The sequence below is a fragment of the Bombus affinis genome, chromosome 15, assembly GCF_024516045.1.
Source record: "Bombus affinis isolate iyBomAffi1 chromosome 15, iyBomAffi1.2, whole genome shotgun sequence".
Classification (NCBI taxonomy): Eukaryota; Metazoa; Arthropoda; class Insecta; order Hymenoptera; family Apidae; genus Bombus; species Bombus affinis.
In genome coordinates this window covers 13,777-85,865 of record NC_066358.1, presented here as the reverse complement: position 1 = coordinate 85,865, position 72,089 = coordinate 13,777, and the positions used below count along the sequence as shown (strand labels likewise).

At 38.0% G+C, this 72,089-nt stretch overlaps 1 protein-coding gene and 1 long non-coding RNA gene across 11 annotated transcripts; one reads left to right on the top strand and one right to left on the bottom strand.

Annotated features, from left to right (window-relative positions):
• Positions 1-12,525: 12,525 nt before the first annotated feature.
• Positions 12,526-29,425, bottom strand: LOC126924777 (uncharacterized). 3 transcript variants are annotated; one of them, XM_050739613.1, is made up of 5 exons: positions 29,261-29,425; positions 24,548-24,681; positions 14,094-14,356; positions 13,265-13,522; positions 12,526-12,842 (listed from the first exon to the last, which is right to left on the bottom strand). In XM_050739613.1, exons 1-5 carry the CDS (start codon positions 29,390-29,392, stop codon positions 12,688-12,690), a joined length of 942 nt encoding a protein of 313 aa, XP_050595570.1. In that variant the 5' UTR covers positions 29,393-29,425; the 3' UTR covers positions 12,526-12,687. The 3 variants fall into 3 exon arrangements, with proteins under 3 accessions (XP_050595570.1, XP_050595571.1, XP_050595572.1); XM_050739614.1 differs by having other exon boundaries at positions 13,286-13,522; XM_050739615.1 differs by having other exon boundaries at positions 12,657-12,842; positions 13,239-13,522.
• A 4,171-nt stretch (positions 29,426-33,596) lies between these two features.
• On the top strand, positions 33,597-53,355 carry LOC126925098 (uncharacterized). Of its 8 annotated transcripts, XR_007713815.1 has the most exons (5): positions 33,597-33,777; positions 33,988-34,022; positions 34,217-34,438; positions 34,621-38,525; positions 38,605-40,639. It is a non-coding gene; the product is annotated as an uncharacterized LOC126925098 (long non-coding RNA). The 8 variants fall into 8 exon arrangements; XR_007713814.1 differs by lacking the exon at positions 33,988-34,022; XR_007713809.1 differs by having other exon boundaries at positions 33,988-34,438.
• The last annotated feature ends 18,734 nt before the right edge of the window (positions 53,356-72,089 follow it).

Here is a 72,089-nt window from a genome sequence, read left to right as displayed (position 1 = left end):
AATTAAATATGTAATTAAAAGACATATATATGTCGGGTTCACATTAAGAATAGGGTTAGGGACGTATAACGAACTTTTACTAGGATTAGCCATTGTTATTACACAATAGAGGTAATGTTTATTAACACAATCGTGAGTATTACAAAGTTATCAAGTGACCGCGGTGATTAGATACTAATGACGGTGGCCTCAGGTTCGATAACGAAATCGCGGTCAACGGGATAGCGAACTTTACTTTTCGTCAACGTCTAAGTTGTGCTCAATGTTAAAACGTGGAGTAATCACAGCGTGTAAGAACGATACTTCAATCGTTGATGATATCGTACGAGAGAGTGTCTCTCCGTCACAGTGACGCTGTAGAAGAAAACTATGATGGGTGTATCTAAGGGCCTTCGTTCGGAAAGTGAGGAAAATTGAAGTTAATGTTAATTGGCCAATTTCCATATTGTTGGTTAGAGAAGGATGCTAGCCGCCCTTGAGAGAAAGTTGCTAGCGGGAAGCGTCATTCCCCTATCTTCCCGTAGTTGGGACAGAGACTGTTTGTCTGTTTGAAGGATTTTAGTTAACCAAATCTTAAGATTTATAACGGGTCCTCAGGCTAGCTGAACATGTACTGTGGACATGCGTCGACATCTAGTAACCATCTTACCCGAAGAAAAGGGTCTGTGTGTGGCGAGCCACGGGACAGAAACCGTTGGAATGTTTACTGTCGAGTGCCGCTATAACTATTTCCTTTTCAGTTTGCTGGTGAGTGCCGAAGCGTGCAGACGTGTGTCCAGTGCCCTGTGAAGTTCACTAAACAACAAGTGACGGCCATCTGTCGAAAGCGAATCTAACAAACCTAGCCAAGTGTTCACAAACGTGCTAGTGAAAAATCCAACGCTACTAAGCTCTAACCCGAATCACAGCCTCTCGACTAATTATTTCAAATTGAATTAACTAGAGCGATGATGGCCCTAACATCTCAAACGGGCTCTCCGGAGCTAAGTTACAATAGCGCCGCTCTTCCTCCCCCGTGGCAAAGGGGCAAAACATCCCTCTTTGCAAACGACCCGCACACAAAGAAACGCAAGCTGGAAGCTACCAAGATTAATGTGAACAAGAGTCAAATCAATCCACCAGCTAGCCAAGTGACCACCCACAACAGGATTTGATTACTGGAGACAATAGAAAACTCTATGGACATAACCAAGGCGGTAAATAGACAACATACCCAAAGAACTCCCCCTCCCCCGCCAATCATTATTGACGATGTCATTGACATTCACACAATGACAAAGACTATCGAAAAAGATATCAGCAAGGAGGACTATAAGTTGAAAAGTAGTAACAACCGTGTAAAAATTCTGCCGACCAACCCAGACGCCTATAGAAAGTTAACTAAGCTGCTAAAAACGTTAAACGCTAAATTCCACACTTATCAGCTCAAACAAGAAAGACCTTTTCGTGTGGTGCTACGCAACATCCACCACTCAGTTGACCTAGATGAACTAAAGTGCGAACTTCAAAATCTTGGCCATGAGGTAACAAACATAAGCAACATTAATCATAGAATCTCAAAAAACCCACTATCACTATTCTTCATAGATTTAAAACAAAAAGGGAACAACAAAGAAATCTACAACGACAACCGGCTGATGAACTCCATAGTTAAGATCTAACCACCTTTTGTAAAGAAAGGGATAGTACAATGCAAAAGGTGCCAAAGGTACGGCCACACGCAGAAATACTGCAACCATAATTTCCGGTGCGTAAAATGTGCAGGTAGTCACCCCACTGACCAATGCACTAAATCCCCAGAAACCCTCGCGAAGTGCATCCACTGTCAAGGAGAGCATCCTGCCAACTACAAAGGATGATCAGCCTATAAAACACTACATAATATTAAGTATCCAAAACTGAGACTCAAGGAGATTACCATACAAGAACCAAGACCCCAAAAACTCACCACACCATCAATATCCGATGCTCAGGCAACACAAGGAAACATAAACAACTCGAAAACCCACAGTGAACACTCAGAAAATAGTGTTCCCACCCCACAAAACACAGACAACTTCACCAGACTCGAAAAACTTATCGAGAAGCAAACTGAGCAAATTAACAACTTGCTGTCACTAATCACACTCTTCATGGACAAATTCACAGAGGCAAAATAAAACCAATGCGAATAGCTCTGTGGAACGCCAACGGTCTAGCTCAGCACAAATTTGAACTAGAACTATTCTAAAAACAACAGCAAATCGATGTATTGCTCATATCCGAAACCCACTTCACCGACAAAAACCACCTCAAAATACACGGCTACAACTTCTACCATACCCAACATCCCATTGGAAAGGCACACGGCGGCACCAGAATCATCATCAAATCCGGCATTAAGCATTACGAGCTTCCATCATTCCAGAAAGATTACCTTCAAGCCACAAGCGAAACAATAGAAGACTGCCATGGTACAATCACCACCTCAGCAGTACACTGCCCTCCCAGACACTCGATTGCTAAAGAGAACTTTGACAGCTTCTTTGACGCCCTAGGCAATAGATTCATAGCTGGAGGAGACTATAACGCCAAACATATCCAATGGGGCAGCAGACTTGTCACAGCAAGAGGCAAAAACCTCTTGAAAAGCATAACCACCAACAATCTCAACTACCTCACCACATATGAACCCACACACTGGCCCACTGACACTAACAAAATCCCCGATTTACTCGACTTCTTCATAACCAAAAATATCTCGCCCAGATACGTCCAAATCAACTCGTCGACTGAACTCTCTTCCGACCACTCCTCCGTAATAGCAACAGTCGGTTCAGCAATAATCGAGAACCCACCTAATGGCCTTATTCACAACCAACTCATCAACTGGCAGCTCTTTAGAGAAATCTTTAACCGCTCAACCTCTGCCTCAATCTCACTAAAAACAAAGACAGATATCGAAACTGCCACAGAATACCTAAACGCGAGCATAATAAACGCCATCCGCTCCTCAACACCTACTAAGACTTCTGCCAGCAAACACGAATATCCCCATTACATATTAAACAAAATTACAGAAAAACGAAGACTAAGAAGAGTATGGCAAACCCATAGAACACCGGACGACAAACGCAAGCTAAACAACGCAACCAGGAAGTTAACCAAAATCATTAAAAAATTAAAAAACGACTGTTTCCAAAAGTACCTCGTCAATTTGTCCCCCACTGCCGACTCCAACTTCTCACTATGGAAGGCTTCCAGGAAACTCACGCGTCCCCCCAAATAATCCGACCAATTCGCTGTTCGCAAGGCGGATGGGCACGAAGCCCTATAGAAAAAGCCAACCTCTTCGCCAACTACCTATCCAACATTTTCAAACCACATTCCTCTAATACCGCTCCGGAAATAACAGAATACCTGCATTCTCCTTTCCAAATGTCTCTCCCCATTAAACCTTTCACTTCTCTAGAGGTTACTGAATTAATCCATCGTCTGAACTCCTGGAAAGCACCGGGACATGATCAAATAAGTAACAAAGCAATTAAGGAACTACCTGTAAAAGGGATTGCACTCATTTCTTCAATCTTCATCGCAATTCTTCGCCTTGAATACTATCCCAAAACCTGGAAAACGTTATAAATTACGCTCATCCCTAAACCCGGAAAACCAATACACGAAACTAGCTCCTATCGCCCAATTAGTCTTCTACTCACTTTGTCAAAACTATTCGAAAAGTTGCTAACGAATCTACTCCTTCCACTAATGGAGGATCTGAAAACTCTGCCAGATCATCAATTCGGCTTTCGGAAGCAGCATTCCACAATAGAGGAAATCCACCGAATAACACACAGTATCAGACAAACCCTCGAAAAGAAGAAATACTGCTCGGTATTCCTTGATATTCAACAGGCATTCGACAAAGTATGGCATGAAGGGCTTCTTTACAAACTTAAAAAAGTCCTACCACACACTTACTACTCCATCCTAAAGTCCTACCTAACCAATAGGCAATTCATGGTTAAATACGCAGACGCCATTACCACAACTTTCCCAATAGAAGCGGGCATACACCAAGGCAGTGTCCTCGGGCCCCTTCTATTCTCCATCTACACTGCCGACCTACCAATATCAACAGGAATAACTATAGCAACATTTGCCGACGACACAACGCTATTGTCGTCCCACGCCAACCCGACAACAGCCTCATCCACTCTCCAGCTAGGTCTCGACTCAATGGAAAAGTGGTTCCACAAATGGGGCTTCAAAATTCATGAAAAAAAATCCACACATGTCACCTTCACGCTGCGAAAACAAACCTGCCCACAGGTCTCCATTAACAATATAACATTTCCCAACAAGGACACAGTCAGATACCTGGGCATGACTCTGGACAGGAGATTAACCTGGAAGCAACATATCCTAGACAAATCTAAACAACTCAGGGACAAACTCAAAAAATTTTATTGGCTCATTGGCCGTCGCTCCAACCTAAGCACGTAGAACAAAACTAAGCTCTATAAGGCCATAATAAAACCTGTCTGGACCTACGGAATCCAACTATGGGGAACAGCAAGTAATTCCAACATTGGAATACTCCAACGCTTCCAATCGAAAACGCTAAGATCCCTATTAAATGCACCCTGGTATATTACCAACGAAACAATGTGACCTCAAGATACCTACAGTCAAAGATGAAATACACAAGTCCAGAAGCAGATATAACACAAGAGTCAACAACCACCACAACCCACTAGTCATCCAACTACTGGACACGACGGACCAGATCCGCAGACTAAAAAGAAAATACCCTCTAGATTAAATCCTTAGTTTCTACTAGAACCAACAATATAAAGCTATTATAATCAATGTCATTGTATCACGCCAAATTAAGTTACTGAAAATTCTCAACGAGAATTGATTGTAAATATTCTAATAAATAAAAAAAAAAAAAAAAAACGAAAAAAATCCTCAATAACATCTGCAACTAGGGATGTAGATTGATAATAATCCTGAAATTGTATATCACAAAATCGTTCACACAGAATGAAATATTGTCTTTATGCTGGTGATACGGCAGCATGTTGTGGCGGCACTCGACAAGCCAAATACCACCACTCGACACTAACTAGCGTCGGACGACGGCAGGGCAGTGGTTAGTGCACTTCGCGCAAGCCGCGAAGATCAAAGAAAATAGCTTAATCTTCGGCTGCTTATTCCCAAACGACGCATACTTCAAAAACACTCTGTTAACAGGCTACACCCCCCCCCCCCCCCGAAGTCTTTTTATACCTAGACGAAAGAAACTATCTCCAAGACCAAAATAACATCCTTATAATTTATCATATACAAAGGAAAATAGGAATGAAATCTATACAATACGAGGAAAACCTAGATGGTCGTACTGCAGACACTAGGTGGAGATACAACATGGCCCTCCCCCAAAAGGATACAGAAGACAAACACAGAAAAAACACAAAAAAATATTGGTGGATACGGAACCCTTAACAAAAACAACAAGATAAAGAGCAACAGAACGGCGACGCTCACCGAATAAAAGTGTAAATATGTAAATATGTAAATAAATATTATACCAATCCCACAGAACACCCCTCCCCTCCCCTCCCAGTCCATCCTCTCCCATCCCCTCCCTAATAGGCTAGCGAACTGTCCTGTTTTTGCGTCCAGGCTTTCAGGACATAAATTAAAATATCGTACATAAGCACAGCGCAACAGCGGCTTAAATTTAAGGTACAATAATAATCTTAAAAAAAAAAAATGTACTAATGCATGGCTACGTCGTACCGTCGCGTATCGGTACTTTTGCCTGTACCACCCTACAATTAGAATTCAGCGTTTATTCTGGGAAAAAAACATGTAAAAAAAATATGTAAAAAACCTGGAATTAATAAACAAAGATTTAAAAAAAAGCAGTGGTTAGTGCCTTAGGTTCGGAATCCGGGTTCGAATCCTGGCGATCTGATTTTTCTTCTACGCAACTAAATTAGGAGGAAAATCAGCAGTACCCCAGCGCAGTGACATCTACAGCCCCTAGCAACAATTACTCCGGACGAGGACCAGCGACAATCATCACGGACAGTACACCTCAAACTGGTAAGCCCGATGTGATCAACAGCAAAACAGAGGTGTGACCATAATAGCACTACCTAGACTTCCATCATCGCGAATCTAAGACTGTGGCAAGCTGGACCTACCGCTACGATGAACACGGAACGGCCCTTCAGCAAACCTCGACTCCTCACCTCCGATTGACGCGCAAATGCAGGTGACTGCATACGAGACGATAACCGACCAAGCCAGGAATGATGTAGCCATCGCAAAGTTCATGGGCATTACCACCAGCACGTCATACTAAAAAATGGAAAGAGGCCTACGACCGTACGCGGAACGCCCCGCACCGTACCGACTGGTATCCACCGCCACATCGAAGACATGGCGCAGCATCTGCACGGGTTTGACAACAAGCGGTCGACGCTTTATCTCGCATCGAAAGACTGACGCCTCGCCCTGCATCGAAAACGACAAATCCGCAGACAGTCACCGAAAAAACGTCAGTCACCGATAATTGCCTGGACTTTCCGACTATATGACTGTATAAAAACATGTAAATACAACGCGTAATACGTATCATATTTTATGCAATGTAATAGTATAGAGTTAATTATATATGTCGGAGATGAAAGAACACCAGAACCCTCCCTTCGGAACTTTGGGAAGACCCCTAGTACTGTAATTTAGATTTCACCATAGCCGTATTAAGAAACTGTTGTCATTCGATCTGACTGTACCTATGTGAGATTTATGATAGTGAGCTCGGGCTCTAGGCGACAACCAGTCGCCGAACGTAGTCGCGGTCAAGGGATGAACGTTTTATCTAACAAAGGCATGAAGTAACTCTATAGCACTCCTTAAAAGAAATACTTGGGACGGGGCACGACGATAAACATTTCAACGATTTCTGTCCCGTGGCTCGCCACACGACTTTATTCTTCGCCAGACTCTATTCCTCGAGTAAGATGATTACCAGATGTCGATGCGTTTCCACAGTACATGTTCAGCTAGCCCGAGGACCCGCTATAAATCTTAAGATTTGTTTAACTAAAGTCCTTCAAACCGACAAACAGTCCTCGTTCTAACTACGAGAAAATAGGAGAAATCTATTTTTCTCGCGAACGACGCTTCCTCTTCTCGAACTCTCTTTTAAGGGCGGCTAGCACCCTTCCCTAACCACCAACATGGAAATTGACCAATTAACAGTAACGCCAATTTCCCTCACTATCCGAATGAAGACTTTTCTCCACGAATCCGATGATTTCGTGCCCTTAGGCACACCCATCATAGTTTTCCTCGTCAGCGTTACCGTAATGGAGAACCAGTTCCGCCTGGGCAGGCGACCTAAACGGACGTGCGAAACAGTGCTCCAGTGAAAGTGCGGCAAGAGGGAAGAGAAAGGAACAAAGTAAACGCCCATCGACAAAACGTGGAATCATGCAGATTCCACCAATAAAAATAATTAATTCAGGAGGAACATATTTCATAAATAGAGCTACAGAGCTACATATGTAGAGAAAAAAGACGATATCATGGAAATAACATAATCCGACGGGGAGGAAAACATACCAATACAACCATGAAGAAAGCTGGACGGTGGCAACCTTCAGCAAAAAACGGAAGGTAACCCCGCTCGCAAGCGCGAGAAAAACTGATACATTTGAAAAAAAAACGATGGCTTCAAGATATCAAGCTGCATAATCCATTCAGCGCACTGCCAGAAGAGGCAGCAACGGACCCAACGGAAAGTCCTACAAACCGCATTCCCAAACCACCACCGATATACATAGATGAGAAAATAATTGACCCCCTCATCGAACTACTAAACAACACTGCAGGGAAAGACAACTATGTTATCAAACAGATAAAAATATACCAGGTGAAAGTGCAAACCAACACTCCAGACGCATTCAGAAAAGTGACAAGATCACTAAAGGATAAAAATGCAGGGTATCACACCTACCAGTTCAAATCAGACAAAAGCTACAAAGCAGTAATCAGGGGATTACACCCAAAAACAAACACCGATAACATAAGCGAAGAACTAGCAAAAATCGGACACCAGGTAAGGTCAAAAAACAACATAAACAAGTATGATACCAAACAAACATTACCGCTATTCCTAGTCGAACTAGAACCTAGAAACAATAACAAAGACATATACGATATAGAAAAATTACTAAACACAATAGTAAAAGTGGAGCCACCTAGACATAAAAAAGATATCCCACAATGCATAAGGTGTCAGCAATACGGCCACACAAAAAACCATTGCAATAGAACCCCGGCATGTGTTAAATGCGCAAAAAATTATCTAACAATACACTGCCCATCCACGGGAAGAATAGAGGAAGTTAGACGCTATAACTGCAACGGAAAACACCCAGCCAGCTATAAAGGTTGTGAAGCTAGGAAACAATTACAACGCAAACTGTTCGCGCCGCTACGAAACAGGACATACACTAACACACAAGTCCAACGGGACAGCACAAAACCCGAAACAATACCAAATACAGAGCACGCAATAAACACTAAAAATATCAGCACCAACACCTTTGGTAGTCGAAGTAGTAGGCGCAAGTAACCAGCCAATCGACACACTCAGACAACCAATACGACAACAACAGTAACAACGTCACTACAGAAATCAAAGAACTTCTTAAACAATCCATCAAAAACACCGAGATGCTAACCAGAATGATAAGCGAACAAAACGCAGTACTTAGACAGCAAACGCAACAAATCACAGTCATGCTACAACTGCTTACAAACGTGCTAAGCAAAAAATAAAAACGAACACGTTACAAATAGCAGCCTGGAACTCAAACGGCCTACAACAACGGGCCCTTGAAATTAAAACATTCATATACAATAACAATATAGACATATTACTTGTCTCAGAAACACACTTCACTACAAAAAGCTACATGAAAATACCATACCACACCATATATGATACCAAACACCCCTCAGGAAAAGCGCACGGAGGGACAGCAGTGATAGTCAGAAACGATATCAAACATTATCTACACAGCCAAGTTAATAAAGAATATTTACAAGCAACCACCGTTACAGTTCAAACTAGCAGCAACTACTTCCAGTTGTCAGCAGTATATGTGCCTCCGCGAAACAAAATAACATCACAAATGTGGGAAGAATACTTCCAGCACCTAGGGGTCAAGTACATCGCAGCGGGAGACTACAACTCAAAGCACACGCTATAGGGATCAAGAAACACTAGACCTCGAGGCAGAACACTGGAAAAATACATTAGAAATAATAACCTCAATATATTATCCACAGGAGCACCGACATATTGGCCGACAGACTTGCACAAAAAACCAGATCTTCTGAACTTTGCAGTTACAAGGGGACTAAACACAAATAAACTAAAAATAACACCCAACCTCGAGCTCAGCTCCGATCATACACCCATAATAATTGAATACAGAAACAAAGCAATACACTATAGCAAACCAGAAACACTATGCAATAGAACCACCAAATGGCAAACTTTCAAAGAAATAATACAAAGCAAAATAAACTTCAACATCCCGTTGAAAACTCCTGAACACATAGAGCAGGCAGTAGCAACATTGACAGCAACTATCCAGGAAGCAGCAAGGACAACCACTACACCCGAATCAACCAGCAGACAAACAATAACAATCCCGCAAGAAATACTCGACAAAATTAGAGAAAAAAGGAAAGCAAAAGCAAAATGGCAAAGATACAGAACTCGAGAAAACAAAAAACACTTAAACAAACTTGCAAAGGAAATAAAAAACAAAATAAAGGAGCACAACAATAACGAATTCGCAAAGTTCAGAGGGACACTCTCCACACACGAGAACACCAACTATTCACTTTGGAAAGTCACGAAAAAAATAAGGAAACCAATAATACCCGTCCCATCAATCAGAAAAGCAGATAACACATGGGCAAGAAGCAACGAAGAACAAGCTGAAGAATTCTCCAACCACCTCTGCAACACATTCACACCACACATTATCAACAACAGCAACCTCAAAAGTCATACGGAGGAGGATCCACAAACCACTATTACCACAACCGACAAGGAATACACCATACCTAAAACATCAGCACAAGAAATTAAAAACATAACTGATAAAACAAAAAACAACAAAGCACCAGGAATCGACCTAATCAATGGCAAAATCTTGAAAAACCTTCCGCCAAAAACAATAAGACTAATGACAATAATATTCAATGCAATTCTAAGAATTCAACACTTCCCCAAACCATGCAAATTAGCACAGATCAAAATGTTACACAAACCAGGCAAAGACCCACACCAAACTGCATCTTACAGACCAATATCAGTATTTTCTTGCTTCCAGTATTTTCCAAAATACTGGAAAAAATAATATATTGCCGGATAGAAACAATAATAGAGACAAAAAAACTAATACCGGATCACCAATTTGGTTTCAGAAACACACTCCACGATAGAGCAAATGCACAGGCTTATAAACGAAATAATAGTAGCACTAGAAAACAAGGAATACTGCACAGCCCTCTTTATAGACATAGAGAAAGCATTCGATAAAGTTAACCATGAAAGTCTACTACAAACAATTAGGAAACAATTCCCGGAGCAAATACACCAATTAATAAAATCCTACCTAAGCAGCAGAACCTTCGTAATAAAAATCAAGGACACACATTCTCAAGTTAAAGACATCAAGGCCGGGATACCACAAGGAAGCGTCCTAGGCCCAATACTATACACATTATACACGGCGAACATACCAACAACTACCAACAGCACAGTATTGACATTCGCGGACGACACAGCTATACTAATCAGGCATACTAACCCAGAAACGGCAGTCAAAATACTACAAGAACATATTCCAGTTCCGCCTGGGCAGGCGACCTAAACGGACGTGCGAAACAGTGCTCCAGTGAAAGTGCGGCAAGAGAGAAGAGAAAGGGACAAAGTTAACGCCAAAAATAGACAAAACGTGGAATCATGCAGATTCCACCAATAAAAATAATTAACTCCGGTGAAACATTTTTCATAAATAAAGCTACAGACTCTACATATGTAGAGAAAAATGATGATATTATGGAAACAACACAATCCGACGGGGAACAAAACATACCAATACACCAGGAAGAAAGCTGGACGGTGGCAACCTCCAGCAAAAAACGGAAGGTAACCCCGCTCGCAAGCGCGAGGAAAATCGATACATACGAAAAAAAACAATGGCTACAAGATATCAAGCTGCACAATCCATTCAGCGCACTGCCAGAAGAGGCAGCAACGGACCCAACGGAAAGTCCGACAAACCGTACTCCCAAACCACCACCGATATACGTAGACGCAAAAATAATTGACCCCCTCATCGAACTATTAAACAACATCACAGGGAAAGACAACTATATCACCAAACAGATAAAAATAGACCAGGTGAAAGTGCAAACCAACACCCCAGAAATATTCAGAACAATTACAAGATCACTAAAGGAAAAAAACGCAGCATATCACACTTTTCAGCTCAAAACCGACAAAAGCTACAAAGCAGTAATCAGGGGACTACACCCAAAAACAAATACCGGAAAAATAAGTGAAGAACTGGCAAAAATCGGATACCAGGTAAGGTCAATTAATAACATCAACAAATACGATACCAAACAACCATTACCGCTATTCCTAGTTGAACTAGAACCTAAAAACAACAACAAGGAAATATACGATATAGAAAAATTACTAAACACAATAGTAAAAGTGGAGCCACCCAGACATAAAAAAGAAATCCCACAATGCATAAGGTGCCAACAATACGGACACACTAAAAACTATTGCAATAGAACCCCGGCATGCGTTAAATGCGCAAAAAAATTCCCATCCACGGGAAAAATTGAGGAGGTTAAATGCTATAACTGTAACGGAAACCACCCAGCCAGTTATAAAGGATGTGAATTAAGAAAACAATTACAACATAAACTGTTCCCGCCCCTACGAAGCAGAACAATCACTAACACACAAGCCCAACAGGACAGCACAAATCCTGAAATAATACCAAATACAGAGCAAGCAATAAACACCAAACCTATCAGCACCAACACCATTGGTGGTCTAAGCTATGCTCAAGTAACCAGCCAACCAACACATACACACAACCAATACCACAGCAATAGTAACAATGACACTGCAGAAATCAAAGAACTGCTCAAACAATCCATAAAGAACACCGAAATGCTAACCAGAATGATAAGCGAACAAAACGCAGTACTCAAACAGCAAACCCAACAAATCACAGTCATGCTACAACTAATTACAAACGTGCTAAGCAAAAAATAAAAACGGACACTCTAAAAATAGCAGCCTGGAACTTAACTCATATCAAATAGATTTACGAAATTGTTTAAAAATATAATTTTGGGCTACAATTGATATATCATAGGATCGTACGCATACAACTAATTTGAATGAAATTACTTAGGTATATTATATTATCCTATTATTAATTTATATTTTGTATTTTAGTTGACAAAATTACTAATATATTCTAAAACTTAATACATGTTCGCTTCTAAATCTCAGTTATTCTTAGTCAACATTTTAATCGAGAGAATTACTAAGTAAAATGAAATTTATTAGAATTTTTAACAAGTATTTATATTTATATTTTTTATTTCGTTTTTAAACTTCTTCTCCAATGTTTTTGTATCAGCTTCTTTTATTAATTTTACCAATTCATTGACCAACTTATGATTACCGGCTGCCAATACTTTTGGTGACATGATATTGAATTCTCCTCCTGGAACAAATCAATTCTTTTATTTAAAAAATCATTAATAATCGTTATTGGTGTTGTTATCAGTATTGTTAAGTTATTAATTTTTCGTAGAGCGATAGCTATTATCTTGATTTTCTATAGCAGGAAATATAGTTTAGTTATCTAAATAATTATAAACAGAAACGGGACACACATACAAAAAGCTGTGTTAAATGTTAATTTAAAAATATGTCAAATACTATAAAATATACTTTTTACGTTGTATTAATGTAATGTATTAACCAGAAAATATAATATTAATATGATCTAAAAGATAAAAATGTGATATAATTATTTAAGAGAGAAAAGGGAAAAGATGAAAGGATGTGCTAAGTCTTAATTTAGTAATATTTAGTATGTCGAATTATTTGAGATTACCGCAAATTGCGTTAGGAGTTATCTACCATTTGTATCTATTACTACACCTCCCGATTCTCGAATAATAAGTACACCAGCAGCTACATCCCATGGCATCAAATTGTCGGTATGGTACCCTTCTGCTGCACCCATTGCTACATAACACAGACTCAATGCCGCTGATCCTATTGTTCGTATCCCATGTGCTATCGAAACGAAAGCTTCCACTCTGCCAAGAGTAATGTCCCTAATGTTCTCGATAGTTGCATAAGAAGCCTCTAAACAAAGTAAGGAATGCTCCAGCCCTGAAAACACGTTATACGTGTACATTTTAGTGACTATTCAGTTACTAAATTATGCTATAGGAAGTAGAGATATTCGATTCTCTTCGTCAGTTGAAAATTGCATTGAGCTCGATGTCAAAGCATTATCATAGTTTTACCATTTTTCGTTTATTTTTCATCTCAACGTTTGCTGTGTTTTAATTTATCGAAGATAATAAATTAATGGAATTAATCCTAACAGATTAGAATAGAAAATTCGAAGCCAAATATAAAAAAGTAATTAATAAATAATAGTAACAAAAATATTAATATTACTATATAATACGAAATAATTCATAGCGAATGAATTTGCAATATCGTTGAGATTTGTAGTCGTTTTTCTCAATATAAATGATATAAAATATGAGAATCAGTTAAACTTATTCTACATACTTTACAATACATTATATTATGTCAAAACATACTACTAGAAATCGGAAAGAAAACAATACTTTATTTCGGTTTGTCAATTTCAATAATTAATTATATATAAAATATGCATTGTATTAGATTGTATTAGAGAAATATATAAAACATACATTTGTAAACTCACTTTCTATACTAGAGCTTTTAATAAGCTTCCCATTTAAGTAGGCTCCTCGTCCTCTCTTAGCTGTGAATAATTGTTCTAATACAGGATTATAAACAATACCAATTTCTAGTTCTTTTTTTACTGCCAGTCCAATTGATATACAAGTGAAAGGAAAAGAGTGTACAAAATTTGTGGTTCCATCAATCGGGTCAATGATCCACGTGGGATCGTCTGTTAATTCTGGTAAATGATTTGTGGACGAAACTGTTTCTTCAGCAATAAATCTATAAATGATATAAATATGACATCAATTCATTGTTACATGTTTCATAGTACAAAACTGTATATATAATATACACAGGGTTCGGCCAAATAACATGTAAGAGTGTGCAGGACATAATTCCTTGTAGAGTGTTCTGCCGCGTAACACATCTGCACGCCATGCCGCGCGGCTTAACAGCCAACGGTCTACGTGCCGTACTTCGAATCCTCCATAGGCCTAAGGACCCACCATAAAGTTGAAATCCTAACTGCATTGTTCGCACACATGGTCTGAGTCAATCTGCTGCCCGAAAAGACTTTCTAATTCTAGAAGTGTTTTCGGCCGGTTTTTAGAAAGGTCCTTGGGTTTATTACGTGCTCTTAAGAATTACGGAGAAAGCGGGTAGTAGCCTAACGAAAAAAGCGGAGATCTACCTAACGGAAAATCTGAGTTTCCCTATAAACAATGTCGCACTCCTGCTCGGACAGCCGAGGAGGACGGACGTGTCTAGACGGTCGTCCTCTCCAGGTATAAGTGAATAGTGAAAAAGTGCTTCAAAGTGATAGTGAGGAGGAAATAAAATAGCAATGCAGATACCAACTATGAACATAGCAACAAAAGGAGAAACATATTATATAAAAACCAAACAAATTAACATGGAGACAGAAGAAACAAAAGAGCATCGGGGACAGGAAGATAGCAATTCAGAATATGAAAGATACTACCAGGACCAAAGCTGGAAGCTAGCGAAGGCTAGCAAAAAACGCAAAACAACTACAGACATAAGAGCCATAGGAAACCCAGCTACAGAAAAGCAGCGATGCAAGAATTACCATTAAGTAACTCCTTCAGCTCACTAACGGAAGAAATAGACGCTGACCCCGTAAATAAAACCACTATCCAAACAAATCATATTACAAAACCACCAACAATCTTTGTTGAGGCCCAAATAATAGACCCGCTCATCGATCTACTAAATAATCTAGATGAGAAAAACAACTACACAATAAAGCAAACAAAATTGGAACAAGTAAAAATACAAACAAACACTCCAGAAACATTTAGGAAAGTTATAAAAGCATTAAAAGAAAAAAATGCTATTTACCACACGTATCAGCTTAAAACTGAAAGGAGCTATAAAATTGTTATAAGAGGATTGCATCCTAAAACGAACATACATAAACTAAGCGATGAGTTAGCTAAAATTGGTCATCAAACAAGAACAATAAACAATATAACAAGATTCGACACAAAGCAACCATTACCACTATTCTTAATAGAACTGGAACCCAGAAACAATAACAAGGAAATATATGATATCAAACAAATACTAAACACAATAGTAACAGTCGAACCACCACGACACAAAAAAGATATACCTCAATGCATGCGGTGTCAACAATACGGACACATTAAAAATTATTGCAACAGAAGCCCAGCTTGCGTCAAGTGCGCAAAAAATCACTTAACTATACACTGCCCATATTCTGCAAAAATAGAAAAAGTTAAATGCTACAACTGTAACGGAAACCACCCAGCCAGCTATAAAGGATGTGAAGTAAGAAAACAATTACAACGTAAACTTTTCCCGCCCCTACGAAGCAGGACAAGCACTAACACACAAGCCCATCAGGACAGCACAAAACCTGAAATAATACCAAATACAGAGCAAGCAATAAACACCAAACCTATCAGCACCAACACCATTGGTGGTCTAAGCTATGCTCAAGTAACCAGCCAACCAACACATACACACAACCAATACCACAGCAATAGTAACAATGACACTGCAGATATCAAAGAACTGCTCAAACAATCCATAAAGAACACCGAAATGCTAACCAGAATGATAAGCGAACAAAACGCAGTACTCAAACAGCAAACCCAACAAATCACAGTCATGCTACAACTAATTACAAACGTGCTACGCAAAAAATAAAAACGGACACTCTAAAAATAGCAGCCTGGAACTCAAACGGCCTACGACAACGGGCCCTCGAAATGAAAACATTCATATACAATAATAATATAGAAATACTACTTGTCTCAGAAACACACTTCACTACAAAAAGCTACTTGAAAATACCATACTACACCATATATGATACCAAACACCCCTCAGGAAAAGCTCACGGAGGGACAGCAGTGATAGTCAGAAACGATATCAAACATTATCTACACAGCCAAGTTAACAAAGAATATTTACAAGCAACCACTGTTACAGTTCAAACTAGCAGCAACTACTTCCAGTTGTCAGCAGTATATGTGCCTCCGCGACACAAAATAACAACACAAATGTGGGAAGAATACTTCCAGGACCTAGGGGACAAGTACATCGCAGCGGGAGACTACAACTCAAAGCACACGCTTTGGGGGTCAAGAAACATTACACCTCGAGGCAGAACACTGGAAAAATACATTAGAAATAATAACCTCAATATATTATCCACAGGAACACCGACACATAGGCCGACTGACCTGAACAAAAAACCAGATCTTCTGGACTTTGCAGTTACAAGGGGACTAAACACAAATAAACTAAAAATAACACCCAACTTCGAGCTCAGCTCCGATCATACACCCATAATAATTGAATACAGAAACAAACCAATACACTATAGCAAACCAGAAACACTATGCAATAAAACCCCCAAATGGCAAACTTTCAAAGAAATAATAGAAAGCAAAATAAACTGCAACATCCCGTTGAAAACTCCTGAACACATAGAACAGGCAGTAGCAACATTGACAGCAACTATTCGAGAAGCAGCAAGGACAACCACTACACCCGAATCAACCAGCAGACAAACAATAACAATTCCGCAAGAAATACTCGACAAAATCAGAGAAAAAAGAAAGCAAAAGCAAAATGGCAAAAATACAGAACTCGAGAAAACAAAAAACACTTAAACAAACTTGCAAAGGAAATAAAAAACAAAATAAAGGAGCACAACGATAACGAATTCGCAAAGTTCATAGGACACTCTCCACACACGAGAACACCAACTATTCTCTATGGAAAGCCACGAAAAAAATAAGGAAGCCAATAATACCCGTCCCATCAATCAGAAAAGCAGATAACACATGGGCAAGAAGCAACGAAGAACAAGCTGAAGAATTCTCCAACCACCTCTGCAACACATTCACACCACACATTATCAACAACAGCAACCTCAAAAGTCATACGGAGGAGGATCCACAAACCACTATTACCACAACCGACAAGGAATACACCATACCTAAAACATCAGCACAAGAAATTAAAAACATAACTGATAAAACAAAAAACAACAAAGCACCAGGAATCGACCTAATCAATGGCAAAATCTTGAAAAACCTTCCGCCAAAAGCAATAAGACTAATGACAATAATATTCAATGCAATTCTAAGAATTCAATACTTCCCCAAACCATGGAAATTAGCACAGATCAAAATGGTACATAAACCAGGCAAAGACCCGCACCAAACTGCATCTTACAGACCAATATCACTGCTTCCAGTATTTTCCAAAATACTGGAAAAGATAATATACGACCGCATAAAACCAATAATAGAGACAAAAAAACTAATACCGGATCACTAATTTGGTTTCAGAAACAAACACTCCACGATAGAGCAAATGCACAGGCTTATGAACGAAATAATAGTAGCACTAGAAAAAAAGGAATACTGCACAGCCCTCTTTATAGACATAGAGAAAGCATTCGATAAAATTAACCATGAAAGTCTACTACAAACAATTAGGAAACAATTCCCGGAGCAAATACACCAATTAATAAAATCCTACCTAAACAGCAGAACCTTCGCAATAAAAATCAAGGACACACATTCTCAAGTTAAAGACATCAAGGCCGGGGTACCACAAGGAAGCGTCCTAGGCCCAATACTATACACATTATACACGGCGAACATACCAACAACTACCAACAGCACAGTATTGACATTCGCGGACGACACAGCTATACTAATCAGGCATACTAACCCAGAAACGGCAGTCAAAATACTACAAGAACATATCATAAAAATAGAAAATTGGCTACAAGAAAAACAAATAAAAGCAAACCCCAATAAATGCAACCATATTACATTCACGCTACGAAAAAAGATACCTCCAAACATCCTATTGAACGGCACGCATATAACGCAAACAAAGCATGTCAAATACCTAGGACTCCATTTAGATCAAAAACTCACCTGGAAACTACACATCAAATCAATAGTAGAAAAAATACAGAAAACAAGGAGACAAATGCATTGGCTAACAAGCCAAAAATCCAAACTAAGCACAGAAAATAAATTAAAAATATATAAAACGATCATAAAACCAATCTGGACGTACGGAATACCACTATGGGGGACGGCAGCAATGAGCCATATAAACAAAATAGAGGTAATACAGGCTAAAATCCTCAGAACAATAGTAAACGGACCTTGGTACGTCAGAAACGAAGATATACGAAGGGACCTGGGAATGCTAACGGTCAAGGAAGAAATTAGCAGATACTCCGAGAAATACAAATCAAGAATAGCAACACACACAAACCGGCTAGCCGCGGAAACATACAAAACCATAAACATGGACAGAAGACTAAAAAGGAAGCACCCAGCAGACCTTATAAAGGACATAACCTAACAGACACGAGGATGGTACCCCGCTGGGGGTAGCCACCAACATGCTAATTTAACCGTTAAAAAATTCCACCAAATGTCCAAATTGGACAAATTGTGAATTTTAATAAATAAATAATTAAATAAATAAAAAAACAATGTCGCCTAGGACCCAAGTTGGTAGGAGGCTTCTTCCTCCTCTCTTCCTTCCTAACATTGGTCCTAACCAATCGACATCGCGGATTATTGCCCTCACTTTCCTAACTAAAAATGTAAGCAACGAATCCGCGTTCTTCGTTCAAAGGGCACACCCATACCGAGCTGTCCTCCGTATTCACATCAGAATAAACTTCAGAGTTTTCCATCGTCTCTCACGGTGACTAGATTTCCTGCATTCCCGATAACTCTCACCGTTCCTATATCTCTCAGAGTTTCCTACCCAGTTCGCTGTTGAGTGCCGAAGCGTGCGGACGTGTCTCTAGTGCCCAGTGAAGTTCGAAAGTATCACGTGTCACCCAGCCGTCGAAAGTGAACACAACGTGCTCTTATCCTCCCAAGTGTTTCCTATCCGTCAGAGAGAAGAAAAGCCTACGCACCTAACTCCAACCCGAACCTTGCCTCATAGCCTCACGACTAGTTACTTATATTGAAATAGCTAGCTCGATGATGGCCCAGCAATCACGACAGGCTCTCCTGTGCAAACTCACAACTACCCCGCACTACTCCCCCCGTGGCAGAAGTGCAGCAGATCCCCACGTGCCAACGACGCCAATAAGGCGAAAAAACGCAAAATTGAACCACCAAACACAAACTCGAACCAACAGCCAACAACACAAATTAACACTCACAACAGGTTCGCAATATTGGAATCCTCAAACGACGCCATAGAAATCGCAGGCCCGCCACCAAACCACCACGCACTGAGAAGCCCCCCTCCCCCACCAATATTTGTTAATGATGTCATCGACATCCAGACAATGATCAAGTCCTTAGAGAGAGATATCTCCAAGGAGGACTACAACCTGAAGATCACCAACAACCAAGTCAAAATCCTGCCGTCGAATCCAGAAGCCTACAGGAAGCTTACCAAGACACTTAGGGCCCTGAACGCCAATTTCCACACCTATCAACTCAAAGAAGAGAGACCTTTTCGGGTGATGCTACGAAACATCCACCACTCTGCAGACATCGACGAGCTAAAAACCGAACTATCTAAACTCGGCCACGAAGTCATCAATGTCAGCAACATAAGGCATAGAGTCACGAAAGACCCGTTATCCCTATTCTTTATCGACTTAAAACAGAAACCCAACAACAAGGAAATCTACAACACCAGTCGCCTAATGAACGCCATCGTAAAATTCGAACCACCGCAAACCAAAAAGGAGATAGTGCAATGCAAAAGGTGCCAAAGATCTGCACACGCAGAAATACTGCAACCATACCTTCCGCTGTGTCAAATGTGCAGGAACACACCCCACCGACCAATGCAGGAAATCACCGGAAACCCCAGCGAAGTGCATCCACTGTCAAGGTGACCATCCTGCCAACTACAAAGGCTGCGCAGCCTACAAAACTCTGTACTGAAACAAGTACCCCAAACTTAGAACAAAAGAGGTAAATTACCAAACACCCAGCTCGCCGAAATTCACCTTTACCCCAATCCCCCCAACCAATCAAACACCCAGCCCTATCAAACTCACCACTCCCTCAAACTCCTATGCCCAAGCGGTACAAGGCACTCGAAATACACCAAATAGCCACAGGGATCCTCCCCAAAATAGTGCCCCCACCTCACTAATACAGACAACGTCTCTAGACTCGAAAAGCTAATTGAGAAACACTCAGAGCAAATAAACAATTTGCTATCGCTATTAACACTCATCATGGATAAATTAATACGCCCCGACACAAAATAAAACCAAGACGCATAGCTCTGTGGAATGCCAACGGTCTAGCGCAACGCAAACTTGAACTAGAACTATTCTTAAAACAACAGCAAATCGATGTGATGCTCATATCCGAAACCCACTTCACCGACAAAAACTACCTCAAAATACACGGCTACAACTTCTACCACACCCAACACCCCAGCGGAAAGGCCCACGGCGGCACCGGAATCATAATCGAATCAAACATTAAGCACTACGAACTTCCACCATTCTAGAAAGACTACCTCCAAGCAACAAACGTAGCAATAGAAGACTGTCATGGTACAATCACCACTTCAGCTGTATACTGCCCTCCCAGACACTCCATCGCCAAAGAAGACTTCGACAACTTCCTGGACACCCTGGGCAATAGATTCATATCCGGAGGAGACTACAACGCTAAACACACCCAATGGAGCAGCAGACTGGTTATAGTAAGAGGCAAAAACCTCCTCAACAGCATAATAACCAACAACCTCAACTAGCTTACCACATACGAACCCACACACTGGCCCACCGACACAAACAAAATACCCGATCTCCTTGATTTCCTCATAACTAAAAATATCTCGTCAAGACACGTCCAAATCAATTCCTCGGCTGATCTCTCCTCTGATCATTCCCCCGTGATAGTAACAGTCAGTTCAACTATCATCGAGAATACACCTAATGGCTCCATTCATAACCAACACACCAACTGGCAGCTCTTTAGAGAAGTCTTTACCCACACAACTTCAGCCTCAACCTCACTAAAAACCAATGAAGAAATCGAAGCAGCCACGGAATACCTAAACGCGAGCATAATAAACGCTATCCGCGTCTCCACACCGGCAAAAACATCCATCAGCAATCACGAATACCCCCAGTACATACTAAAAAAAATAGCTGAAAAACGTAGACTAAGAAGGATATGGCAGACCCACAGAACACCGGAGGACAAACGCAAACTAAACAACGCAACTAGAAAACTATCCAGAACCATAAAAAACTACAATAATGACCGTTTTCACAAATATCTTGCCAGCTTGTCCCCCACAGCCGACTCTAACTACTCACTATGGAAAGCCTCCAGGAAACTCACGCGCCCCCCACAAATAATACCTCCAATCTGCCGTCCGCAGGGTGGATGGGCGCGTAGCCCTATAGAAAAAGCCAACCTATTTGCCAAACACTTGACTGAAGTATTCCAACCCCATTCCTCCATAGCTGCAGCGGACGTCACCGAATACCTGCACACTCCCTTCCAAATGTCCCCTCCTATTGAACCCTTCACTTCTGCAGAGATCATAGAAGCAATCAGTCGCCTAAACCCCAAGAAAGCGGCAGGTCACGACCTAATAGGAAATAAAGCAATTAAGGAACTTCCCATAAATAGGGATTGCACTCATCGCATCAATCTTTAACGCTATCCTCCGCCTTCAACATTTTCCGAAGGCTTGAAAAATCTCACTGATCACCCTCATCCCCAAACCCGGTAAACCAATATATGAAACCAGCTCCTATCGCCCAATCAGTCTTTTACCTACCCTGTCTAAACTATTCGAGAGGATGCTCACGAATCGTCTCCTTCCACTCCTAGAAGAATTGAAAACACTCCCAGATCACCAATTCGGCTTCCGAAAACAACACTCAACAGTAGAGCAAATCCACCGCATAACCCACATGGTCAGCCAAACCCTTGAAAAGAAAAAATACTGCTCAGCGGTGTTCCTAGACATCCAACAGGCATTCGATAAAGTATGGCATGAAGGGCTACTCTACAAGCTTAAAAAAATCCTATCCCACCCATACTACTCCATCTTAAAATCCTACCTAACCAACAGACAATTCATAGTTAAATGCCTAGACGCCACTTCCGCAACATTCCCAATAGAATCCGGCATACCACAAGGTAGTGTCCTCGGACCCCTACTGTTCTCCATGTACACTGCCGACTTACCCATATCAAACGAGGTAACAGTAGCAACATTTGCCGACGACACAGCACTATTAACTACCCACTCTGACCCGGCAATTGCCTCATCCACTCTCCAGCCAAGTCTCGACTCCATGGAAAAGTGGTTCCAAAAATGGGGCTTTAAAATAAACGAAAAAAAATCCTCTCATGTAACCTTCACGCTCCGAAAACAAACCTGCCCCCAGGTCACCATTAACAACACAATAATCCCAAGCAAGAACTCCGTAAGATACCTGGGCATGACCCTGGACAGGAGGCTAACTTGGAAAAAACATATCTCAGAAAAAACAAAGCAACTAAAAGAAAAACTAAGAAAATTCTATTGGCTCACGGGCCGACGCTCCAAACTAAACATACAGAACAAAATAGCCCTCTACAAGGCCGTAATAAAACCTGTCTGGACCTACGGAATCCAACTATGGGGAAGAGCAAGTAACTCCAACATTGAAATACTCCAACGCTTCCAATCGAAAACGCTATGATCCCTATTAAATGCACCCTGGTATGTTACCAACGAAACAATCCACCGTGACCTCAAGATACCTACAGTCAAAGATGAAATACACAAGTCCAGAAGCAGATATAACACAAGAGTCAACAACCACCACAACCCACTAGTCACCCAACTAGTGGACACGACGGACCAGATCCGCAGACTAAAAAGAAAATACCCTCTAGATTAAATCCTTAGTTTCTACTAGAACCAACAATATAAAGCTATTATAATCCATGTCATTGTATCACGCCAAATTAAGTTACTGAAAATTCTCAACGAGAATTGATTGTAAATATTCTAATAAATAAAAAAAAAAAGAGTTTCCTACCACTCTCAAAGTGCCTACACGGTCTAAAGCTCCTATAGCTCTAACGCTCTCATCTAAGAATAATCCTTCTCCTCGTTATCTGTATCTTAAACAACGGCGTTACTATTTTGTGTGATTGTATAAAGTCATGGAAATATATATCTTTTATAACTCTGTGAATCACAGTGTTATACCACAACAACTACCCCTATTATCCTAATCGAAATACGGGGACCGAACTATTCGTGGTGTCGATTATTCTAATCGTAGCGGGAATTTACGACTCCCGTTGACGCGTATTCTAACGACCGCGTCTCTCCGCGATAGCTCGAAAATACATAGAGAAATAAGAAAAAATACAGAATAAATCTTTTTCATTCTCAGCTTAGTTTACAAGAAAATCGTGTTTGAAAATTTATCAAGTATATTTGAACATGGCTAATTTCAGACTAGACAGGACTAAATAATCCATAGGAGGTCATTTTACGTGTGAAAATAAGTCGAAAATGCAAAATATAATTTTTTCTCAAGACGGTTTGTTCTCGAAAAAATAAATTTGAAAATTTATCACAAGCATATAAGTGCGAGATCGATTCTTAACTAAACATGATCGATTTTTCTTGAAAATAAAGCCTTAAACGGAAAAATTTTATTTTATACTTTTCATTTATTTCCGCTTTTACAATAATATCATATTGATTATTCACTCAGATCCAGTCGGTCATATTAGCCATGTTCAAGTATAAATTGAAATTTCAAACTCAGTTTTTTCGAAAATTAAGCCGACAATGAAAAAATTTTAATCTATATTATTTTCTTATTTTTCCATAAAGAATCACGTCGTTCCAGCTTTTACTTGTTATTCGGCCGGACCCTGGCAGATAGTAAAAAATGAATATTTATGAGAAACATACTTGTGTGTTGGAAACTCTTTGGCCAAGCTATATATTAAAATTTCTTCAACTTTCTTGTCAAATTGAGTTACTAGATCCCAATCTCCAGCTTTAGTTTCGATATTTTTGCATCCTTCAATTGCATCCCGAATTACCTAAGCAATACAGAAAAAAGTTGCTTCTTTCTTTGTCAATTGTTTTCACTTTAGAATTTTTTTAATTTAACGTTTAATTTAACTAAAAGACCATTCGATCTTATTTGTTGAAATGTTTCAAAACATTCTGAACAGTTGCGTAGGAAGCACTCGTATTTTACATACATATAAGATTATCATGTACACAAATGATAATATAGGTATGATAATCGTATAACGTAATCCATATTGATTAGTGATAAAGGATTATAGAAAATAATAATAATTTGACGAAGAAGAATTTCTTTTACTTATGACACACACACACACACACACACACACACACACACACTCGATATTCTCGTAAACAAAGCCTTAAATGAGAAAATTTTATTCTAAATTTTGTTCTAATTTTTTCATAAGAAATCACCTCCCCGCTTTTACACGTTATTCGGCCGTACCCTGCATATATATTATTTCATAAATTTTTATAAATATATATAACAAATATATAATATCATAATGTATATGTAAACATACAATAAAAATGTGTAATGTATTTAAAAAAAGGAAAAAGAATATATATCATATACAGAAACAGAAAGATAATAACTGTAACTTCATAGACAAATTATGAAGAACTATCGATTTAATTTATTCATACATCAAAGTCTCGGTCCGCTGCCATGTCACAATTATAAAGTTTACTCTGCAACTCGTGGAAAGTTAGAGGAAGAGCGTAGTTAGAGCAAGAAACAATAACAATGAAACATAGTGTAGATCTTTTTTGTTTTTATGTTTCCCTTGTATTTCATGCTAAGTTTTACAACATTAATGCTAACACATCATTTAAACTAATCATTTTTCAACGCAAGTATCTTAATATTTTTTTGCAGAATATTAAAAATTGAAGTATGAAAAGTGCGCTGTTCCATTTACCCTTTGAGTGCTGAATACTCGCGGCCTATGCCGTCTGTACGGACGGCGCGCATCTAGCGCTGACGATCGCTGTAGACGGAATACTTTTTCGTTAGACTGAACTCTATTGATTGACTATTCAAAACGCAAATCGTAATAAGTTATAGTAATTCTTTTGCACGAGATTAAATGATTCAAGAGCGTTATTTTTTAGTTATTTTTAATTATTTATTATAAACATTGAAATTTACAGTTAACTAGAATTTGGGTAATAAACTAGAAAACAATAAACTAGAAAACTAAATTTAGTAAATATAACACAAGTTAATAATTTAGTTGTGTGTGAAAAATTCAGTACTTGAGAAAATTAAAAAAACCAGATGTAGAGTTTTCTTACAAGTGGTGACCACTTCAACAATAACGAGGCACTATTGGCATTTGTTTACTGCCGTAAGGAATGCATTTATATTTATTTCACACAAACGTAATAGTATTACTTCTGCGTAGGTGTTCGGAAAAATTGAAAAACACATACATGCGTCCTTAGTTCACACCGATAGCTTTCGCCAAACACCTATATGCGCCCACAGTACTCTAAGGGTTAAAAAAAATAGAGGTGATTTTCACTTTTCATCAAAGTAAAGTTTTTTTTTGAAATTCATAATATTGCAATTTGTAGTCGATTGAAAGCTGATAAGCATTTGTTTGATGCATCTTTTTGTCCGACTGTAATTTTATCATATTATATTTCTTTACCATATTATTATTTACCGTGTATATTCTACTATACTCGCCAGTGTTCGTATTTATTTTTACTTTAATTTTTTATTAACAAAAACATCTACAATCTTTGTTACCCTTTTTACACCTCAGTCGCCTATGTCTGTAAAATTATTTAAAGGACAATTATGGTATTAAGATATAAATCATGTGAAGTAAGTCAGAAGTAACGGAGTGAAGTTTGTGCACCTCATATGTTTTGTAATAAGTGGTCATTTCTGATTATTTAAAATATTTGGCAATTTGTTGACAATTAACTATTGTGGCCAGTCCGCTCTTCAGTTTCCTGATTCGTTTTGTATCCCAAGTTTATTATTTTTGCTAAACTTTATTTAATGTAACGTAAACACAACATTGACTTTCAATTTTCCTTTTAATATCAGAGTTGAATAGTAATTCGCTTGAGAATATGTTACATTTAACCTCAAAATCTTCAGTCACCTGATCACAATTCGCTGTTAAACAATATGATAGGGAAACTTATTACTCTTAAGAAATATTCGTCTAATAAAAGTATGTGTCATTTGTATTTATAGATATTTAAAGAACGTCTTGCATTATTTAACTAAAGTTATAACTGAGTTCTGAGTGTTATAAAGCATACAATTTATTTATTTGAGTTTACAATAAAGAACGTAAGATTAATCATTAGCTTGTTTATATAAGGTATAAATATACATTAGTTTTATAAATGCAATGATTTTTGTTTTTAAGTTTAACTAATAATTGTCAAAATTGATAGCTAGTTCAAATGTAACTGACAATTATCTAGACTAGTAGTTAGTTTGTTTATAATTTAACTGATTATAAATTACTATTGATGTATGATATTGAATGTTCGAATTTTGAAAACAATCCTTCAGAAAACTAATTATTGTTTAATTAACTCTTTGTGATAAAAAGTGTGAGAAAAGATCTTTTCTCAAAAAGTTTTAAATACAGTTAATTGCATAAAATTTTTATAGAAATCTCAGGCCCTGGATACCTTTTCAATTCTCCGCAGATAATTTTTTTAAAAATACCGATAAAATTACATGCAATTATTTACTTGTCTGACCAGTTTTGTAGCAATACCAGCATGACCTCTGGTATACCTGAAAATTGTTACAATTCTTAAATTGAATGAATTAGTGCATAAATAAAATTACTGCCAAATAATTCCCACTTTTGTAAGATCACACAAAATATACAAAATATTATAGAATTCAAACGGATTTTGACGATCTCTTATCTCTATTTTAAAGATATAAATTTTTTCTAATTTCTACATTTTTACATTTTAGAACTATCATCATTCCGTCAGTAAATATAAAAGAAAATATAAAAGATTCTATCTTTATACTTCTTTCTCTATTTCCTGCCTGTGCCTCTTTCTTTCTGTTCTTATTTCGTTTTCTCTGAAAATCTAATAAATGTGTCTTAAAACCATTTACAATTAGTAATGCTCCATAACGAAGTGGAATGAATCTAAATGATTATATCAAATATACAATTTTGTCGGTAACTGGCTTTATTACATATTATATATTTTTATAATATATTTTATAATATAATATAATTTTGATAATATAATTATATATAATTTATATAATTATATATTTTCAAGAAATTTCAAAAGTATATATATATATTTGTTAATAACTTTATAGTTGTCTCGCAAATAGCAATGTTATATACTTTTTAACTTCAATTCGTGTAATTGTATAATTTAGAGTACATCTTTTGTTATATATTCAACATATACGTAACAATCCATGAAATTTTTTGTACGATTATAAAATATATGTATGTATAAATGTCATTATAAGTAAATGGAGCAATTATTGCTAAATAGTATTTACATTATTTTTTGTATCGCCAAGTTTCTTTCAGTTTTGATAAATTCATTTTAATTTTTCCAAAGTAAAGCCTACTTTTCCTTTAAAAAAAGTTAAATTATGACATTTAACTTGAAAACTGTAAAAATACTTTCGCTGATTTTAATTAAATATTTGTATGATGTAGTACTAGGAAAAATATTTGACACGTATTTTCTTCGTGCTCCTAATCATGTTGAAGGAAACAGTTATGAGTTCATCAAATATTATGGGTATTTCATCAAATATTTATTTATTTTATAGTTAAACGCAAGCTGTGGAAGTTATAAATGATATAAGATGCTTTCAAAAATTTATATCAAAAATCAGTAACAAACGGTAAGTTATACATTATTGGACCTCCACAAAATTTTGTGACAAGCAGAATTCAACATTAATCAGAAAAAAGAATTGTGAAAGTACTGAAAAAATATTTTAATTCGCAACTTACGTCGTTAGATAATAGGTGAACCGTACTGCTTAATTTTTGAGTATTAACTTTCAGTGTCAATTTCATTTTTTATGCAAAATATTCAATTGATGATTTCTATTGTGTAAAGTACAAATTCTAGATTAAAATAAAGTATTCTAAAGCTGAGTAATTCAACCCAAACTTCTGTGAGCCACCTACATTCAATGGCATCAGTCGAAGCTATTGGAGGTTAATAACAAAAAATAGAAGATTTACAGAGATGAACAAATAAATTACTGGATATTTGGAAAAGAATTATAGATAACAATCAATATTTTATTCAAGATTGATTATTAGTCTAAGAAATTCTATTTACAAAAAATCAATTCATATTTTTTCAGAAAAAACAGACAAAATTTTCGAATCATTCTAGTAGTATAAGCACTTCTATAATTATAAATATTCTTATTGATCATAAAGCATTTACGTATTGTTATCTGTATCATTGAATTATTCAATGAAATGTAGGTTGTATTCCATAAAGTGAAGTAAACATATCCATTTCCACAGTTCCCTCCCAAATGAATTTTTTAATTTGTTAATCTAACTGATTTAATTTATAAATTAAAAATACCTTCCCAGATTCGATGGTGAGCTTCAAAACGAAATCGTAATAACAATTCAATTCTTGTTGATCGATCATATTGACTAAATAGGGATCACTGACTTGCTGCCACTGTACTAACGGGTTGTTTAAACTAAACATTCGTTCGCGAAAGCTCTGCTTTTATGCTACGATGTGAACCCCCACTACAAATTTGTCGTCGTATTATTTAATATGATTCCATTGTTGTATTGATTCCATGAGTTCTATTCCATCTCATGTATGGTATAGGTGATTAATACTATCTGATTTCATGTAGCTGTAATTAGTTTGTAAGAAATTATTGATTATTACTGAATAACAGAAAACTGTTTTCAAGCCTATATCATGCTAAAATTTTATGTTGTTCGAAATACCAATATTAAATTCAAGTATACTGTGATCACCATTCACGTTCATATATATATATATATATATATATGCACGTCACAACAAAATACATCATACATCACATCGACAGGTTGACCCATTTTTCTTTTTTACAAAAATGAATGATGATGAATGGTGGTGAACGGAAAAAGTAATAAAAACATGCGGTCGGACACCAATGACGTTGAATAAAATAAAATAGCATTCAAGATTAAACTTCATTCCGGAACATTACGTTTTTTTAAACTCTTCTTGGTATTACTTTTTATTTTCTTATATTACTCGACGAATAAAGTTGAAATATATCAGTTTTGAGTATAAGAATAAATTTGTTCAAATTTATGCGTACTTAAAATTTGAAAAACTCTTTAAAGCGTTAATCTTTATCGATATTATGAATGCTATTGCTGTAGTATTGGTAGATCATCTTTCCGACCACCTAAAGGTAGTCGATAACCCTTTGTCCAAAATAATATTTAATGTATTTTTTGGAAGTCATTGGGATCTGCCCGCTATTTTCAAAACAATTAAAAGAGGTTTCGTTAAAATCCATGAAAATATCACACATCGATAGGTTCACCGAAAAAGTATACTCATACTTTTCAATCAATCTAATATATTTAAACAGTCGTTTTTCTAAAAAAAAACCTTTAACCGCACGTTATTAAAACATCATTTATATTTATCAAAATAATTTCCACCTGATTCAATATACATTCTCAGTAACTATAGTTTCATTATGGATTCGTAAGAATGAGACTTTTATAGTTTCTTTTAAAATAATGTGTGCATTAAAACGTTGCTTAAATAGAATCGTAACTTTCACAATAGTTCCTTTCTTTTAATTTAAAATCCTGTAAGAAAATCATATGAATAGTTTCATTATTCACAATGAATAGCAATAAAATATATATTTATATACTACTATAGATGTTCTTAACAAATGCTTCTTTAATATGGCCAATTAATAATAAAAAATAGCATATTAAATTCAAATTTTAACGATACGACATTTCCTTACTGTCACCTAATACGTAAAGTTAAATTTGAATTAGATCAGCTTCTTGTGCATCGATAATGATATTAATGGATTTGACGAAATATTTGTAACTTAATATTTCACACCACGTTCTCGTATGCAGTTCGTGCTGCGCCTAAACGACGTATACAACACACAAATATACTTGTTATCTGCACAAGTGAAACAATCTTTTATAGCAAATCAATCGAAAATGTACTGACCAATATTCATTAGTTGGCATAGTGCATACCGGCCGATACGTTTAGCGTTAACTCTTTACACTCCGAAAAATGTTACAATCAACTCTACCAAGTCTTTACAAGGATATTTTTTAATTTAATAGTTTTACCTCGAAAAGAAACAACTATATGTACATATCTGAAATTATTTGTAGATTTGTGGATTCTTCCTATTGCATTTTTTGTTAACGAAAACAAAATCAAAAAATAACTTTCTAGAATCATCTTCGCGCTGCAATCATTCTGATAGAGAAATTATACACAAGATTGATAATTGTATAGTTATAGTGATATGTTTTTTTACATTCCATAAGTAAAATTTATGTTTAACGATGATAAGCCTAGCTTTTTTACTAATTTAGACCTTTGAAAAATTCCATAAATTCTAGTATAGGGTGGACTTATTGATATTTAAATGAATTTATTATTTCATCAGTGAGGTCTAATATATATTTATTCAACATTTGTATTATATTACATTATTATATATATAATATATATAATATATATATTATATATATATATATTATATAATATTATATAATATTATATATATATATATTATATATATTATATAATATATATTATATATATAATATATAATATATATAATATATATATTATATATATATATATTATATATATATATTATATATATATATTATATATATATATATTATATATATATATTATATATATAATTTATATATTATTATATATATTATATATTAATATATATTTATTCAACATTTGTATTATATTACATTATAAATTTTTGTCTAAAAGTAAAATTGCTCGTTATGAAAACAATGGTTATGTAAATGTAAATGTCAATCTAAAATAAAAAAATAAAAAACCGGCTTTATTTGTAGCTTCTAATCTTCTAGTGAAATAAAAATACAATTCAAAAAGAGAAGATAGATAATGAACGACGTTCAGTATTTTTTATTAAAAATTATATTTATTGTCTGGAGCCACGCTAAGTATACCCTTGAAAACAAATCTGAAGGTTACAATAGTTATATAAACAATAGTTATATAATGTATATTTATTACATATATTTTGTAAAATTTTACGTATTTTTTATAAACCTCACATATAAAATTTTAGTTTAAAAAAATTTAATAAAAAATTTCTTATTAATCAATCCATCTCTGATTACTTAATAATGTAAGAAAATGTAACACATTTAATTGAAAATATTTGCACTATTTTACGGAGAAAAAATTGTGTTGGATTATGATGTAATCTTGAAGGGAAATTTCAATTTCAGAACTATATTACGAATAGGTCGAATTTTAAGCCGTGGAGTTATTAAGAAGCCAGTAAAATTCCATTTATCTGAACTCTGTTTATTGGCACGAAATTCTAGTTAGATCCAATTAACTAAAGTCCTATGGAGAAATTGAATCCATTTAACTGGCCGTGAACTTCTATTATTTAAATAAGAAATCATAGGTAGTGGGGAGAATCAATAAATTCCTATTATATAAGCTCTAGTTATATAAACTGTTTGTCGTTTGAGGGGGTCAGATAAATAAAGCATTGTTTAGAAGAATTAGATTTTACAGTTTGTTGCAATGTATTATCTACTTGATATTAAATTATCTAAGTAAATTATTCACAAGCTATGTTGATCAACTTTATAAATTAAGAAGTAAAGAAAAATGATGGTATTAAAAAACCTTATATTTTCTAATGTATCTTGATATTTCTAATTATTTCGTCATGACCTGGAGTATATACATATAGGAATAAGTTTATCTTTTATTAGAAGCTATTTTATGTTTTATGAAATTGCAGTAAGTAAATATGATTAATTTAACCTCTGTGAGACTCATATTATTCATACATTGTACATTCCTGTGCTGTTACACTGGCTCATTGGTATATAAAATTAAAGGATAATTTCGTTGATGAAAAATTAATGATATTTAAACTATTATAATTCCGTTGAAAAAATAAAATTGTATAACTACATGAGCTCATTTTAATCCTCTTTCACAATTCTGTGTATATTCTTTTAACAGGTGGTAAAGCGAAGATATTTTCTCTTTTCGAAAATTTTATAAATTCAGATAGCTCTACGGAGTTAAAATTTTTTTGTTTACAACAACGACTGAGACTCGTGGTACTTCGTTCGAACCAAACGTAAACACGACTCTGGCTCGTGGTATTTCATTCAGAACTAACGTAAACATGAGTCAGACTCGTGGTTCCGTTGTTCTCGATATTTTCTTACTTTAGTTACGTGTAATTGTTCGTTACGCTCACACGTTTAGGTTATAATTTCCTAAAAGAATTAAACAATCCTTATACCTATCATACCAGTAAAAAAGAAAATCTAATATTGATGATGGTAGTGAGAAATATATTATTATTGCGGATAGTGATTCGGTAAATACTTCTGATATTGATAGTGATGGTAGCGATATTGTGTTTCCTATTGTGTTTCATTGTTAATTTAAATTAAGTATTAATTTACAAATTGCTATTGATACATTATCCACTTTTAAATAATAAATCATTTTTATTCACTGATGAATCGATCATAATTACTTCCCAGACATCTTAAAAGTATTAGTTGTATCCAAACATGTTTATTATTTCACAATTCCTATTGTTGAGCCGAAATAATGTACATGCCATAAGACGTATACATTTTGCGCAAGTTCGAGCACACTGCTAAATAGCTAAATGGTTCGACGCGTGACCGACCTTCTTGTTTATTGTGGCCCGAGCAATCGAGAGTTAACGGGTAGGACAAGGGGTCAAATGAAAAGTGTGCCGTCGGCATTGGAATAATTCAAAGTATATCACGAGGAGGTTGAACGGTCAAACTTGAACCACGCGTGACGTATGTGTAGTGTCTGTTTAGTATATGTAATGCGTGTGTAATATGCGAATTTAGTGTGCGTGCAATTATTATTTGTGTAATGCGTATTTAGTTTCTGCGTGCTTAGAGTGTATATAGGATATGTGTTTCTGGCAAATGTGTAGTATGTTTTTATTGTTCGAACTGTACACAGTTTGTGTGTATAGTACATGCGTTTATTGTGTGTTATAGTGTGCGTCCATGGACGATCGATACCAAAAAATAAGGTAACGAGGAGATAATAGCCGCTTTTAAATAAATTAAACATACACACACACTATATATAATGAACAGATAGACACTATCCATACACGGCACGTAATATTCAAGTGTGACCATGCCCTAACCCCAATCTCCTCGTGGTGTATCTTGACTTATTACAATACCGATAGCCTTTTTTATATTTCAAATGTCAATAAAGGGCAACAAGAAGTCGTACGACAATCCTTAGTTATAAAGGCGAGACTTCCCTTCACAAAGTTATCTTAAAACGGATCTTGAAGGAAAGTTTTCAAATTCTACAGAGTCATTTAAATTTGTAAAATCTTCGTAAAGAAAAAGTATCTTCAGTTCCCCAGCCATTAATGAAAAAATGAACACAAGATTATAAGGGAAAAAGCTTCGTGTTTTAAAATGAGCCCATGTAAACCGTTATCCAATTTTTTTCCACAAAATTATGACAGTTTTAATATCGACAATTTTTTATCTAAAATGCAGTCAGCCTTTAACTTTGTACACTAATGTATTATCATATCTCACATATCTTTTCTGCATGAGAAATCGTACTTCATAACGACGATATTAATCTCATAATAAATAAAACAGGATTTGACGAGACAGTTGGTCAAAATACTAACTCTCAACTAGGTACATACGGTACTTACGGAGGAGTTATGGTACCGGGATAAGATCTTTATACATGATACAATTTGATTCAGAATAATAAATGTTAATAAACTAGTACAAATGAGTGCTAGTGGATCCGGTCAAATATATCCAGAAGAACAATTATCGAATGGGTCCAAGTGAATCAAGATTGATTAAATTAAGTCACACGAGACAATGTGTTTAGGAACTGGGTATATGCCACCGATATACAAATTCGCGAATAATATTTGGAGAGTCAGAACACCTGAGTAGCACATCAGAACCAGACTATATAAATGTGACTGGATCACTACGATCAGGCCATATGAATTCGAGTGACCGACCTAGGCTAGAGCATATAGGCACTAACAGTTCATCTAAATAAGGACATGTCAGTACAAGCTTCCCCAGGTGCACGAATGAATCACGACTATTGAGTTTAAATGCTCCTGAGTAAATGAGCACAGGAACACTCTTGTTCCAAAGAGAAATAGAAGAAGTTGGAAGTCAGTTGAGACCAGAGACAATGATAAAATCAAATACAATTACGTTAGACAAATAAGCAGTAGCCGGAACGGACCCAGGCACATCTCCACGGGAGAACAAAAAGAATAATAGACTGAAAATCATTTCGGGTATTACAGCAGTGGAGAGTAAGATTTTATCCTTTTTTAAAAAAAGGAACAAAGGAAAATGACAATCCCCTTACTCCAAAAAAAGCCCGGTGAGAATTCCAGTCAACAAGAGCAAATATACTGATGAAAGTGAATTGCATATCGACACACCTTCGGAATATTTCGAATATAGTGATTATAACACCCCAATGGCGGTAAAAACAAAAAGAATTAAGGAACGAAAGAATTGAGAGGGGGGAGGAGAATTAATCAAATCGGCCATGAGGAGGCAGAAAAATATAAGAGATCTTACGAAAAACGAAGAGGAAAGGATATCCTCGCAATCAGAAAGAAAAATAGAATACTCCATCAAACAAGTGGAAGTGAATGTGTTAATTAATACATTAACCGAAGTGATTTTAAACACAAAAAAAAAAAAATAAATACGAGACTCCACCTATTATCTAAAAAAAGATGCGGAAATAGCGGAGATGACTAAAGAGAATAACGAACATATGAATGGCACTTCTGAGTGGATCCAAGGATTAAATAAAAAATAAAGGGTAAGGATTACACCGGTCAAGGAAACGATTACTCATAGAAAGTCTGTGGCAACGTCGCGCCCTAAATAGTAACTACAAAACATAGATTGATACAAAAAGGACACTACCAAATTAGTAAAAGGAAACAGACCTCCCCAGTGAAAGACAAAGGGGAAGAACTTAGGAAAAGATCTAAGAAAGGAGCGTTGGCATAGATAAAGATGACACCCAGAGGGAAAATAATAGTAGTGAAATTAATGAATGGAAAGTTCAAATAAATAAGAAAACACTTAGAAAAGAGAAGATTAAAAAAAGAATATCAACACCAACCCAAAAGGGACAGCAGAAAAGTGAAAAGTCAGCAAAGAATTCGCAATAGACCGGAGACAATACTTGTCAAGGTCGAAAGTGGAAAAGAATGACTCGAAACCTACAGAGAACTTATGAGAGCTAAGGAAGCTCTCAAGAAAACAACTGGTGTTAGGAAAACAAGGTACGGGAATATCTTGGTCGAATTAATAAAAGCAAAAGCATCAGCAAATGAGATTTCAGACAAAATAAAGACGGTTACGGAAAACCGAGTACAGTCAATACCACTACAAACTATGGTGTCATTGAAAGTCAAAAACATCGATCCGCTGAGCAAGGAAGAGCTCAGAAGCGACATTTGTAGTGACTTAAGCATAAGTAACAGAAACTGTGTTGACGTCAAGACACTGCTAATAAACCCGTGGGGAATATGACAACCCATAGTTATTATCCCCGCATCAACTGTTTCTGCCAATTATAACAATTTAAAAACCAGAGCAGGATTGACGGTAACAAGTATAAAAATCTTGCCGAAAATCAATAGATGTTTTAGGTGTCATAAAATAGGACACACCTCAAATCAGTGCAAAGAAGTTAGTGTTAAGAAATGTAAAGTTGGTATGACCGCTAGTTACTAAAAGCTAAGTTGGTACGACTCCTAACGACGTTCCTTTGTCTTAGGAGTCGACCACGCGTTAATTGCTAAGACGCATCCTGTGTGATTAAACGCCTCCTGTGTGATTAGGCGTTTTGTATAAGAAACAAAATAAAAGGTGTGATAATCAATCCGTGTGAATCAGCTTGAATATCAACCCCAACCTATATAAAATAACAGTTAGCTCTGGAAAGGTACTTTGCAGGAAATGTAGAGTTAGGAATTACAATATGGAGAACTGCATTAACGAACCGTACTGCACCATGTGGAGCGCTCATGGTTTAGCAAATAAAAAACACGTTACTGGGTCATTGGCGTGTCCTATATACAGAAGAGCGATGAAAGAGAGAAATAGTAGAATAAAAAGATAAAGACTTTGCAGACAAATTTAAATCGCTGCAAGTTGGCACAGGATTTAATGTACCAATGCGCCTATGAAGTCAGAGCAGATGTAACCCCAAATTCTTTTACCCTGACGTCACCTTAGGCGACCACTTCTAAATATTCTCCGGACAGTTGATACCTCTACTCCAAATATTCTCAGGACAGTTGATACCTCTAAATATCCTCCGGACGGTTGATACTTCTAAATATTATCCGGTCAATTAACACCTCGCCACCCTGATAAGGAACTTCCAGGAACAATATCCCCTCCATCATTTTCATTGTTCCTGCTTAGTATTTAGACTCCGAATAATGACGGCCGAGCCAGTCTGAACTGTGAGCCGATACTTGAACATTGTAAGTGGTAGCCAAGTGTCTTGGACTCTTGAGAAATAAAGTTTTTTGTATCATCAAGAGAGTTTCTTTTTTACGTGACACAGATATTGTTATCATCTTTGAACCAAAGAAACAATAGATGTACTGGTACAAAGATATAAAAGGTGATGCATCCATATGGGTTACGTTATTTAACAGCGCATTCCCATATGATGATACCATAATACAGGAAGACGGTACGTTGGAAATAAGAATAGGGGATATTTGCTACTTGAGTGGATATTGTTGCCGTAACATCAACAAAAATAGCTATTATAAATACGTTGACAAATTAGAAAGCTTAATGAAAAGGATATATAAAAAACAAAGTAAAATACTTATATGCTGGTGATTATAATGCAAAATCGGCAGTATGGAACGGAGACAAAACCGACAAAGAGGATAGAACCTTAATGGGGGCTTTGGTAAAAAATGGCATTACAACCATAAAAGTCAACAAAAAATACTCCTTTGTTAGGGGCAATAGTAATAGCTATCTTGGCATAGTGAGCGTAAATAATAACCTAGCTAGGCTTTATAAAAGAATAAAGATCCCACAAATTTTTAATTTAAATTTAACAGAAATAGAGGTCATTATAAATTTTCGACGAAAGACTACGATCCGGAGAGGTTTATTAATAAATTTGGCGAAATAAAAAATAATCTAATAATAAATTTTACATCTTACAGGATGAGCCATGGGGAATTTCTCCAAAATATTTTAGAAAAAATGCGTGAAGCCGAATTAAAAAAAGTCTTCCTACCAAGGGGTAAGAAGAACGAGAACTATTGGTGGAATGAGAATATAGCCCCACTTTGAAAGATGGAGAATAGAAGTAGAAGGGTTGTATTAAATAGCCAGCAATGTGGAGGAGTTTACCAAGATATATAAGCAGAATAAAAAGGAACTGAAAATATTAATTCAGAAAGGCAAAGAACAAACGTGGAAGGAATTTGTTGCAATCTTAGAATGGGATCCGTAGGGTAAACCCCATAAAAGCGTTATAAATAAAGTAAAAAACAAGAAACCAGTAAATAACTTAAACTCAAATAAAATTAATAGCATTATAGATACACTTTTCACCACAAAAATAAACATAACTGCCGAAGAAGAGAGACGGGATGGTAGTTACGAGGAAGTAACAAACGACGATGTATGTGTCACCGTCCAAATGGAGGAATTAGCGAATGCCATTGGACGATTAAATTCTAAACGGGCGACTGGCGTGGATGGTGTCTCCGGAACAATATTTAAATTATTATTTAAGTATAAAGCTCACAACATACTAAGCATGCCTAATACTATATACAAAATAGATAAAATACCTAAAGAATGGAAAATTGCTAGAGTAGTATTGCAAAATCAGGAAATAACCCCTTCCTTCCTACTTCCTATTGGCTCATAAATATACTACCTGCGATGAGCAAGATATGGGGGAATATTTCTAAATCCTCCACTGAGAAATATCTGTGGCAATAGCCATATCACAAAAGCCAGTATGGTTTCCACAGAGGCAGGAGCACGGTTGGTCCCATTATATAGGTTAACAAATTTGCAGATTTCTGCAAAAAGAAAAATTTAGTATACATCCAGATTGCTGACGACAGTAAAAATGTTTTTAACACCCTTAGATGGTATACAATAATTAAGGAAGCCAGGTAAAGAAAACTTCCAGGAAACTTATTGATATTATATGGTTACCTGAAGGATAAAGAGATTATAATTAAAAGCATTAATGGAGAATTTGAAAGTAATGTCTACGCTATTATTATGCAATTTAGTGGACAATGGACTTCTCAATAAATTTGTTAATATAATAAAATTTACAAACTGTAACCTTTGCAGACTATTTGGCAATTCTAATGGGTGTCAATAAAGAAGAAAGTATAGAAAATAAACTAAATATAAACATAAACACAATTATGACTTCGTGTAATAATGCTGGATTGCAAGTTGCAAAAGAAAAAACAGAGATTATTCTATTGACTGGTATGCGAATACCTAAGATAATAAATGTAAATATTATAAATATGCTAATTACTACAAATAACACTATTATATGCTTGGGATTAACAATTGGCAACATCAGAAATTACACTGTGCACTGAAAATATTATGCGGTAGAGCTGATGCATTTAGTCAAAATGTTGATAGTACTACTTTCCAACATAAATGGTCCCACTAACCTAGTTAGAAGATTGTTCTGGGAATCGATGGTACTATGTGCCTCTTCTGTATGGGCTAAGGCTCCGAAAAGGACTAAAAATAAAGAAAATATTAAAAAAGGCACAAAGATCGGCCCTAATTAAGATATCAACATCTTATAGGACTGTCTTTTATGCAGCTCTGCGCGCGTTGACAGGTAACATGCTAATATACATTAAAGCACAGCTGTGAGAAAAGCTATATGATGTGAAAAAAAGGCACACATTAAACGCCATAGAAAATATAACCGATAGGATACAAAACTCACTCAAGGGAGAGATAGAACAATTGGGAAAAACAACAATAGAGGATTGGAGAAAGGAATATATAACAAACTGGACAAGAAAATTGATAAACAACATAGTCATCTTTATAAAGAATAAAAAACTTATTGACCATTATACAATGCAAATGTTTATCGGACATGGTACCTTTAACACATATAGAATCAGAATAAATAAAGAAATCAATAACCAATGCTGGAATTGCAATGAAGAGTTCAATGATGCTGAACAGGTATTGTTTAAATGTCCAAGATGGGCCTCCCAACATATAGCCCATGAAAACCATGCCGGTGAAAGTTTAAGCGCCAAGAAATATGATTACATTAGTTACAGCAGACAATGATATATGGAATCACTTCCAAGTATTTTGTGGTTCCATAATGAACTTTCTATAAAGTGTAGGCTCAGGATATAGCCCATAAAAATTATTTTAACCAACAAGTGAAGAAATTAACTATCTGTTATCTACTTTTATTTATTCTGTTCAGTCCATCTATTTAATTAACTATTGTAATTATTTATTTAGTTATCTTTTTATTTATCCATTATGTATTAATTAATTAATTTATAATTTGAATTATGCATTAAAATACCGCTTTGCTATGTTATTTATTTACTTAGTATTTATATACACTAATTTATAGTTACTTAATGGGTGGAACAGTAATACAGATCGATGTTTCATAACTTAACCTATACACAATGGAATGGTAGCATCGTTGTGATAAATTAAAAGTTTAGTAAATTAAACACTGTTCATCGACATTGCACTCACGCGCGTTCGGCGATGACCAGTTAGAAATGAAGTAATCACTTAATTGTGTAAGAAAGTTTAATTGTAAATATTATATTGTTTTAATTAGATATGGAGCCAGCACGTGGTGTTATAGAATGCCACTAGTTATATTGAGAGTATTGAATATGGCAATACCAACATGACTAGTTTCTAACCAATCACAGCAATATTGTCACCAGTAACTATTTATTTATTAATTATTAATTCCTGGTGCTCTATCTAGTAGTTAACATTTAAACAAATGTCGCTAATTTAGATATATCTTTACACTACTATAAATTATTCAATTAGTAATTACTCTTTTCAAAGGATGTTTTCATTTATAGGTACTTTAACATTCGAACCAACGTCATAATTTAGACATATGTTACATGTTGCGCGCTGCTTAGATACTTTATCATATTTTATTAGTTATTTTATTTATTTATTTTAATAATAACGAATTCTGAATATACTAATTTTAATTATATAAATTAGTGAGTTAAACTAATAAACTAGAAAACGTTGAATTATTATTTTACTAATCGAACAAGGTGCCGCAAATTTAGACGTATATGACACTATGTTAGTAAATTATTCTGAATAATTATTATTCATTTTGGTGACTCATCTTGATTAAGTATTTAACACCTGATCAAAATGTCACAATTCTAGACATGTATATGATGCTCGCGACCAGGGTCGGCGCAAGGCAAATATAAAACATTTTTTTAGTAGTAATGATTCAGTTTAAAGGAGTGACAAAAATCATCAAAGTTGAGTGTAACTCCATAAAGTCCTCATATCCTGGAAATTACTTTACATAAAAAAATTCAGGCGTTTTCAGAGAAATGTACTTTTTAGACAAATTAAACTACACCAATTGTTACGTCAAGTTAGTCTATCAACAGAACAGTCAAGTAACAGTCTAAATCGGAGTCTAAATCAACTCGAATCAGAGGCCAATGCAAGGAACAGCAAGAATCTACAAGTCTAAAACAGTCATCATCATCGTCAACACGAAAGGAGTCTCAGGTCGTACTCGTTCGTAGTTGTTATATCAAATACTCAATCTTATATCACATTGAAGTTCGAGCTGGCAGAAGTCTCGGCTTATATATGTTTTGGTTTGGGGATGATGTGCAAAAGAGTCCGAAGGTCGGTGTCTTATCTCTGATGTGGATTAAGGTGTGTGACTCGATGTAGGTTATGGTGATAAGGTGGTAACGTATGCGAAAGAGTCCGAAGCTCGGGGGTCGATGTTTTATCTCTGGTGTAGATTAAGTTGTGGTTGATGTCACACTCTCGACGCGTGGCAATCGTTACGTTTCGGTAAATTTAAGACGACGAATATTTTTCAAAGTTATGTTATAGTATAAACCGTGACATATACATTTTATATAACGTTTCATTTCGGGTAAGTATTTTTTTTCAATTATTTCCCCTCTTTTAAGTTAAAATCAACCCTAACTGAAATCGTGTCGCAGAAAAAACGTATGACAGTCACACAAATGAAATCCTATACATATAACTAGTTGAGAATTTGAATTCGTTATTATTAAATTAATTTCGCCCTAAATGTTAAAATTTCGATAAAGTGAACAAGAACAGAGAAATGTTTCAGCTATATACAAACTAATGAAATATGTAGTTTATCCTATCTTGCGGTAAATGTTTTTTGGCACGTGACAAAATTTGAATTCCAGTTGAAGTGCACGACCCAGAAAGTGTCTTGGAACACATCGACCCTGGAAGTGTCGTTGAACACCCCGACCCGAGAAGTGTCATTGCATACCTCAACGATTTCATTAAAGCAAGAGATCCATATGTAAATCCGACGTGGAGGCGTGAAGGATGTTTACGGTTGATTGGGAGACAGGGCTTCCTCCGCTGACCTAACCGAATCGCGTTTTCATGATGATGATCCTTGTCGGTTGTACTGGCTTTGCCAATGGGCTCTTCTTTGTCTCGATAGTGCAGAGTCTCTTGGCCCAATTCTTCGAGGAAGACGAATTCAGAGGCATGGTATCTTCCGTTTGTTTAGATTCCTTCCATTCGATTGGATGCAGTGGATTAGGATTTACAGCCGTAGACGTTTGCAGCCATCCTGCTTCGTTGTGTCGATCTTTATCCAGTGACGGATTGTTCCGAAATTGTTTTCTTGATATTATCGTATTGTATGTGATAACGTCCGCTGGTTCCGCGTTAAATGGATTGTCCAGACTAGACTCTGGTTTCAGGGGACAGTAGGCCAGCATTAGGCCTTGTTTCTTTCCGGGAAGTGTCACCATGCTGGGATTGTGCAATGAATGCGCTGGTTCGTCATTACTAGCGAGTTCATTGGTGAGAGTGCTGACCGAGGAAAAATTGTTCTTGAATAGTTCGAACATCGTGGATTTCGAAACGTCTGCCGTAGGTTTCAACTTGAGTTAGACTTTGTTGTTCTGGACATTGTTCTGGCCCGTTACTCTCTGCGTACCTACGTACGTAGAACTCATAACGACCGTTCGCTGTATTAACCAGTGATCTTGACATAACCGAAGAGGTTACGCAGATTACGGTGCTTTCAATGACCAAAAACACCTATGGGTTTTCATGTTTCTCTTTCAATTACTAGTAAATATTGCCCATCTTTGGGAGAGACCTACGAAACCACGCTGGCTATCCACAGAAAACACCGTTGCCAATTGACGTATTCGTTCTTGCTTATTCTACATTTATGATTTCACAAAGTTATTAAAGATAAAACAATTATTTTTCAAACGTGGAAGTATTACCAATAAAACGATTATTCGCTGTGTTAACACGTTGACTTCCACGACACCCGTATTCGGGTGTAAGCAAAGTTTCCGGTAGGGCCGCGTAACACGTATTCGAGTGTCGCTTATTTGACTACTTGCGAAGGATCGTCGTAGGTATTTGAAAAGATACTCCATAATAATAAAACTGTTGAATTGTTATAAAAGTAATACGAAAATGGTTTATTAAGAAAATTATTTAGAATGTAAATTTGGACAATAAGTTGTTGTTTTCTTCAAATTTTTTTGTGCCTTTGTTCGGTCCATTCGACGTCTTTTATTTGCATAACATAGTTTGCATGCGCATCTAATGCTTCTTCCGGAATCATTTTTCTAAACGGCGATATTATGCTGACTCCGTCGAAGACAAGGATTTTTTGTATTTTCAGACAACTCTAATAATTTTGCAACTAATAATTGTCTAAATATTCTAATATTTATATTTTTCCTTGTTGCAATTTTGTAACTCGTCGAAGCGTTTACAACAAAAATTCCCAGAAGGAGTTGAATGCCAAGTTTTCTGTACCATTTGTACTATTTTCTAATTGTGGTGGCATAAAAAACCATTTGGTCGGAATAATCTATACTATACTTTCCTTCATTATATTTAACAACAGCTAGTGGTTTTAGTGTTGCAGATGTCTGTTGGCTTGGAGAAATAGCACGAATGCTACGATCTTTTCGTGTACTTGGTATCATGATGGGAGCGTGTTTTGTCGATAAACTTGTCGATAGTACGACAATTCCGTTATCATCTTCTTTGGATACCATCTCCCCTTTACCTAGTTTGCAATGAGGAATATCTTTTGGGAGGAATTTTTTGGTATTCCTAAGTGTTTCCATTACATGGGTCTTGCGGTTTAGGCATGATATTGTAGTATCGGAAAGGATAGGATTAGGATAATTTAGATTTGTAAAATTCTCCTAATACTATTTATTTAAGATAAATAAAAATAACAGAGATTAATTGGACAGAGAACGATAAACGTTCAACTTGAATTAAACGCAAAAATCTTAATCTACTCAAATCACTTTTGCAACTCTATAACTCTAGTAACTCAATCTCTCAACAACGCTCTCAACTCAGGCAACTCCGCTGACTCTCTCAACTCTACAACTCTACTCTTCGGCTTCTCGACTAACTCTGACCTCTCGACTCACTCTTACTTCTCGATTAACCGCTCAACGCTCCCGATCAACCGCTCAACGCTTCTCGATCAACAACTCTTTGAATTCAAATCGTCCCCCTCCATTAGCGCTATTTTTTCCTCTCTCTAATTCCATCCTGTTAACGCTCCGCAAGAACTAGGTGACCTTAGTCATATAGGCTTTTTTCCTATGTAAACTAACAACTGAAGGACAGACGACACTGTTTTGGTTAGTTTCTAATCAGGTTTTTTCCTCACGATACTACAATATCGCTAATTTATAACTCGTGTAAAAATTATGGTGGTCCAATCCTTCACCTATGACGTGCCGCAGGGTGTAGCGGGACAGTTTCCACGCCGGACAAAGCTCCAGCGTGTGCTGCGCCGTCTGCCTGCCCTCCCCGCTGTGGTGACAAATGTTCGTTGACTCCCGTCCGATTTTCCTCAGGTACTCGCCGAACACGCCGCGTCCCGTGAGCACCTGGGTCATCCTGTAGGTGAGCGGGAGGCCGCGGCGGTTTCTCCATGTTTCCCAGTTTGGGAGGAACGCCTCCGCGTCTCGATGATAAGCTGGGATCGTCACTGATCCCACGCGTCCTCCTCGGCGCTTCCTAAGTCGTTTGCGCTCGCCTGCTCGGTCGAGTTCTCTCCCGAATCCCATACTCTCGTTTGATTGTATCTTCTCTTGAGCGTCAGCGCCCAAAGCTCCCACGGCGGGCGAGAGCGGCTAGAACGGTCAACGACGCGTGGGACACCGTCCGGTATCGTCTGATGATTATGAGGAGCCGGATATTGCGATGACTTGCCATTCGATCGTCCTCCCATACCGGGGTCCCGGATATCACTCGGGACTGAACGACGCCCTCATATAGTCCGTACACCGCGACTCCTGCCCGGCCGATGTTCGGCAGCAGGCCGTGCAAGGCATTGGCAGCCGCCGACACCTTCGGGATCAGGGAATCGAAATGCGGCTCGAACGTCCACTGGCTGTCGATGACGAGACCCAGGTATTTCATCCGCGATCCCACGGCGATGACTTCACCTGCCATGTTTATGCTCAGGCCGGACAGAGGAATCCGTCGCCGTTTCTTATCGTAGAACCAGATGGCTTCCGACTTTGCTGGGGAGACCCTTGGGCCCAGTCCTTGCACAGCGTGTATCGCGCAGGCCGTTGCGATTTTGCCGATGCGCAACGTCTCGTGCGACCCGCGACCCCCGACCACGACCAAAGTGTCGTCGGCGTAGCACACCATGGCCGCGCCCGGCGGCAGCTGACAGCGGAGTACCTCGTCGTACGCGATGATCCACAGGATCGGTCCCAATTCCGACCCCTGCGGAACGCTGCGCACGACTGGCCGCCTTTCCTCCCCTTCGCTGCTGGCGTAGTATACCTACCTGTCGTCGAAGTAGGCGCGGATCAGCCGCACGATGTAGCTAGGAACCTCGAATTTTCGTATTCCAAGGCCGTCACTATTTTGCCCCACAGCATGGTATTGAACGCGTTGACGATGTCCGGAGACAATGCCAACGCCACACCGTCCCGGAGAACTATGTCTTCTGTGAGTGCCCGTATGCGCCTGACCGCATCGATCGTCGAGCGTCCTTTCCGAAAACCCTACTGGCTGTCGTACCAATCCGGCATCTGCCCTGACATGTGTCGTTCCAGACGGGCGGCGACGACTCTCTCCAGGAGCATGCCGACCTCGTCCAGCAGGCATATCGGCCGGTATGTCGACGGCGAGTTCGCCGATCGGCCTCCCTTGCGGAGCAGGACCAACCTCGCCGTCCTCCACGGCCGTGGGCAGACTCCCTCCCTCAGGCATTTCGTGTACAGGTGCCAAATTCTGGGAGCCATGACCCCCATTGTTTCTCTCCAAATCAGGCCCGGGATCCCGTCCGGGCCCGGCGCCACGTCGCGGGAGGACATTCTTTCGGTCGCCTCCCACAGCCCTTCCTCGGTGACTTCCCACTCTGTGTTTCATTCCGTCGTGTGGGCGGTTTCCCGCGGCCGCTCGAGTGCGGCGTCCTTTTGCGGGGAGAAGAACGTCTCGATGACCTTGGCCAGTGCGTCGGTTCCATTTCCGTCGTTACCAGCGTGACCTACGCGCGAAGTTTTCACGTCACCGTCCTGTATGGCCACCCTCCTGAGTGAGACTCGATTGCTTTGACTAGTTCGGACCAGGCACGGTCCTTCGTGATTTTGATCTCCTTTTGTAATGAGCGCTGTAGCACGCGATACGCTCGGTAGCGCAGGGAGACTTCTTCCTCGTCGCGTCGTCGCCAGCGGCGGGCCCTCATGTACCGTCTTTGGGCCCGGACGTATCTCACTCTCAATTCCGCGATCTAGGGATTCCACCAGTGGACTGCTCTGCTTTCCATCGTGCTCGGTGTGGCTCGCGGCATGGATGCGTCGCAAATTGCTGTCATGGCTCGGCGAAAGGTTCTCGGCCTCCTTCTCCACGCCTGTTTCGGTCGAGGTTTCCCAATTCCAAGCCATCGCTATATATCGCTGCCCTAAGTAGATCTTCATTCCTCTCTTTTTCTTTCCATCTTGGCTGACTTCCTCCTTGATAGCCGAGATATCTATCCGGGTCACCCATGCTTTCGCAGCACGGAAGGGTGTCGCCACGCGGTCTTCTCCCTCTTCTGGTCCTCGGAGACCTCCAGAACGATGCCTCCGGTCATGGTTTTGCGCATCCTCACCGCGTTAGTGCCGACCTCGGCCAGGGAGACGCTGACCCTGGCCGCGGCGAACACATCCGTGTAGGATTGGCCTGATATATCCTTCAGGGTGATCGTTACCGCCGATGTTTGCGGAGTCTGTGAGGGGGGGAGGCGGTAGCTTGTCTCCCCCTCTTCGCGCGTTCTCCAATCCTCCCTCTGGGGCTTTCCTCGGGCTCTTCACACCTGTCCCGGGAGTCAGCTTCGCCGGTTGTTTCTTCGCTGGCTCCTTTTCCTCTTATTTCTTCTTCCGATGGTCTGCCATTCCATGGCAGCTGCTTGTCCTCCTTTGGTCGCTGGAGTGTTTGGAACTCCAGGCCCCACCCTTCTCGCGGTCTCGTCGGGGACGATCTCCTTTTCTCCTCTTCTTTCTATGTTTTGAAAGCGTTATTCCATCAGCCGGATCAGCCAGTGTCCTAGCTCCTTCATTTGTGTTCAATCGGCGAGACGCGCTATCTCGCTGCTCTTCTCTGCAGCGGAGCGCGAGGCCAGCTTTTTTCGGAGCGCCTCGTTCTTCGCCTTTAATGCCGCTGTGAGTCCTTCCATTATCGCGAAGGCGCCAGAGGCGAGGTCGGCAACCTTGGTTATCTCAGAAGCTCGACAGATCAGTTCTGCCTCTATATCGGCCGTAGTTGATGTTCTTATCTCTTCGGCCAAGTCCGTCGGGAGTTCAGAAGGTCTGTTGGCCTTCCTTTTCTTCGCGCGGGGAGCTTTGATGACGGGGATCTCCTCCTCCTCCGTCGTTTCCTCCGTCCGTAGGTTCTCCGCCTTCGGTGTGGAGTGGAAGGGCCCCTTCTGAAGAGGAGCCATACTTCCTCATACTTGTGGTGTTGTCGTGCGTCGGCTCAGCAGCCAATTCTGCTTCACCCCGCCCTATCATTGTCTCATCCACCTCTTTACCTTCCCTCGCGGTTGTGTCCTTTTCTCCCATTGAGCGCACAAAACCACTTACCCCGGACTTGTCACTGCCACTCGTCACTGCCACTTTCAAACGGCCCGCGCGACGCGCTTTCGGCGCGCGTGTAGCTCGTGTAGCGGCGCAGGAATCATGCGTCCCAATATGGTTTCCTCGCCGTCATAACCTAACACTCGGTTCATTTTCGCCTGTAACGTCTTTCCAGACCGGATTCCATTGGTTCCTGCACTCACTTTTGTTCACAGGTACTAGCCTTTCACTTTGGTTAACTTCCTTGTCCGAATTCTCCAGTTTTTCCGGAGATTTCGACCGCACTCACGGCTGCGTCCTCTTTACGGCTGCTTACACACGCGTCCTCCTAACTCTTGGAGTGCTAAATACTCGCAGCCTATGCAGTCCGTACGGACGGCGCGTGGCTAGCGTTGACGATCGCTGTGGACGAAATACTTTTTCGTTAAACTGAACTCTGTTCATTGACTATTCAAAGCGCAAATCGTTATAAGTTATAGTAATTCTTTTGCACGAGATTAAATGATTCGAGAGCGTTATTTTTTAGTATTAATTATTTATTATAAACATTGAAATTTACAATAAACTAGAATTTGGGTAATAAACTAGAAAACTAAATTTAGTAAATATAACACAAGTTAATAATTCAGTTGTGTGTGAAAAATTTCAAAACAATTATCGATATATAATCCGATATCGCATTTTCTGCATTCTCTTATTTTTCACACAAACAACACATTTCCTTCTTGATAATTAGATGCGACTGTTCGCGAAATCGGCAGACAACTGTTATAACGAGGCATTTTTGGCATTTGTTTACTGCCGTTACTAAGGAATGCATTTATATTTATCTCACACAAACGTAATAGTATTATTTATAGGTGTTCGGAAAAATTGACAAACGCATATATGCATCCTTAGTCAATGCCGGGCACTTACAGAAAACGCATATATGTGTCCTTAGTCCACACCGATAGCTTTAGCCAGACGCATGTACCCGCCCATAGCACTCTAAGGGCTAATACTCTTAATAAGTAACGCATCTAGGCAATACGCTGCGTTTCCTCGGAGAGTGGACCGTAGGTAATGAAATTCCTGTACATCCGTAAGGAGAGGGTTCTGATCTATAGTTGAGCAAGAGGTGTCGTAAAATGTGCTCCATTTTTTTATGTTTCCGTCGGAAGTGGGGAGCCGAAGATCTGGTAATTTAATCGCTATTGGATTCAAGGTCGCGGATAACTCACCGCTAGGAGGGTTTATAGGTGTCGATTGAGTCGATGGTTGCTCAGCCAGTATCAGCTTGGTCAAGTGAGCTCCCAGCGATACGTAGGTGCGTAACGTCTGTCATTCCAACGTGGGGTCTCCTTCGCCGTGGTCATCTAACTCCTCTTGGATGAGTCAGAACCATCTTCACTCTTCCTCGAGTTTGGCTTGATATTTTTCCAAGAGACAACCGTCATGATTGTCAGCCTGTTGAAACTGATCGACTTCGCTCTCTATGGACTTGATGTCGCCGATGTATTTATCGCGTTTTTGTCGTAATATGCTGACTTCTGACAGGGTCGGCATGATTTGTGATGTAGACCGACTTAAGTGGTTGGAACCTTCTCTTGGTTGATTGCTCAGCTACGTCGAGACGCTACCTGGGTGAGTGCCTGGACCAATGGATTATATCTCTTCGAAGGTGACGCTCCTGACGTCACTGACTTCCATGGAGTGATACACTTCCGCTGTTGGATTCGATGTGAACACACGGCACTGTGTGGACACTGGTAAGTGCATCTTTCTTTGGCACGTGATTCGGCTCGAAGGACCATGTACATTCGGACGTTCGCGGGGAGACGCGATCTCGAAGTAGCGCGCCAACGGGAGTCGTAAATTTCCGTTGTGATTTGACTAATTGACGCCACGAATCGTTCGATCCCTTATTTCTTGTGGGATAATAAGCATGCTTGATTGAATATAACGCTGCTATTAACAGGTTATTACATACTTCAATGATCCAACAACTTCAATGTAATACAAGATTGCGTATGTAAAATGACAACTACGAACGAGTACGACCAGAAACTCCTTTACTGTTGACGACGGTGACGATATATCTTCTGTCGATTGACTGTCCTCGACTTGTAGGTTCTGCTTGACTTCTGACTCTTGCTATTCCTTGCACTGTCTTTTCATTCGAGTTGATGTGGAATCACTGGTCACTCTTTTGTTGTTACGGCGGAAAGTTCGGCGTGGGTGTGCCCTTTGAACGAAGAACGAGGATTCGTTGTTCACACTTTTCGTAAGTACATTGCGGGAAATGATCCGCGATGCCGATTGGCAATGACGCACGTTAATGCATGAAGTTATGAGGAGGAAGCCTCTTAGCAACGTGGCTCGTGAGTAACCTTGTTCATGGGAAAAACCAGCTTTTTCGTTAGACAAATATTCGTTTTTCCCATTAGGTGACGACCCGTTTTCTCCGTGATTTTTAAGAGCACCTAATAAACCCAAGGACTTTTTTAAGTATCAGCCAAAAACTGAAAACACTTATAGGAGTAGAAAATACTTCCGGACAAGCACATTAGCTTAAACACATTTGTTAAGAATTAAGTTAGAAAGTTAAGGTTTATGGTGAGTCCTTAGGTTTATTGAGGGTCGGAATTGTTGAGGATATTAGATGTATAATGAGAGAAAACGCGTGGATAAAGTGTAAGGTACAAAATATATATATTTAATTTAATAGAGAAGTGTAATAATAAGTAGGAATACAATTTGAGCTGGTCCAGATCTGCACGCTAGCAGTGTTACCTTATAACTGAAAATCCCGAAGCCAACGTCGCCTGTCTACTGTTTATGGTCTGCCTTCATGCTAGTCTTTTGTCTATATGCTGTCGACGGCTTCAGCGCTTGAGAAAACTAAAAAGACCAGATGTAGAGTTTTCGTCGAAGTGGTGACCACTTCAACAGGAATGACGGTACGTGGACCATAGGCTGCCAGGCAATGAAGAACGTTGCGCGAACCATCCCATGCGACGTAGAACCGTATTACATTATAACGCATTACGTTAATTAGTATTACGTTATATATAGTATAACCGTATATCGTACTACGGTTTATAGCATTATGCTATATAGTATTACGTTATAAAATATTACATTATAACGTATTACTGTATAGAGTATTACGTTATAGAGTATTATGTTATATCATATTACCGTATAACGTAATATGGTATATAGCATTGCGTTATAAAATATTACGTTATAACGTATTACGGTATAGAGTATTACGTTATAGAGTATTATGTTATATCATATTACCGTATAACGTAATATGGTATATAGCATTGCGTTATAAAATATTACGTTATAACGTATTACGGTATGTAGCATTACATTATAACGTATTACGCTATATAGTATTACGGTATAACGTATTACAGTATATAGTATTACGTAATAACACATTACCGTATAACGTATTACAGTATATAGTATTACGTTATATAGTATTGTGTTATATAATATCACGATATGTAGTGTTACCTTATAACGTATTACGGTATGTAGTATTACGGTATAACTTATTGCAGTATATAGTACTACGTTATAGAGTATTACCGTATAACGTATTACATTATGTAGTATTACGGTATAACGTATTATCTTATAACGTATTACCGTGTATGGTATTATATTATTATATTATAGCATTATCATATAACGTGTTACGGTCTGCAGTAGCCCGTTATAACGTATTACGGTATATATAGTATTACGTAATTTAGTGTGACCGTATAACGTATTACGGTATGTAGTATTAAGTTGTAACGTTTTACCTTATAACGTATTACGGTATATAGTATTAATTTACATAGTGTTACGTCGCGTAAAATGGTCTGCGCGACGTCCTTCATTGTCTGACCGTCACGGCCCAAGCACCATTAGAGAGACCCTCAATAAACCTAAGGCCCCGCCATAAACCGAATCTTGTTAGCTTGCAGGAAGCTTCAATCCTGCAAGTATTTTAGGTTTATAGCTGGTACTTAAAACATTCCTTAGGTTTATTGCACGTTCTTACAAATTACGGAGAAAGCGGGTAGTCACCAAATGGGAAAAGCGAACATTTGTTTAGCTCAAAGGCTGGTGCTTTCCATGAACAAGGTCACCCACGAGCCACATTGGCAGGAGGCTTCCTCTTCATAATTTCATGCATTAACGTGGGTAATAACCAATCGGCATCGCGGATCGTTACCGAAAGTATCATATCCGTATATTCCCGATTGCTGTATGTAGATTTGATGGTAGATTAATAGGTACTGATAGTGGATAGCGATAAAAGTCGAATAGTAAGTTAATATAGGTAGGAAAACACTTCAGTCACATTGGAAGTGTTTATCAACATAACGTCAATCAAGACAACGACCTAAAGTGAGATCCGTTATAACGAGACGTGATAAAGTGCATGCGTACCGAGCGAAAATTCAAAGTCGATTTTCTCGAAAACAAAGCCTCAAACGAAAAATTTTTATTCTATATTTTCGACTTCTTTTTTCGCGTAGAATCACCCCCTTTCCGCTTGTACCACCAGTTACCAACCACCCTGTATATATAGATAAACAAAATATTATTGTCAAATAAAATCTAAATCAACACAAGGATCATCAAAACACAACGCCGATGAAGAAGCCACAGTGTCAACTTGGTTGGAAAACTGCTCCTTCAACATCTTCCTTCGTTCTCATTCGCGATAATTCACACCCCCACGTCGACCATATTGCCGCGAACCATTCACGTATCTCGTAAAATACCTCCTCTCGTTGCGGTAGAAAAACACAAGAAATGTCAGCAGAGAAATAAATATCAACCAAAGAAGGAGCAAGGGACAAATTCAGAATGTAAAATTCATTTCTACAGCTAGATCAGATGCCCAAGACATAGATGCCTTCATGTTCATAATTCAAGAAAACCGGAACGCGTATAAAAACTAATGTACACCAAACTTGAGAACCCCCTTCACACCACCCACAAAATAATAAACAAATTCATACACAAGTACTCAGAGCAGGAAGACTTTATTGAGGAGCGCGAAGCAACACTTGCTGTGCGATCAAGAATCGGCGCAACAATAGTACAGCCACTGGGGTGCACCACTCTGCACGCGTGACAGCCCCACCACCGCTCCCAGCCACTCAGCATGGAAGGTTCCAGAAGCTTCAGCAAAGATAAGTTTCCACGCGCCTTGAACGTTCCCACTAGCATCAGCATGGAAGGTCCCAGACGCATCACAGACGAAATTTCAGCAGAAGATAAGCGATTACAGTATCCAGATTCTGTCACGTGACAATTATCCATAATATGAATAAGCATAGTGACATTGGGCGAAGGAGTTACCATCTAGTCAATCAAAGTGTTTACACCGTCACTCTGCTAATTTGTGTCTCAAATAATTGTCTCGATCAAGTTAGTAAAAAATTTCAGAAGTATTAAACAACACAGTTACCAGGTACCATTCGAGAATCAAGGCGTTCACACTGTCACTCTGTCAACCGAAGCCCAGTATTAGAGAGAAACATTAATTTCATTTTGATCATATTACATGTCAAAAGCAAGAAGGAATTGTAAAGATAAAAGTCACGTCAGCAAAAGGCGAGCCGACCGTTGGTATGAAGGATTGATAGTTAGATAGAAGAGTTAGGATTAAATGGCGAAGATCCTGCATCTAGCTTTCGCCCTCAAGTTCACCAATTTCCGAACACTGCTAGTCGCAATCTCTTCAGTATCAGTCGCCATCACCTACATCGTACGAAAGCGACTGTTATAACTCTCACTATATTAATCACCTGAAGAACTAGAGATAGATTTCCTCATGAAAAAAATTCAAATAAACCGACCTTGTCGCACCAAACCTTTGTAAGATTAGTTCGAATAAAGATTTCATCAATAACTATATTTATATATACACATTTATATATTACAACGATTATAATCGACACTGTAACAACTATAATCGAGTAAACTTTAAATAAATTCATAACATAGCAATGCAAACATAACCCAGCCGGACTGAATAAATTTATGTGTCAATACTAACCATTAATTTTAAACAATTTTAATCCTTCCCGTCCCAGTATTTCTGCACATAGCAGAAGTTAGCCGAAAGGTGGGATTTATTTGCTAGTCACTTTAAACGCTAGTTAACGCTACCCACGAACACATAAGCCATTGAAACAAAGTCGAGAGAATACAACTATTCGGAATTCTTGAACCAGAAGCACTCACTGAATGGGCGAAATAAACCTGGGATTCCATTAAAGCTGTTATAGAAAGATCGACTCTTTGAATCAACTTGAGACCACGTTTCGCTTCCAGAGGGGTGAACCAATCTCGTAGACTACTATCAGTCGTCCAATTGAGACCGCGGTTCGATTCCAGAGGGGAGAACCAACCTCATTGAATACTACCACTTGTTAACTTCGGACCGCGTTTCGGTTCTAGAGGGGTGAAAGAACCTTGTTGACTTCCATCAGTTGTCAATTTGAGATCGAGTCTCGCTCAGGGAGGAACGAACCAACCGCGTTAACTTATATTAGTCGTCAATTGCAACAACACTCATAACATATCAGCATTCATAATTTTATATATATGTCGGGTTGGCGTTAAGGTTAGAGTTAGGGTTAAGGGCGTGAAACGAATCCCTATTGGCGCTAGACGTGATCGTTATGCGATAGAGGAGATATTTACTAGTGCAAATATGACTATGATGGAATTGGACAAGTAATCGCGATAATTAGATACTCGAGAAGCTATTGACAATGATCCTAGGCTCAATAACGAATCCGCGGTCAACGGGATGACGGACTTTACCCTTCGTTAGCGTCTAAGTTACACTGTATGTTAGAGCAAGGGGCAATTATTACGTATACGAAAGACAGGTCGATTACTGATGAGATCGCACTAGAGAGTCCGTCTCCGTCGCGGTGACGCTGTCGAAGAAAACTATGATGTGTCTATGGGTGTCTAAGGGCACGAGATCATCGGATTCGCGGAGAAAAGTCTTCGTTCGAAGGGTGAGGGAAATTGATGTTGCTGTTAATTGGTCAATTTCCATGTTGGTGGTTAGAGAAAGATATTAGCTGTCCTTGGGGAAAGTTGCTAGCGAGAAGCGTCGTTCGTGGAAGGATAGATTTCTCTTATCTTCCCGTAGTTGGGGCACAGGCCATTTGTCTATTTGAGAGACTTTGTGTAATTGAAATTTAATATTCGTAGCGGGTCCTCGCCCAGCTAAACATATACTGTGAAGATGCGTTGGCATCTGGCAATCGTCTTACCCGAAGGACAAAGTCTGCGTGTGGCGAGCCACGGGACAGAAATCGTTGAAATGTTTACCGTCGTGCCCTGTCCCAAGTATTTCTTTTAAGGAGAGTTATAGAATTACTTCATGCCTTTGTTAGACAAAACGTTCATCCCTTTGACCGCGGCTACGTTCGGTGACTGATTGTCGCCTCGAGCCCGAGCTCACTATCATAAATCTCAAATAAATACAGTCGGATCGAATGACAACAGTTTCTTAATACGGCTATGGTGAAATCTAAATTACAATACTAGGGGTCTTCCCAAAGTTCCAAAGGGAAGGTTCCGGTGTTCTTTCATCTCCGACATATATATGTTGGAGAAAGAAAGAACACCGGAACCCCTCCTTGGGTTCGGGGGAATACCGTAATGTTATAACTTAGATTAAACAAATGTCACTCCGATTGTTTGAGATTTATGATAGTGAGCTTGGGCTCGAGGCGACAATCAGTCGCCGAACGTAGCCGCGGTCAAACGGCTCAACGTTCTTCTAGTAAAATGGAGTGAAAGCAGCGTTTAACGTAAAAATATCTCAAGCGCGAAAGAAATAACGCTTAATTTTCGCTAAAATCGGAGAATGATTGAGTTTTGCGGGCAGCTGGTCTTGATTGGACGCTGGGAAACGCACACACTACGTCCTGCTTGTAAAATGGTGTGAAAAGAGCGTTTAAGGGTCGAAATATCTCAAACGGAAACGAAATAACGCTCAATTTACGTCAAAATCGACGAAAGACTGTGTTTTGCGGGCTGCTTGGCTAGTTTCGATGATGAAAAACGCGCGGTCGACGTTCTGCTTGTAAAATGGATGAAAAGAGCATTTAAGTGTTGAAATATCAAACTGGAACGACATTGTTGGGAACATGATACATTTACACTGTACAAGTGAATGTGTGTGTAAACGACAGAGAACGTTCAGACCTTAGTTGGGACAAAAGACAATAGTCAGTCGTTAGAAGTATCTGGAAGAGTCGATTGACAACAAGCGAGTAGGATTCGAGGTCTTTAGAGTATAAGATATATGTGTAACTGTTGCGTGCTAAATAAAGGAAATTATTTGCTTTCCGAATCCCTTCTATATCTTTACATGGTAGCAGAGCGTGGTTCACAGTTTTGCAAGTTATTTTAGTGCGTGGTTTTCAATATTGCGAGTTAGTTCGAGTGAGTTTTCAGTAAGGGAAGAAACGTTCAAAGGTTACAAAGAGGAAAAATATACTTCGTGCATGTAGGAACGCTCGAGTAAAAGATAAGGAATCATTTAAAATGGAGAGATCGGAAATCATCTATTTTCGATGGTGAGGGTTACGGTATGTGGAAGCAAAGAATAACGATGTTTCTCAGGTATAAAGAATGCGAAATTGTCACAACTAGGATGAAGACCGAAATCGACAGTGAAGATTGGGACAAAAAGGATCTGAAGGCAATAAATATAATTTATAGTGACATCACAAATAGACAATTGGAGTATATTAGAAAAGAAAAAACGGCGTATGAGATAGTAAAAAAGTTTGATGAAATGTATTTGAAAGCACTACAGATCGTATGCAGAAGGAGATTGGAAAAGATAGGACTTGAGAACTACAGTGATTCAGCATCGTTTTTTAGCCATTTCGAAAGATTAATAAACGAATTAAAATGTGCAGGCGCACAAGTGAGTGAGAGGGAAAAACTAAATTACATGCTGAATACGTTACCCGAAGAATACAGCTACATAGCGGATATAATAGATGCATTGAAAGAAGAAAATCAAACGGTAGCGTATGTAAAAAATAAAATTGTAATAGTGGAGAAGAAAAATAAGTCCGATCGAGGAGAAATGCAAACCAACGCCTTTTCTGCAAAAAAGGAAGGATGCTTCAGATGTGGAAGGGTAGGATACTTTGCGAGAGAGTGTCAAAATGGCGTCCAAGCGGGAAGCAGTAACAGTTTCTGGCGTGGATCAACTCGTGGTCGCAGCAGAGGAAGAGAAAGCAAAGGCAATACGAGCAGAGGACGTGGAAATTTTCATCGTCAATCAACAACCGGCACGAGCGAGCATGGTAACTCAAGAACAGGCACATGGATAGCAACGGCGCACGCAACACACAGCAGCGAGGTGAACGAGATAAGTGATAATGAAATAATGTGGCTATTAGATAGCGGTTGTACAGACCACATAATTAACAACGTAAATTATTTCGATAAATCTATTGACCTTAAAGAACCGGTAAATATATATTTAGGCGATAATAGATCGATAAAGGCAACAAAAGTAGGGAATGTTATAAGTTATTTTGAAGCATTTGGAAAGCAAAATGAAATAAATATGAATAATGTTTTTTATGCGAAAGAAATGTCCGCAAACTTGATTAGTTTAGGCAAGTTAACAGATAATAAGAACACGGTTATTTCAAAAGGAAATATTGCAAAAGTAATAGATGAGGACAATAAGCTTACAGCGGTAGCGGTTAAAGAAAATGGAACATATAGAATGAAAAGTATATTAAAAGGGAAGGAGCACTTAGCAAACAGCGCCGAACGTAGTGGTATGAGTAAAAAGGAAAGATGGCATAGGATGCTAGGACACGTAAATTTTAAATATTTAAATATTTTGGGTAAAGAGCAGCTAATTACTGGTATACCGAATGAATTTGAAAAGGAATTTTTGAAATGTAGGGTGTGCATGGAAAGTAAAATGCACAATTTACCATTCAAAAATAATCGAACCAAGGCTAGGGAGATAATGGAAATTACTCATACGGACGTGTGCGGTCCCTTTAAGACTACCGGATTCAATGAAGAGAAATATTTCATCTCATTTATCGATGATTATAGCAAAATAGCCAGAATTTATTGTATAAAATCAAAAGATGATTGATCTTTGATTGTTTCGCACAGTTTGTAAATGAAGCCGAGAATTTAACGGGCAAGAGGTTAAAAATATTGAGATGTGATAATGGAAAAGAGTACTTGAATAATCAAATTTATAAATTTGCTAGGGATAAAGGTATCAGAATAAATAATTGCCCAACCTACGTACATGAATTAAACGGGACAGCGGAAAGGTATAATAGAACAGTGATGGAGATGGCGCGTTGCTTGTTAGCGGAAGCGAAAGTACATAAAAGGTATTGGCCGGAAATAGTTTGTACAGCGGTATACTTGAAAAATCGAATACTGGCAAATACCTTAGAGAGAAAGACACCTTTTGAAATATTCTTCGGGAGAAAACCAAGTGTTGAAAATCTACATCTATATGGAAGTAAAGTTTTTGTAAGAAAACCAGAACAAAAAAGAGTTTCTAAATGGGATAAGAAGGCAGATATGGGAATTTTGTTAGGATATAGTGAAATAGGTTACAGAGTCTTATTAGGTGGGAAAATAACAATAGCGAGACATGTAGAGGTCATAGAAACAGACACAAAGTGTATCGGTTTTGTGGAGAATTCATTCGATAAAGATAACGATGACATTGAGGATAATAATTTATTGGTAAACATGAATAAGGAAGAGTTAGAAAGTAGGGAAGATGAAAATGATAACAGTCCTGAAAGCTTAAACATCCCTAGAAAATCTACATGTAATAATTGAACTCCAGTAAGGTATTCAGAAAAAGAAAACATTATTGAAATCCATGCAAATTATTGTAGAGTAGATATCCCTTGTACATTTGAGGAGGCGATATGTTGTGAAGATAGTGAAGATTGGAAACAAGCTATGGATAAGGAAATAGAATGCCTTTATAAAAATAAAACTTGGAAATTGGTAGAAAGGGTAAAAGGCAAAGAAGTATTAGATGTAAAATGGGTTTACACGAGAAAATCAGATGACAGGTATAAGGCTAGATTAGTGGTAAGAGGATTCCAACAAAGAAAGGTAGCCGATGACATATATTCCCCAGTAGCGAGTAATTAGACTTTTAAGATATTGCTATCATACTGTTGTTAAAATGGATTAATTATTGAACAAATGGATGTAGAAACTGCTTTTTTAAAATGGTGAAGTAACCTCGGAGGTATATGTAAATCAACCAAAGGGATATGCGGACGGAACGAATAGAGTTTGTAAACTATCGAAAGCGCTTTATGGGTTAAAGAAAGTCCAAGGGACTGGTATGAGCGTTTAGATAAGTATGTGACAATATTCGGTTTTAAGAAGAATAACATAGAGTTGTGCCTATATACACATGGAGAGGGAGAAAACAAAAGGAAGATACAAAGTGTAAAGAAGTTATTAACTAATAGATTTGAAATGAAAGATTTAGGTGAAGTCAAAGAATATCTTGGAATAAATATAGAGTATGATTATTTAAAAAATGAAATGAGATTAAGCCAAAAGAAATACATTGAATCATTAGCAAACAAATATAAGTTACAAAATAACAAATTGTACTGTACACCTATAGAGACCAACTTAAAAATTGAAAAAGCTGAGATAAATGGAGAGAATATTGAATACAGACCCGATATAAGTTATAGTGTGAATTATTTGAGTGGATTTCAAGATTGTTGTAATGAGACATATTATAAATATGCTTTGCGAATATTGAAATATTTGTACCGGACTAGAGATTTAAGATTAGATTATAAAAGGAATGAAAAATGTGAAACGTTAGATTGTTATGTGTACGCTGATTTGGCAGGAGATCATTTAGATAGGAAATCGACTTCTGGATATGTAATTAGATTGTATAGGAATGTAATCGGTTGGAAGTTTAAAAAACAAAGGTATGTGACAAAAGCCTTGACGTATGCAGAGTATGTAGCTCTATTGGAAGCGGTGAGTGAATTAATGTCTATTAGGGATATTATGAAAATCTTCAATGTAAATTTTAGACGATAACCCTGTAAAAATTTATGAGGATAACTCTGGAGTGATAAGTATAGCAAAACACGGAAATTTTACAAAAAATTCTAAACACATTGAAGTTCACTACCACTACGTTTACAAGTGCTCAAAGGAGAACAAGATAAACATATTTAAAGTAAGTACAGACTAAAATACTGCGGATATTTTTACGAAGGCACTGTGTAGAGAGAAATTTGAAAGGTTTAGGTCATGGATGAATGTAAACTAAGAGAAATGTAAATAGAGCAATAAGTCTTAAAGTTTCTGTTGCGTAATTTCTTAAAGCATGTAAATACGATTAAGTGTACAGTATAAATGTCAGGAGGCGTGTTGGGAACATGATACATTTACACTGTACATGTGAAAGTGTGTGTAAGCGACAGAGATCGTCCAGGCCTTATTTGGGACAAAAGACAATAGTCGGTATCTGGAAGAGTCAGTTGACAACAAGCGTGCGTGCGAGTAGGATTTCGAGGTCTTTAGAGTATAAGATACATGTATAACTGTTGTGTGCTAAATAAAGGAAATTATTTGTTTTTCCAAATCCCTTCTATATCTTCAGAGAAATAACACATAATTTTCGTCAAAATCGGAGAATGATTGAGATTTGCGAACTGCTGAGATTGTTTCGACGATGCAAAACGCACGCACTACGTTCTTCTAGAAATATGGAGTAAAAGGAACGTTTAAACGACGAAATATCTGAAACGGGTACGAAATGACGATTAATTTTCGCCAAAAACGTCGAATGATTGAGTTTTGCGGGCGGCTGGGCCAGTTTCGACGCTGGAAAACGCGTGTACAACGTTTTGCGTACAGAAATGAGTGAAAATAGGGTTTAACGTCGAAATATCTCAAATGAGAACGAAATAACGCATAATTTTCATCAAAATCGACGGATGATTGAGTTTTGCGAGCTGATCGGCATGTTTCGACGCCGCAAGTCCGGTGGACTACGTCCTGCATGTAAAATGGAGTAAAATGAGCGTTTAAACGTCGAAATATCTCAAACAGGAGAGCAGTAACGCATAATTTTCGTCAAAATCGACGAATGATGGCGAGTTTCTGCGATAGATTCGATGCTGCAAAACGCGTGCACTACGTTTTGAATGTAAAATGGAGTGCAAAGAGCCTCTAAATTGCGATTGCGATTTTGAGTTTCTGGGCTTGTTTCGGCGCTGGAAAACATATGCACTACGTGCGGCATGTAAAATGAAGAGAAAAGAGTTTTTAAACGTCGAAATATATTACACGGAAGAGAAATAACGCATAATATTCGTCAAAATCAACTAATTATTTTGATTTGCGCGTGTCTAGGCTTGTTTCGACGATGGAAAGCGCGTGCACTACATTCTGCACGCATAACGCAGTGCAAAGGGCGTTTAAACGTCGAAATATCTCAAACGGGAGAGAAATATCGCTTAATTTACGACAAAATCGACGTATAATTGCGAATTTTGAGTTTCTGGGCTTCTTTTGACGCTGGAAGACGTATGCACTACTTGCGGCATGTAAAATTCAGTGAAAAGGGCGTTTAAACGTCGAAATATCTTAAACGGGAGAGGAATAACGCATAATTTTCGTCAAAATCGACGAATGATTGCGATTTGCGAGTCTCTGGGCGCTTTTCGGAGCTGGAAAACGTATGCACTACGTTCTGCATGTAAAATGGAGTGAAAAGGCCGTTTAAACGTCGAAATATCTTAAACGGGAGAGAAATAACGCATAATTTTCGTCAAAATCGGCGTATGATTGCGATTTGCGAGTTTCTGGGTTTGTTCCGGCGCTGGAAAATGTGTGCGCTACGTTCTGCATGTAAAATGGGGTGAAAAGGGCGTTTAAACGTCGAAATATATGAAACGGGAGAGAAACAACGCATAATTTTCGTCAAAATCGACGAATGATGGCGATTTCAGAGTTTCTGGGCATGTTTCGGCGCTGGAAAACGTATGCGCTACGTTCTGCATGTAAAATGGAGTGATAGTGCGTTTAAACGTCGAAATATATTAAACGGGAGAGAAAATGTTACGTTCTGTTATGTTCGATTCGATCGTGTTATGCCTTCCGTGTTAGTCTAGACTAAATCCAGATAAAAATTTTTTTTTTGTGTGTTACCTTGAGTTTAATCGGAAGGGGAAAATTGAAATGTTATGATAGTTTATAAAATATTAATCGAGAAATCCGTTTAAGATGGTAGTTGCTGCCACCAGAAATAGTCTAAGGACTATTTCAAAGAATTTTCTTTTATTATTATTATTTTCTTTAAGTTGGGAGTGTTAGTGTGTGATGGGTATTGTTTGTCTATCGTGTCTTTTGAATTCCCAGACTGGAAGTGCCTCCGTAAGCACTTTCTTGCCTGTAGGAAAACAAACCTTGTACACTTGTCTGTCGTGGGGTTTGAACTAGGTGAGAGTCTATTATCTACTAACTCGTGTTTAATGGGTAGCGTTGACTTACGTTTGATGCAACTGGCAAATGAATTCCACCTTTCGGCTAACCTGCTATACGCAGGAATACTGGCACAGGAGAGGATTAAAGTTATTAGGAATAGACAATTGGCAACGTAGTTATTTCGTCTGACAGAGTTATGTTGGTTTAACTATATTTTAATTTATTCGTTGTTAGTTGATTGAAGGTATTACAATATCAGCAATAAGTATCGTCGGATGCAAATGTAGATATATTATACAGCGATGTACAATAAATAAATATTCTAGCTTCTAACTGGATAAATTTTACAAATGTTTGGTAGGATAATATTTATTCGTACCAATAAGATTAATAACAAACGCTATGATGTGATGTGGGCGATGGCGAACAAGATCGAAAGGAGTGCGCCTCGCCGTGTTCGGAAATTGGTGAATTTGTGGGCGAAAAACTAGGTGGTGAACCTTCGCGATTTAACTCTAATTCTTCTCGATGCCTCCTCTCTTCCCTTTTTATTTCTGCAGCAATTAATCGTTTGTACCAACGTTCGGCTCGCTTTTTGCTGAGGTGACTTTTATCTTTTCTATTCTTTCTTGATTTCGTCATGGAATTATAATTCGTTCTTGACAACAAGTAAAGTCGTAAATGAGTAAATGATTATTTTATTTGGTAACTGAGTTCACTGTAGACAATCAGTGTGGCTTCGTAGGCCTCACCCAAGGATGAGCAATCTACTAACGGTGGGAAGAGGAAAACGAAAACCATAGATGTTTCCAATTATTGAAAACACCGTGATCACTGGTCGATACAGAGAATAATTGTCGTGAATTCAAGATGTTCGAATGAAATTTTAAGTGAGTTATTTACTTGATACTTCTATCTGTCAACTATAGCTGCCGACGGATACTTTCGTTTGAAGACAACTTTGTTCAATTAAAAGTAAAAAAAAAAAAAGAGGAAGAGGGTGTACAATTTCGAATCTCCTACCTTGTTTGATTCGTGGAGTCGATCAGGTGTAAATATGGTTTGGCGATGCATCGGTTTTAACAATTAAATTTTGTTTCGCGATTAGTTACACGATGTTTCGGATTTTCGAACTTAATTAACAATTTTATTAAACGGAATTACAATATGTACTAGATTGTTTCTTTGACGCAGACGGATCGACTTGCGAATGAACAAAGAATAAATGAATCACCGAATCTCAAGTTAATACCGAACTTTAAGTGCAATACTCTTACAATACTCTTTAAGTTAAACTCACTGTTTCCAATTAAGACTGACCTCTGACTGCTCTCAATTAAAACTGAACTCTAACTACTTTCAACACTACTTTCAATTAAATTCTGAATTCGGTAAAACCAGCTCTGACCTCAATTAAAACTGCACTCCAACACCTCTCTATTGAGTACTGAATCTCTATTTATATTCTTCCTAATTGTCACGTGACCGATTATTTCTTTTGTAATTGTACCATTACTACGTGACAATTTATGAATATCGTAACTACCTATTTCAGCTGGGGTTCTTGTTTTCTTGATTATCTAACCCTTTGCTGAAATTTCGTCTTCTTGATCATCTCACGTTTTGCTTGGTGTTAATGATATACAAGGTGCTTGAAAGAATGTACATGTTGCAGGTGGTCGTATTTTGCTGATGCTGCGTCTGCGTTCTTTCCATGGCCTTCGTTACTGATACCAGTGGAATGTGCCGGTCGCGTGGCTGCTTGCCCTTGTTGAGGTTGCATTTTGTGTATCATTTGCATTGTTTTGGTTATGTTTCGCTTGGTCTATGTATGATTTAGTAATGTATTACACACATGTATATGTATATCTTCAGGATGTAATTTTCTAATAGGACAGACAATTTAATAAATTTTATGTTTATTATTAGAATATCGATCTCATATATGTATATATGAATAATAAACTATGTTTAATAAATTTTATTAAAGAATTTCCATTTTCATTGCACTGTGTGTTTGTTTCCAGGTATAAGAGTTGATACTTGCGTTGTTTGTGTATTGCGGTTATCTATGTTTTCGTTGCGGCACGTGCGGTGCGTGGGACCCCCCCCCCCCCCTCATGGAGTTCAAATTTCCGGAGGAAATTTGACTGATTGTGTCCTTCAGCTCATTTAGAGCGGACGTAGTGGTTGTTGGTTGTTGATATATTGTATCGTTAGATGTAATTGATATTCCTTGTGGTTGTGTTTGATTTTCGACGTTGCGTTTTCCCTTGATGTACAATAGCAGGTGAGTGACTGAGCTCCATATTGCTCCGAGTAGTGCGAGTCCGCATCCGTAAGTTTCGCGTAATTGATATCCATGTATAACTATGTCAACTATTGTTTTCATTATTTTCAGTATTATGAAGATTCCAAGTATTGCTGCGCTGACCGTTCCGAATTCCATAAAACCAGTCCATAATTTCGATGCAGTATTCTTTGCTAGTGTCGTTAGTGCGTTTTCATCCATGATTCCCAAGATATTTACCGTTCCAGGGACGATTACTTTTCCTGTTGCTCCTCTGGCCAGTGTGTTTAATATTGTTGTTTTCTCAGCTGGGAACATGACGTGGTCCTGTAGTGTATCCAGGTCCCTTTGGGTATATATTCCGCTTGTGGCCAGTGATGATGGTGCTGAATATTGCCATGTTTGGCGTGTGTCTGGACGGAGTTCTTGTGGTGCAATTGCCTCCATCGGTTTTAGTACGAAATTGTGCCAGAGTCCGTCGATGTAGTATAGTGTGGGTAGTACTGCACTACATTCTGTATGATTTCCATGTTGAGTTAGGATGTGTGTCTTTGGTGTTAAAAATGCGGTGCGATTTCCTTGCTAACACCTTATGTCTTTACATTCTAGTGTTTACAATATAAGTTACAAAAATTTATATATATATGTATTTATATAGAGTTTTATCTATGTGTGTGTGTGTGTATGAGTGTGTCAATAAATATAATGGACATGCACGAAAATTATATGCTTTGTTATGAATGTTGATCGTTTTACATAGGTATTCATTTTTGTGTGTATATTATTGTTATTGCGTTGTATATATATTATATATGTATGTATATATATAGGGAAAGAGTTTTAGTATGTTAATCGTTGTTACAATTGTACGTATGCATGTGTTATGTATAAATGTGTATGTATGTTTATGTGTATGTATGTTATGTGTATGTATATGTAGTGGTATATGCATTTATTTGCGTGAGTCGTCGATGCCAATATTTTGTCGATCGGTATTCATCATTTCTTCTAAATCCATTCGCCGCGGGTAGTTAAAGGTTTAATAATTTCATTTAATGTCCTGATCCGTGGTTTGTTTCTCATAGTTAGTTCCCATCAATTTACATTATTCTTGCGTTACGTTGTATTGATCATTATTTTATTCCTTCTTCGTTATGATCTTCCCCATTTCTATTATTATTTATTAAATATTCATTCTTTCATTGAAAATATGATTTATTTTGTAACGCATAAAGATACTATATGCACGTGTTGGTTATTTAAAATGGCCGCCTGTAAATGTCTCTAGTATGTGACGACATTACATTAATGCAAAATTATTTGTGACTCTATTTTAATAATTGATGTATAATTGCAATAGGAATAATATTATTTTGCATTTATTTAATGTGCATAATTATTGCGTGTATTCGGTGCGCATGCGTAAACGCTTTCCTATGTTCATGGCAATCCAAGATGGCCGCTAGTGAATGTCTCTAGTCGATGTGCACGTGTAAGAGCTATGCTATAGCATAGCTCATGGCGGTCCAAGATGGCCGCTCGTGAGTGTCTCCGGTAAAAGTATAGCGACGCGTCCTTAGTTTGCTTAATACTGAAATAATTGTTCGTTCGTCGCTTAGTTTCCTCTATTTTAGCGCAGTTAAAACTTTTTTTTTTTTTTGTGACGATGGTGTTGTTTGTGTAATCATTATAACATTTATATACTGTGTATTGTTTTAATCTAATAACATGTGGCTTTGTCGTTGTTTCCATTTTTATTGCCACTTTGTCCATTTTTATTCCAAGATGATTTATAACATTCTTCCCTTTTTTTAGGTTATGATTGGTTACCTTGGTATTTATTACCTTCGGTATCTTCATACCATCATATATTATGTTTTGTGAAAATGGAACCGTAGCAAATCCTCGTGGAAGTCTTGCGTGTACACTTTCTTCTACGATAACTGGTTGCATATGGACTTTGTTAACTTATAAGGTACCCTTTTGTTTGCTAAGACCATTCCGCTAGTTTAATTGAGATATTGTGAAGCTTGAACACTATTATTTTCTTCCATATATACATATATTGAAGCAGTTGAGGTTAGTTTATCCATTCGTTGACAGTTGTATACTATGTTCTATGGAGTGGGTCCACAACTTGTTTTGTTTCTTTTTATGATGAATAATTGTTCACGAGATATCTTTCCACTTTTACTGTTTTGTAATTATTTACTGGATTACTCATTTTATTTCTAAGGAATGATTGAAACGCAAATGCAATATTCGACAAGCAATATTACGCCATATATTACCGTGTTACATTTCCTCTTGGAATCGTTCTGGTGGTCTATTTCGATGATGTGCCAGTTTTAATTTATTCAAGTGTACTGTTCGAGGGAGTCCTTTTACTTCAATCTTGACGTTTTGATTTTGCAAAATTTCTAACACTTTATATGGTCCAGTATATTGATCAGAGAATTTTCCTTTACTAGGTTCTTTTAGTAGATATACCAAATCACCTGTTTTAAAATTTTGAGGGTTAATTCGTCGGTCGTAATATTCCTTTGATCTTAATTTAGATTTTATCAAGTTTTCCCTTGCCATTTGCTGCACGGCAAAATCAACAGATTTTATTGAACAAGTCTGTGAGATATTCTGCGTATGTTGGTTCCATGTCTTCTTCGATTATCACTTCACCAGTAGGTTCTCTGGCCAAATGTCCAAAAACCAATTCATGTGGTGAAAATTTCGTTCCTTCGTGTACAGAGGTATTGTAGGAAAACATGGCTAGTTCCACCCATTCGTCCCAATTTCTGGAATTTTCAATATATAACTTCAGGTATTCTGTCAATACATGGTGAGATCTTTCGATTGAGCCGTTACTTTGTGGGTGATATGCCGACGTGGTGTATTGTTTAACGCGGAATCTTTTTGCTACTTTCTTCATTAGCGAAGATGTAAAGTTCGCTCCTTGATCAGTGAGAATGGCTCTCGGCGACCCGAATCGACAGATAAATCGTTTTACGAAGGCGTCAGCTATCTCGGCTGAAGAGATTCCTACCATGAGGATCCCGATTGAGTACTTTGTCAATAGATCTTGGGTAGTTAGTATATACTCGTTTCCCTTTTGAGTCTTTGGCAACGGCCCAACGATATCCATACTGATTTTATCGAACGCTTTACCTGGTGTGTCCGTAAGTATCATTGGTTGCTTCGTTTTTATCCTTGTGAGTTTCTTTAATTGGCACTCCTTGCATGTCCTTACATAATCTTGAATTTCCTTTTTCATATTTTCCCAATAATAGTGTTGTCGTATTCTCAAATAAGTTTTAGTTATTCCTTTGTGTCCTGCTACAGACGATTCGTGTTTTTCTCGTATTATATTGCTTCGTGTTTCTACTGGTGGGGTAATTACTTCCCCGGTACAAATGGTAATAGTTATTGTTTTTTCTATGAAAACCTCCTTTAATTTCCTGATTATGTGTCGCCAGGGTATCTCTTCTAAATTTCCTTTGCTAATGCTGAAGGAAGTTAGTTGTTTTTCGTTAACTACGTCCAACAATGATTTTAATGAATTTAATAAATTTTCTGGTGTTATTGAAATATTTCGATTTTCTTTTATTGGTAGGGATACGATGTATTTCCCGGAGTCATGATTCAACCTTGCTTTTTCCAACATTAAACTTTCATAACGAGGCAATCGCCCTGCTTCCTTCATCTCTAAGGCTTCTTTATCTATCGGGGTGCCATATATATCTATGAATATTATTTTATGATCATTCACTCTCGTAATCGAGTCTCGAGTTTCCGAAATTTTTAGTTCCGCAAGTATAGTAGGTCTCGTGTCTCTTTCTTGTTGTTATGTTAGTTCTGGGATTGCAATGGAGGGTTCCTCTTCGCTTGTTGTATCACTATCCTCCTTTTCTTGGTTGGATATTTCTTCGCCTGTTTTCGCATCGAGTTCAGATAATGCTTGATCAAAGTATTTTACGGGGGTTTCTTCTATGGTAAAATGTTTCCGGGTAAAAACTTTTCTTCGTTTTGTAGAGTCTTGGGATGGAGACAAGACACGTGGTTTAGCTTCAAATATGGGAGAGTCTTCGGTTGAGGTGTCTAATTCGAATCGTTTTGGGGCAGGATACTGGATCGGTGAATTTTCTTCTCTCCTCCTGATTGGTAGGCAGATCTCCGGAGGGTTTCTAGACAATGCGTCCGCGTTTGCGTTTGCCCTGCCTTCTTTGTATATAATGTCAAATTCGAAGTCCGACAATTTTAATTTCCATTTCCAGATTCTTGAAGTAGGGTCCTTGATAGAATGCATCCACACCAAAGGTTTATGATCGGTTACAATAGTAAATTTTCTTCCGTACAGATACGGTCGGAAATGCATTGCGCTGTAGACGATTGCTAAACACTCCTTTTCGATAGTGGAGTAGTTTTGTTCGGCGGAATTTAATAATCTCGAGGCATATGCGATTGGCAAATCCTTTCCAATCGGCCCCTGACTCAGTACGCCGCCTATTGCATATCCTGATGCGTCTGTGGTAAGATTAAAGGGTTTAGAAAAATCTGGATATTGTAGAATGGGTTTTGTCATTAATGCTGTTTTTAAATTATTGAACGCATTTTCTTGATTTTCTGCCCATTTAAAGGGGGTATCTTTCTTCAATAGTTGCGTCAATGGTTTTGCGACTTTGGAGAAATCGGGTATAAATCTTCTGTAGTATCCTGCTAGTCCTAAAAATTGTTTGATGTTTTTTACCTTTTTGGGTCGTGGAAATTTCGACACGGCTTCGATTTTCTTTGGGTCAGGTTTTACGCCATCTTCACTAATTATATGTCCTAAATAATTTACTTCATGTCGTAAGAACTCACACTTATCGGGCTGTAATCGTAATTTAGCATTCCTTAGTCTTTCCATTAATTTGTTAAATTTACTTTCGTGTTCTTGAAGTGACCTCGAATAAATTACAATGTCATCCAGATAGACGAATAGTTCTATTCCTTGCAGTCCGGATAATACTGAGTTCATCAAGCGTTGAAATGTTGCTGGAGCATTTTTTAATCCAAAGGGCATTCTTTTGAATTGAAAGTGTCCGTACGGTGTCGAAAATGCAGTTTTATGGGCATCCTCCTGTGACATACGGATCTGATGGAAACCTGATGCCAAGTCAAACGTAGAAAAGTATTTTGCTCTTCCTAATTGATCCAATATTTCTGTGATATTGGGGAGTGGAAAAGCATCGCCGATCGTTTTATCGTTCAGCTTCCTATAATCAATAACTAATCTCCAACGTTTGTTTCCTTGCGAATCGGGTTTTTTCGGTACGATCCATAGCGGAGAATTGTATGGGGATATCGATGGTTCCACGATGTCTGTGTCTAATAATTCTTGAATTTGTCGATTTATTTCTTCTCGGTGTACTGGTGGGTAACGATACTGTTTTGTATTAACTGGTATATCATCAGTTGTAATTATTCTATGTTCTAGAATTCCAGTTGCTTCCAGTGTCTCTCCTGGAATATGAAATCTATCTTGATTATTACGAATCAATTTTTCGACGTTTTTCCTTTCCTCTTCGTTCAAGTGTTCAAGTCGTAATAATTCAATTATTTTGTCAGATCTGCTTTCCTTTGTTTTTAAAATTGTATTACACGCCGTACTAGGAAGCGGGGTGGGGTTTTCAAATTCTTTGATTACCATTGTTGGTGTCGTAAATTCATAATCTCTTGAAGTAGTATTTATTATTCTCAGATAACCTTTTCCTTTATGATTTCTCACAACTGCATTACCAAAATAAATCCCCTTGATCGGCTCGATTTTGGGAATAAATCCCTCTCTTATCTCTAGATTTGCGATATTAATTGACCATGTTATCGAACTTCGTTTCGGTACGATTATTTTTTCTTTAGTATCGAAGGGAATATAAATATTTCCCCATTTGATATGCCTTTTCTCGTAATCCAAACGAGCTTTGCATCCTGCAAAAAATTCGGATCCTAAGATTCCGTCTTGATCGATCAGCAATGAGTCATCAACTACGTGAAAAATGACTGGATGGCCTGCGACCTGTATTACTGTCTGCCCTAGGGAGACCAGGCTCGTTGCCGTAATTCCTCTCACTTCAATTTGTTTCTGTTCGTCGATGATAGCTGAATCGAGTAAAGCAGGTTTTTTGATAATATTAATTTCTGATCCATTGTCTAGTAGTAAACTTGTCTTGGTTTTTAAGTCTAGGGAAACTATTCGTGCAGTTGGGGTTGTTAGAGAATCGTTTAATTTTATTGAAATAATCCGAAGAGGTCGTCTTCCGCATCTGAGTCCGGTTCCTGGTGGTTTTCCCTCGTCTGTTCCTTCCGTGTTGGTTCTTCCTTTTGGCCTTGAGTTTTCGGACTCTCTGTTTTTATTTTCGCGTGGCTGTAAGATGGTTCCCCCACAGTATTTAATGGTTGTTCCCTTGATTTTACAGTCGACGTTACGTTCGCTTTGTTCCTTGTTACGGATTGTGGAGTCGATTTCGCGGGGGCAGCTGCCCTTGTTCTCTTTATTACCATAGGCGCCGGCCTCCTTGTGGCCGCTTGCACTCTTGGGCGATTCGAAAATTCGTCCCTTCGTGGCTCGCCCCATTTCCCCGAAGGACGTGTTCGGTTTCCCGACTGTTCTTGAGCATAGGGTATAATTATTCCAGCATCTACCCGTGCTTTAAATTTATAACAATCCTTTACTAAATGACCAGGTTTTTTACAATAATTACATGTTATGATATCCTGTTGTGATGGAGTTTCGGACCTTCGATCTTGATGATTGTTTCTGATATTGTTATTAGTAGTCAAGGGTCGTACGTTGTCGCGTTTGTAATTATTCA

Bases quoted from the DNA above. Each gene is read 5' to 3' on its own strand.
- LOC126924777 (XM_050739613.1), bottom strand. From the start codon at position 29,392: ATGTTTAGTTTAAACAACCCGTTAGTACAGTGGCAGCAAGTCAGTGAT. The intron at 24,682-29,260 runs GTATTTTTAATT...TGTATTGCTTAG, and splicing joins TCACCATCGAATCTGGGAAG to GTAATTCGGGATGCAATTGA. The intron at 13,523-14,093 runs GTGAGTTTACAA...ACGTGTTTTCAG, and splicing joins TAAAAGCTCTAGTATAGAAA to GGCTGGAGCATTCCTTACTT.